At 39.0% G+C, this 72,089-nt stretch overlaps 1 pseudogene; it reads left to right on the forward strand.

Annotated features, from left to right (window-relative positions):
• The first annotated feature begins 13,676 nt into the window (after positions 1-13,676).
• Positions 13,677-15,341, forward strand: LOC129534885 (glutamate dehydrogenase 1, mitochondrial-like; annotated as a pseudogene).
• Positions 15,342-72,089: the final 56,748 nt, after the last annotated feature.

Here is a 72,089-nt window from a genome sequence, read left to right on the forward strand (position 1 = left end):
TAAATGTTTGAATGTGATTTAAAAAGACCATTAAAGCACCATGGAGCATTTCAGCATTCCATAGGGTGTCTTTGTCTTTATATTATGTTAAAATCTGCTTCCATTTTGTGGTAATAAGGAGATAAGAGCATGTATCAAGGCATTTTGTAAGAAGAAGAAATAAATACACATTCTATTTTTTAATCTACTCGTCCTATGACAAGTCTAAAATTTAGGAAGTAAAGAAATTGTTAATCACATACCTATGGTGACCTTTAATAGGTATATGTTTGAATTTCATTTGAGGGGTAATGTCAGATGGGAAAGAAGAGAGAATATCTTGTATTGATACTTTTAAGCCATTGAATATCTGATACTGTGGCTTTACTAAATAACAGTACTATAGTGCTAAATGGTTTGGGAAAACTATTTGCCAAACAAGAAGTTGTAAGTAACTCATTCTTAAATAAATTAGGAGGAAATTATGAAAGGAGAGTGGTTAGGCAAATAGCTGCATATAAACATGCTGTTTACACAGAAACTTACCTCTGATACCAAGTAAACTCAGACTGTTTCAACTATACTTACTTTTCTACTTAATGTGCAGCTGTGTATGTAAAACAACTCATTTCTCTTAATTCTACACATTTGCATATACTTCTTCAGACAGCAAAAACCTAGATGATCAATATTTTTAATTTGCTTTTCTATGCCTCAAAATTCCAATATGCCTACTTAGTCATTGCACAATGGTACAGAAAAGATACATCAGTTTTATCTTCATATGGGGCTAAAATTATTATAGATATTCACTCATAGTGGTGTGATGTGAGCTGTGATGGTATCGGGTAGATTGGTGGAACTCTTGCTCCATTTTATCTGGGAAGATGGTGTTTTTAAAAGATGTAGAAAGAGGTATAAACTAATTACAGTTGACAAGTGAAGAAAATTACAGTAAATGAATGGCCATTTAATAAAGTTGTCATTGATGGGGGAAGTAGAGTTAGAGAAAGATAATTCAGAGGAATGAAATTATCAGTATTTTGGGTAATGAGTAGTGTCATCAGGATGATGTAGTGGGAAAAGAACAGGAATTTTGAGGTGAAAGTTATCCGAGTTTGAATACTGGCTTTTTTACTTAACTAGCTGTTTGGCATTAACTCTATCTATCTATATATATAAAACTTCTGCTGACTCAACTATAAAATGGCAAGAAAAATCTTTACCATGGAAGGTTATTATGACATTAGTGGTTGATTAATACAGAATGCATCATAGGGGATTCTCACTAAATATAACTATTAATGCTGTTAATTGACTGATGGGGCAAAATGTCCCAATGTGTGAGCACTTACCATAAATGATAGCTATCATTTTCTTGTTTTCATGAAAAACACAATCTTCAGATTGGGTGGTATCAAAATTTAGGTTCAGTTCAGTTCAGTTGCTCAGTAATTTCCGACTCTTTGTGACCACAGGGACTGCAGAACACCAGACTTCCCTGTCCATCACCAACTCCCGGAGCTTGCTCAGACTCATGTTCATTGAGTCAGTGATGCTGTCCAAACATCTTCTCCTCCTGCTTTCAGTCTCTTCCAGCATAAGGGTCTTTCCAATGAGTCAGCTCTTCGCAGAAGGAGACCAAAGTATTGGAGCTTCAGCTTCAGCATCAGTCCCTCCAATGAATATTCAGGACTGATTTCCTTTAGGATTGACTCCTTTGATCTTGCAGTCCAAGGGACTCGCAAGAGTCTTTGTTAACACCATAGCTCAAAAGCATCAATTCTTCAGTGCTCAGCTTTCTTTATAGCCCAACTCTCACATTCATACATGACTACTGAAAAAACCATAGCTTTGACTAGACGGACATTTGTCAGTAAAGTAATATCTCTGTTTTTTAGTATGCTGTCTAAGTTGTTCATAGCTTTTTTACCAAGGAGCAAGCATTTTAATTTCATGGATACAGTCACCATCTTCAGCAATTTTGGAGCCCCCCAAATAAAGTTTCTCACTGTTTCCATTGTTTCCACATCTATTTGACATGAAATGATGGGTCCAGATGCCATAATCTTAGTTTTTAGACTGTTGACTTTTACGCCAGCTTTTTCACTCTCCTCCTTCACTTTCATTAAGAGGCTCTTTACTTCCTCTTAGCTTTCTGCCATAAGGGTGGTGTCATCTGCATATCTGAAGTTACTGATATTTCTCCCTGTAATCTTGATTTCAGCTTGTGCTTCATCCAATCTGGCATTTCACATGATGTACTCTGCATATTAATTAAATAAGCAAGGTGACAACACAGTCTTGTCGTATTCCTTTCCCAATTTAAACCAATCCATTGTTCCATGTCCACTTCTAACTGTTGCTTCTTGAACTGCATACAGATTTATCAGGAGGTGGGTAAGGTGGTCTGATATTCCCATCTCTTTAAGAGTTTTCCACAGTTTGCTGTGATCCACGCAGTCAAAGGCTTTAGTGTAGTCAATGAAGCAGTAGTAAGTGTTTTTCTGGAATTTTCTTGCTTTTACTATGATCCGGAAGATGAAAGTTCTCAGTTCACCTAATGTTGAAGCTTAGCTTGGAGAATTTTGAGCATTACTTTGCTAGAGTGTGAGATGAGTGCAATTTAGTTTAAATAATGAGATTATAATAACTGCACCCAATTGTTTTAGTTTCCAGCTATTTTGTGTTAGAACACATATAGAAATGGGGGGAAAGACAGATATTTGGAGGCATGGGCTTATAATTATATAGGAAGGGAAAATGATACAGTAAAAAGAACCTATGTTTGGAGTCTTAGTAGGTAGATTTGTTTTGTTTTCTTTTGAGAAGGAGAAAACAAACATTTATTTTTTTACTGTACATATCTATTATCTATTTATATAGACAGAAAATATATTCCATTTAGTCTTCACAATGGCTGTAAGGTAGATGATACGTTTCTTGTATTTCAGATGAGGGAATTAGGGCTCAGGGACTTTAAGTAGAGTTTAGAGTGGTAGAGCTCTAATAGAAATTTAGGACTATCATACTCCAAAGACATAGTCTCATGTACTAAGATACCACTCTAAATCACTATTTCTGTGCAAATCAAAACCACAATGAGATACCATTTCACGCCAGTCAGAACGGCTGCTATCCAAAAGTCTATATGAAATAAATGCTGGAGAGGGTGTGGAGAAAAGGGAACCCTCTTACACTGTTGGTGGGAATGCAAACTAGTACAGCCACTATGGAGAACAGTGTGGAGATTCATTAAAAACCTGGAAATAGAACTGCCGTATGATCCAGCAATCGCACTCCTGGGCATACACACCGAGGAAACCAGAGTTGAAAGAGACACATGTACTCCAATGTTCATCGCAGCACTGTTTATAATAGCCAGGATATGGAAGCAACCAAGATGTCCATCTGAAGACGAATGGATAAGAAAGCTTTGGTACATATACACAACGGAGTATTAGCAATTAAAAAGAATACATTTGAGTCAGTTCTAATGAGGTGGATGAAACTGGAGCCTATTATACAGAGTGACGTAAGCCAGAAAGAAAAACACCAATACAGTATACTAACGCATATATTGCATTATGGCTGATTGCAGCCATGAAATTAAAAGACGCTTACTCCTTGGAAGGAAAGTTATGACCAACATAGATAGTATATTAAAAAGCAGAGACATTACTTTGCCAACCAAGGTCCGTTTAGTCAAGGCTATTGTTTTTCCCATGGTCATGTATGGATGTGAGAGTTGGACTGTGAAGAAAGCTGATCGCCGAAGAATTCATGCTTTTGAACTGTGGTGCTGGACAAGACTGTTGAGAGTCCCTTGGACTGCAAGGAGATCCAACCAGTCCATTCTAAAGGAGATCAGTCCTGGGTGTTCATTGGAAGGACTGATGCTAAAGCTGAAACTCCAATCCTTTGGCCACCTGATGCGAAGAGTTGACTCACTGGAAAAGACTCTGATGCTGGGAAAGGTTGGGGGCGGGAGGAGAAGGGGACGACAGAGAATGAGTTGGCTGGATGGCATCACCGACTCTGTGGACATGAGTTTGAGTGAACTCCGGGAGTTGGTGATGGACAGGGAGGTCTGGTGTGCTGTGATTCATGGGGTCGCGGAGAGTCGGACACGACTGAGCGACTGAACTAAACGCATATATATGGAATTTAGAAAGATGGTAATGATAACCCTGTAAGCGAGACAGCAAAAGAGACACAAGTGTATGGAACAGTCTTTTGGACTCTGTGGGAGAGTGTGAGAGTGGGATGATTTGGGAGAATGGCATTGAAACATGTATATTATAATATATGAAACGAATCACCAGTCCAGGTTTGAAGCATGATACAGGATGCTTGGGACTAGTGCATGGGGATGACCCAGAGGGAGGATAAGGGGAGGAGGGAGGTGGGAAGGGGGGTTCAAGAAGGGGAACACATGTACACCTGGGGAAGATTCATGTCAATGTGTGGCAAAACCAACCAATATAATACTGTAAAATAATTAGCCTCCAATAAAAAATAAATTAAAAATAAATCACTATTTCTGATTTACAAAACTTGTTTCCAAAGCCCAAGCTATTTCCAAAATAGAAACTATTCTCAAAAATGAATATAGCCAATACTGAAGATATTTAAAAGACAGGTAAAAAGTTGTGGAAGCTGTTCCATAAGAGATTCCGAAACTTTTAAGCTTCTCAATGTGGTTACTTTGAAGTTATTCTCAGATATTTGATTTCAGTAGGTAGATTTGAATTCACCATTTAGAAGCTTAATAAATTGTTAAGCCTCAAATACCCTATTTGAAAACTGAGCATAGGGTATGTGTCAGAAACAAAGTATCATAATAAAGCACAGAGAACAATGCCTCACATGTAGTAAACTTCTCATTAACTGTTGGTTAATAATGGTCAGTGTCTAACACTCCAATATCATATTTCTCCAGAACTACACTGTATGCCCAGGAATTACTTCAAATATAGACAATCTTAATGTGCCTTGAAAATATTCATCCGTGACAAAGAGAGCTTCCTGAGAATAGAGTAGGTGGTTTATTTAAGAGTTAAAAAAAAGCATCAGGATTGCTAATAGAGGTAAATAACATCAAACTCTGAGATTGACATGCATAGACTGCATGTCATATCTAAAATAGATAACCAAAAAGGACCTACTGTATAGCACAGGGAACTCTATTCAATATTCTACAATAACCTAAATGGGGAAAGAATTTGATAAAGAATAGATACATGTGTAACTGAATCACTTTGTTATATCCAGAAGCTAACACAACATTGTAAATCAACTATACTCCAATATGGAATTTTTAAAAAAGATATTCTTTTACTTAGAGAATAGGAAATCATCGAACTTACATTCCCACTTTTGTTTTTCATATACAAGAATAAAATAAAGTGACAAGGTTAAAGAATTGTCTAAATTGCAAGTAGAGTAAATGTTAGCTGAAAGCTAAGTAAGTCTTGTTACCAGTATTCTTGCCTTGAGAACCTCATGAACAGTATGAAAAGGCAAAAAGATAGGACACTGAAAGAAGAACTCCCCAGGTCAGTAGGTGAACAATATGCTACTGGAAATCAGTGGAGAAATAACTCCAGAAAGAATGAAGAGACAAAGCCAAAGCAAAAATAACGCCCAGTTATGGATTTGACTGGTGATAGAAGGTGTGATGCTGTAAAGAGCAATATTGCATAGGAACCTGGTCGATGAATCAAGGCAAACTGGAAGTGGTCAAACAGGATATGGCAAAAGTGAATGTTGATATTTTAGGAATCTGCAAAGTAAAATGGATTGGAATGGGTGAATTTAACTTAGATAATCATAATACTTACTATTGTGGGCAAGAATCCCTTAGAAGAAATGAACTAGCCATCACAGTCAAAAAAAAAAAAAAAAAAGATTCTGAAATGCAGTACTCGGATGTAGTCTCCAAAAAGACAGAATGATCTCTGTTCATTTCCAAGCAAACCATTCAATATCATGGCAATCCAGGTCTATGCCCTGACCAAGAATGCTGAAGAAGCTGAAGTTGAACAGTTCTATGAACACCTACAAGACCTTTTAGAAATAACACACCAAAAAGATGTACTTTTCATTATAAAGGAGTGGAATGCAAAAGTAGGAAGTCAAGAAACACCTGGAGTAACAGGCAAATTTGGCCTTAGAATAAAGAATGAAGCAGGGCAAAGGCTAATAGAGTTCTGCCAAGAGAATGCACTGGTCATAGCAAACACCGTCTTCCAAAAACACAAGAGAAGATTCTACACATGGACATGACCAGATGGTCAACACCGAAATCAGATTGATTATATTCTTTGCAGCCAAAGAGAGAGAAGCTCTATACAGTCAGCAAACACAAGACTGGGAGCTGAGTGTGGCTCAAATCATGAACTTCTTATTGCCAAATTCAGACTTAAATTGAAGAAAGTAAGGAAAACCACTAGACCATTCAGATATGACCTAAATAAAATCGCTTATGATTCTACAGTGGAAGTGAGAAATAGATTTAAGGGACTAGATCTAATAAACAGAGTGCCTGATGAATTATGGACGGAGGTTCATGACTTGTACAGGAGACAGGGATCAAGATCATACCCAAGAAAAAGAAATACAAAAAATCAAAATGTCTGTCTGCTGCTGCTGCTGCTAAGTCACTTCAGTCGTGTCCGACTCTGTGCAACCCCATAGACGGCAGCCCACCAGGCTTCCCCGTCCCTGGGATTCTCCAGGCAAGAACACTGGAGTGGGTTGCCGTTTCCTTCTCCAATGTGTGAAACTGAAAAGTGAAGTCGCTCAGTCGTGTCTGACTCTCAGTGATGCCATGGACTGCAGCCTGCCAGGCTCCAATGTCCATGGGATTTTCCAGGCAAGAGTACTGGAGTGGGTTGCCATTGCCTTCTCCGATGGCTGTCTGAAGAGGCCTTAAAAATAGCTGTGAAAAGAAGAGAAGCAAAAAGTAAAGGAGAAAAGGAATGGTATATCCATTTGAATGCAGAGTTCCAAAGAATAGCAAGGAGAGATAAGAAAGCCTTCCTCAGCGATCAATACAAAGAAATAGAGGAAACCAATAGAATGGGAAAGATTAGAGATCTCTTCAAGAAAATTAGATACCAAGGGAACATTTCATGCAAAGATGGGCTCAATAAAAGACAGAAATGGTATGGAACTAGTACAAGCAGAAGATGTTAAGAAGAGGTGGCAAGAATACACAGAAGAACTATACAAAAAAGATCTTCATGACCCATATAATCACAATGGTGTGATCACTCACCTAGAGCCAGACATCCTGGAATGTGAAGTCAAGTGGGCCTTAGGAAGCATCACTATGAACAAAGCTAATGGAGGTGATGGAATTCCAGTTGAGCTATTTCAAATCCTAAAATATGATGCTGTGAAAGTGCTGCACTCAATACACTAGCACATTTGGGGAACTCAGCAGTGGCCACAGGACAGGAAAAGGTCAGTTTTCATTCCAATCCCAAAGCAAAGCAATGCCAAAGAATGCTCAAACTAACTGAACAATTGCACTCATCTCACACTCTAGCAAAGTAATGCTCAAAATTCTCCAAGCCAAGCTTCAACAATATGTGAACTGTGAAATTTCAGATGTTCAAGTTACTTTTAGAAAAAGCAGAGGAACCAGAGATCAAATTGCCAACGTCCACTGGATCATCGAAAAAGCAAGACAGTTCCAGAAAACCATCTACTTCAGCTTTATTGACTATGGCAAAGTCTTTGAAAGTGAGGATCACCACAAACTGTGGAAAATTCTGAAAGAGATGGGAATACCAGACCACCTAATCTGCCTCTTGAGAAACCTGTATGAAAGTCAGGAAGCAACTGTTAAAACTAGACAACAGACTGGTTCCAAGTCGGGAAAGGAGTACGTCAAGGCTATATATTATCACTCTGGTTATTTAACTTATATGCAGAGTACACCATGAGAAACGCTGGGCTGGAAGAAGCACAGTTCAGTTCCGTTCAGTTGCTCAGTTGTGTCCGACTCTTTGCGACCCCATGAATCACAGCATGCCAGGCCTCCCTGTCCATCACCAACTCCTGGAGTTCACCCAATCTCACGTCCATCGAGCTGGTGATGTCATCCAGCCATCTCATTCTCTGTCGTCCCCGACTCCTCCCGCCCCCAATCCCTCCTAGCATCAGAGTTTTTTCCAATGAGTCAGCTCGTCGCATGAGGTGGCCAAAGTATTGGAGTTTCAGTTTTATTATCAGTCCTTCCAATGAACACCCAGGATTGATCTCCTCTAGAATGGACTGGTTGGATCTCCTTGCAGTCCAAGGGACTCTCAAGAGTCTTCTCCAGCACCACAGTTCAAAAGCATCAATTCTTCGGCGATCAGCTTTCTTCACAGTCCAACTATCACATCCATACATGACCACGGGAAAAACCATAGCCTTGACTAAACGGACCTTGGTTGGCAAAGTAATGTCTCTGCTTTTTAATATGCTATCTAGGTTGGCCATAACTTTCCTTCCAAGGAGTAAGCGTCTCACAAGCTGGAATCAAGATTGCCGGGAGAAATATCAATCACCTCAGATATCCAGATGACACCACCCTTATGGCAGAAAGTGAAGAGGAACTCAAATGCTTCTTAATAAAGTGAAAGAGGAGAATGAAAAAGTTGGGTTAAAGCTCAATATTCAGAAAACTAAGATCATGGCAACTGGTCCCATCACTTCATGGGAAATAGATGGGAAAACAGTGGAAACAGTGGCTGACTTTATTTTGGGGGGCTCCAAAATCAATGCAGATGGTGACTTCAGCCATGAAATTAAAAGATGCTTACTCCTTGGAAGGAAAGTTATGATCAACATAGACAGCAAATTAAGAAGCAGAGACATTCCTTTGCCAAGAAAGGTCCATCTAGTCAAGGCTATGGTTTTTCCAGTGGTCACGTATGGATGTGAGAGTTGGATTATAAAGAAAGCTGAGTGTCGAAGAATTGATGTTTTTGAACTATAGTGTTGGAAAAGACTCTTGAGAGTTCCTTGGACTGCAAGGAGAGCCACCCAGTCCATCGTAAAGGAGATCAGTCCTGATTGTTCATTTTAAAGACTGATACTGAAGCTGAGGCTCCAATATTTTGGCCACTTGATGTGAGGAGATGACTCATTTGAAAAGATCTTGATGCTGGGAAAGATTGAAGGCATGAGGAGAAGGGGATGACAGAAGATGAGATGGTTGGATGGCATGACCAATTCAGTGGACATGAGTTTGAGTAGACTCCAGGAGTTGGTGATGGACAGGGAGGCCTGGCGTGCTTCAGTTCATGGGTTCGCAAAGATTCAGACACGATTGAGAGACTAAACTGAACTAAAGTAAGTCTTGAAAACTAGAATAAAAGAAGTTCAAAAAATGAAAAGGTTAAAAAAAGTAATGTTGTACACTAAGATAATTTGAGCTCTGAGGTTCATTTTCATGATAAGCAGAACGAGAAAACATTTTTGTAAAACTAGAACTTCGAGAAAAGAGAGCTATGCCCATAGAGCTTTTTCCTTAGTGTCCTTCTGCTCTCACTATAGGTTCAAACTGATGATTTCTGATTTCTCATGTAAAGAGCTTGGCAGTTGCCAGTCCATCCTTACAAACTGAAAAGTCAACTCTTCCTGGATCTATAAAGGAGGGGGAGACACAGGGTAAACTGCCACTCATAAGTTGGAGAGAAAGGCAAATACTGGAAGAGTCACTGTTTATCACTCCCTCAGGAGCAGAAACTGCTTCAAAACTATTCCAGGGTAGGGAATCTTAAATTGATGAATTACTGTAGGCTCACCATGGCCAATTCTAAGTTACAAATGCAGACTGATCTTGTCATAGGATGGCTCCTACATTTTGTAAGTTTTACATCCAGCTTGCATGTTCAGTAGCTAAGTTGTGTCCAACTCTGTGACCCCATGGCCTGTATCCTGCTAAGCTCCTTTCTCATGGAGATTCTCGAGGAAAAAATACTGGACTGGCTTGCAATTTCCTTCTCCATTTATATTCAGACGGGAGGCCAAGTTTTCATAATAATTATTAGAGAAAATCAACTTATGTTTCTGGCAGTAGGAGGAGAAAAAGACCCATTTAAAAATACCCCAGAGGTCCGTCTTCATAAAAAGGCAAGCCTTCTGGGGAAACTAGTTAAGGGGAACATAACCTACTGGGATATTATCAGAGTATACTGGAGGAAGGAAAATACCCAACTCCAGTCCACTCTAGCCATTCTGTCCAACCTAAGGGAAGAGAAAAAAAAAAAAAACCGAAATTTGTGAAGTTCACAGTCTAGAAGCATAAGCTCACTAGAAGACTGAGACCTAATCATAAGACTGTAGACTTCTTTCCCTTCTCCTAAAACTTAGAATCCCATTAATAAAGTACTATTTAGAGTAGTTTCTTTTACTTGGTACAGCATGTCTGATTGTCAAGAAAAAATTACAAAAAAAGTAAAAATTATATATATATATGCTTTGAACAGAACAAGCATCAGAACTACATGCCGGGAAGGCTGGAATTATCAGAGCAAGAGTTTTAAAATAACTATCCTTTCCTTAATTGTTCAGTTGTGTTTGGCTCTTTGTGACCCCATGGACTGTAGCCCATCAGATTCCTCTGTCCATGGGATTTTTCAGGCAAGAATACGGGAGTGGGTTGCCATTTCCTTCTCCAATAATGGTGTGAAAATGAGATAAATACATGCAGATGAATGAAACTCGATTCTTATCTAACACCACTCAAAAAAACTAATTTGAAATGGATCTAAGACTTAAACATAGACCTGGTAGTAAAAAATTCCTAGAATAAAACAGGGAAAGAAGCCCCTCAATATTCATCTTGGCAATGATTTTTTTTTTTTGAGTGAACTGAAACCACAAGCAACAAAAGCAGAAATCAAAGTACTAAACAACTTAAGAATGACTTATTTTTTGGAAATGGTAGGCTAAAAAGCCACTATTCCATGTTATCAGCATCTTAGTTTTTCTTAACATTATTTGGTTAAAACTCTAAAATTATGGAAGATTTTGTTAGCTGTACAGCATTTTTGAAATGGTGTTTGACACTTCAACTGTTATTTAATTTGTTAATTTGAACAGTTCTAGGAGCTACTCAGTTTCAGCATAAAATTAGATCTAGTTACCTACATCAGTAACTAAGCAATTTTTGAACATTTTCTGTGCTGTGCTGTATTAGGTACTAGGAATATCAACTTCAGTAAAAAAACTTGGCTCCCATGGAACTTTAAAGTTGAATGTGGATCTAAGCCTTAGACCAAAAAAATGTAAAATGTGGTATTATAGTTTAGTATTTTTCCTGACATTATTTTATAATTTATGTTATTGTAATACTTTTAGAATATTACTCATAATCAAGAACAATGAAGTATATACATTTTCTTAAACTTTTAAATTTACAGCCAGATTTTTAAATTCTCTTATTTAATTTTAATTTAAAATTTTAGAGACAGTTTTATTAAGGAATTTTAAAAATTGATCCTCATTGCTGTTATGTGTACATAAAGAAATTAGTTTCAAAATATCGGGATGTTGGAAACTACATCAGTTCTTGCTTGTCGTTCAGAGTAGAGGCAGGCAGACTGAAAACACAGGAGTAAGAAGAATGTTTTGGAGTTAGTAAAAGTATTCTATATTGTGATCATAGTGATGATTACACTGATATATATATTTGTCAGAAGTTGTTGAACTGTAGTCTCAGTTCAGTTCAGTTCAGTCGCTCAGTCGTGTCCGATTCTCCGTGACCCCATGAATCACAGCACGCCAGGCCTCCCTGTCCATCACCAACTCCCGGAGTACACTCAAACTGATGTCCACAGAGTCGGTGATGCCATTCAGCCATCTCATTCTCCGTCGTCCCCTTCTCCTCCCGCCCCCAACCTTTCCCAGCATCACAGTCTTTTCCAGTGAGTCAACTCGTCGCATGAGGTGGCCAAAGTATTGCAGTTTCAGCTTTAGCATCAGTCCCTCCAATGAACATCCAGGATTGATCTCCTTTAGAATGGACTGGTTGGATCTCCTTGCAGTATAAGGAACTCTCAAGAGTCTTCTCCAACACCACAGTTCAAAAGCATCGATTCTTCGGCGATCAGCCTTCTTCACAGTCCAACTCTCACATTCATACATGACCACGGGAAAAACCACAGCCTTGACTAGACGGACCTTGGTCGGCAAAGTAATGTCTCTGCTTTTTAATATACTATCAAGGTTGGTCATAACTTTCCTTCCAAGGAGCAAGCGTCTTTTAATTTCATGGCTGCAATCAGCATCTGCAGTGATTTTGGAGACCAAAAAAGTAAAGTCTGACACTGTTTCCACTGTTTTTCCATCTATTTCCCATGAAGTGATGGGACCAGATGCCATGATCTTTGTTTTCTGAATGTTGAGCTTCAAGCCAACCTTTTCACTTTCCTCTTTCACTTTCATCAAGAGGCTTTTGAGTTCCTCTTCACTTTCTGCCATAAGGGTAGTGTCATCTGCATATCTGAGGTTATTGATATTTCTCCCAGCAATCTTGATTCCAGCTTGTGTTTCTTCCAGCCCAGCGTTCCTCATGATGTACTCTGCGTATAAGTTAAATAAGCAAGGTGACAATATACAACCTTGACGTACACCTTTTCCTATTTGGAACCAGTCTGTTGTTCCATGTCCAGTTCTAACAGTTGCTTCCTGACTTGCATACAGGTTTCTCAAGAGGCAGGTCAGGTGGTCTGGGATTCCCATCTCTTTCAGAATGTTCCACAGTTTACTGTGATCCACACAGTCAAAGGCTTTGGCATAGTGAATGAAGCAGAAATAGATGTTTTTCTGGAACTCTCTTGCTTTCTCCATGATCTAGCGGATGTTGGCAATTTGATCTCTGGTGCCTCTGCCTTTTCTAAAACCTGCTTGAACATCTGGGAGTTCACGGTTTACATATTGCTGAAGCCTGGCTTGGAGAATTTTGAGCATGACTTTACTAGCGTGTGAGATGAGTGCAATTGTGCGGTAGTTTGAGCATTCTTTGGCATTGCCTTTCTTTGGGATTGGAATGAAGACTGACTTTTTCCAGTCCTGTGGCCACTGCTGAGTTTTCCAAATCTGCTGGCATATTGAGTGCAGCACTTTCACAGCATCATCTTTCAAGACTTGAAATAGCTCAACTGGAATTCCATCACCTCCACTAGCTTTGTTCGTAGTGATGCTTTCTAAAGCCCACTTGACTTCACATTCCAAGATGTCTGGCTCTAGGTCAGTGATCACGTTATCATGACTATCTTGGTCGTGAAGATCTTTTTTGTACAGTTCTTCTGTGTATTCCTGCCACCTCTTCTTAATATCTTCTGCTTCATGAGTTTTATTGTATATAAATTTTATACCAATGTATTTATTTAAAAAGAAAAATGTGAGACAGTGCCAGGCTGGATGAATCTCAAGCTGGAATCAAGATTGCCAGGAAAAATAACAACCTCAGATATACAGATGATACCACTCTAATGGCAGACAGGGAAGAGGAACTAAAGAGTCTCTTAATGAGGGTGAAAGAGAAGAAAAAGCTGACTTAAAACTCAATATTTAAGGCAGGAAGCTGTGGCATAAAAGGGCAGCCCATGCCAGGCCCTTCCTCCCTCCGTCTGTCTCTGGGCCTGTGAGAGTGCCTCTTCTCCATGAAATAGCACTTTCGTCCTGTTGCCATGTACCAGTGCCTGGGTGAAGCGCTGCTGCCGTCCTGTGTCAAGCCTGCCGCCCTGGATTCTGTGGTTACCAACTCTGCCTCGCTGCTGGGCCGGGCCTGCGGGGCAGCGTGCTGCAGCTGTCGCCGCCCCTCAGCCAGGGCTTGTGCCATCTCCTTGGTGACACTACAGTGAAGGGGCAGCCAACCGCGAGGACGACCTCAACTTCTTCAATATGGTGGAGGGCTTCTTAGACCATGGTGCCAGCATCGTGAAGGACAAGCGGGTGGAGGACCTCAAGACCCGGCAGACTAAGGAGCAGAACCAGGTATGTGGCATCCTGTGGATCATCAAGCCCTGCGATCATGTGCTGAGCCTGTCCTTCCCCATCTGGCACAATGACGGCTCCTGGAAAGTCATTGAGTGCTACTGGGCCCAGCACAGCCAGCACTGAATGCCCTGCAAGGGAGGTATCCGTTATAGCACTGATGTGAGTGTAGATGGAGTTAAAACTCTGGCTTCTCTGATAACATATAAGTGTGTAGTGGTTGATGTGCCATTTAGGGGTACCAAAGCTGATATTAAGATCAATCCCAAGAACTATACTGATAGTAAATTGGAAAAGGTCACAAGGAGGTTCACAATGGGGCTGGCAAAGAAGGGCTTTATTGGTCCTGACATTGATGTGCCTGCCCCAAACATGAGCACAGGCCAGCGGGAGATGTCCTGGATTGCTGACACCCATGCTAGCACTATAGGGCACTCTGGTGCTAATGCCCATGCCTGTGCTACCTGTAAGCCCATCAGTCAGCGTGGAATCCACAGGAGGATCTCTGCTACTGGTCAGGAAGTTTTCCATGGGATTGAAAACTTTATCAATGAATCTTCTTACGTGACTATTTTAGGAATGACACCAGGATTTGGAGATAAAACTTTTGCCGTTCAGGGATTTGGTAATGTGGGCCTGTACTCTATGAATTATTTACATCGTTTTGGTGTCAAATGTGTTGCTGTTGGTGAGTCTGATGGCAGCATATGGAATCCAGATGGTATTGACCCAAAGGAACTGGAAGACTTCAAATTGCAACATAGAACAATCCCGGGCTTCCCCAAAGCAAAGATCTATGAAAGGAGAATCTTGGAGGTTGACTGTGATATCCCTGCTGCCAGAAAGAAGCAGCTGACCAAGTCCAATGCACCAAGAGTCAAAGCCAAGATCATTGCTGAAGGTGCCAATGGACCAACAACTCCAGAAGCTGATAATATTTTCCTAAAGAGGAACATCAAGGTTATTCCAGATCTCTACTTGAATGCTGGAGTAGTGACAGTATCTTACTTTGAGTAGCTAAAGAATCTAAATCATGTCAGCTATGGCCATTTGACCTTCAAATATGAAAGGGATTCTAACTACCACTTGCTCATGTCTGTTCAAGAGAGTTTGGAAAGGAAATTTGGAAAACATGGTGCAACTATTCCCATTGTACCCACAGCAGAGTTCCAAGACAGGATATCTGACAAAGACATTGTGCACTCTGGCTTAGCTACACCATAGAGCACTCTGCCAGGCAAATCATGCACACGGCCATGAAGTGTAACTTGGGATTGGACCTGAGAAGAACTGCCTGTGTCAACACCATCGAGAAAGTCTTCAAGGTGTACTATGAAGCTGTTGTGACCTTCACATAGACCAGACTGTGGCTGCTGACTTCTTCACTACCCTCTTCACCTCTTCCTCTGCAGACCTATCACAAGTTTACAGGTAACCACAGAAATCTCTTTCTCATGACTTAATAGATAATAGACACCATTCTCAACAAGTCAATCCAAATCAGCCCCTTAAGGGGAAAAAAAAATAAGGTTAGGGGATCATATATAAGCTAATAAGTGATAGTAAAAATTAGCTATGCCAGAAAGTCATTTGGGCATTTTGCCTTTAAAGGATTTTTTTCCATCTGCTTGTGCTGCCTTTCTCCATGGCTGCTTCCCAGCACATTCAGCTATGGCCCTAGAAAGGCACCTGTTGTCCAAGACCAATGAATCACTTGCCCCTTCAGCTCTGAACAAGTCTATCAGGTACTTTGACACATTTAAGAAACATGTATGACATTTTCAGGAGGTAGCATGGTCCTCAAGTGAGTTATTGGTATTTTACATCAGCAAAATAACTCAGTTTTACAGGTTACAAGCAACAACAACAACAAAACTATGTATTTTCTTCTTTTAGAATAAAATAAATACATGCTGCTGTAAGAAAATTGTCTTTAATCACTTAACAAGCCTAACCTGACTCAAGCAGTGAATGCTTATAAACATAATAACTGAAAAAAGCTAGTATTTTTATAACATAAAACAATATCAATTATAGCTTGTCAATTGCATACTGTCACCTTACACATTATCAAAATAATGCTCAAAATTCTCCAAGCTAGGCTTCAACAGTACATGAACTGTGAACTTCCAGATGTTCAAGTTGGTTTTAGAAAAGACAGAGGAACCAGAGATCAAATTGCTGATATCCGTTGGATCATTGAAAAAGCGAGAGAGTTCCAGAAAAAACATCTATTTCTGCTTTATTGACTATGCAAAAGCCTTTGACTGTGTGGATCACAATAAACTGTAGAAAATTTTGAAAGAGATGGGAATACCAGATCACCTGACCTGCCTCATGAGAAATCTGTATGCAGGTCAAGAAGCAACAGTTAGAACTGGACATGGAACAACAGACTGGTTCCAAATAGGAAAAGGAGTGTGTCAAGGCTGTATATTGTCACGCTGCTTATTTAACTTGCATACAGAGTAAATCATGAGAAATGCTGGGCTGATTCAAGCACAAGCTGGAATCAAGATTGCTTGGAGAAATATAACCTCAGATATGCAGATGACACCACCCTAATGGCAGAAAGTGAAGAGGAACCAAAGAGCCTCTTGATGAAAGTGAAAGAGGAGGGTGGAAAAGTTGGCTTAAAGCTCAACATTCAGAAAATTAAGATCATGGCATCTGGTCCCATCACTTCATGGCAAATAGATGGGGAAACAATGGAAACAGTGAGAGAATTTATTTTGGGGGTCTGCAAAATCACTGCAGATGGTGACTGCAGCCATGAAATGAAAAGATACTTGCTCCTGGGAAGAAAAGTTATGACCAACCTAGACAACATATTAAAAAGCAGAGATATTACTTTGCCTACAAAGGCCCATCTAGTCAAAGCTCTGGTTTTTCCTGTAGTTATGTATGGATGTGAGAGTTGGACCATAAAGGAAGCTGAACACCAAAGAATTGATGCTTTTGAGCTGTCATGTTGGAGAAGACTCTTGAGAGTCCCTTGGACTGCAAGATCAAACCAGTCAATCCTAAAAGAAATCAGTCCTGAATATTCATTGAAAGGACTGATGCTGAAGCTGACGCTCCGAAACTTTGGCCACGTAATGTAAAATGCTGCTGCTACTGCTAAGTCACTTCAGTCGTGTCCGACTCTGTGTGACCCCATAGACGCCAGCCCGCCAGGCTCCCCCATCCCTGGGATTTTCCAGGCAAGAACACTGGAGTGGGTTGCCATTTCCTTCTCCAATGTGTGAAAGTGAAGTTGCTCAGTAATGTCTGACTTATAGCGACCCCATGGACTGCAGCCTACCAGGCTCCTCCGTCCATGGGATTTTCTAAGCAAGAGTGCTGGAGTGGCTTGCCATTGCCTTCTCCAATGTAAAATACTAACTCATTAGAAAAGACCCTGATGCTGGGAAACTTTGAAGGCAGGAAAAGGGGACAACAGAGGATGAGATGATTGGATGGCATCACCAACTATATGGACATGAGTTTGAGCAAGCTCTGAAGTTGGTAATGGACAAGGAAGCCTGGCATGCTGCAAGCCATGGGGTTGCAAAGAATTAGAGAAAACTAAACGACTGAACTGAACACAATAGTGACACCTGGGTAGCCAAGCTAGCAGGTAAACATAAGAAAAAAAGTTTTGAACAGGAGTATCAGAGTCGCCACCCTATGAGGAAAATAGACTTCACAGAATTTCTTCAGTCAAAGCATAAAACAAACAAATGACTAATCAAGCAATAGCAGCAACACTCCTCTAATGGGAGGTAGGAGGTATTGTTATCCATGTTGCTGCCATATGTTATCTAAAATATCTAGTATTCAACAAAAAAATATGAAGCATGAAGATTAAATAGAAAAGTATAACCCTACACAGGGACGTGGGGAAGAAGTTAGTAGAAATTGACCTCAAGGAAGCCTAGACATTGTAGACAAAGGCAAATATCAACTGTCATAAATATGTTCCAAAAATTATAGGAAACCATGTTTAAAGAAGTAAAATATGAGAACAAATTCTCAATAGAGAATAAAAATACTCAGAAAAGATTAAAAGGAAACAAATAGAAGCTCTTCAGTTGAAAAACTGAAATGAAAAGTTCACTAGAGGGGCTCAACAGCAGATACAAGCAGACAGAAGAATCAGTTAGCTTAATAGAGTAATAGAGATTTGAATACAAATAAAGAAAAAAGAATCAAGAAGAATTATGCAAACTTGTACAGCCACTATAGAGAACAGTGTGGAGATTCCTCAAAAAACTGGAAATAGAACTGCCATATGATCCAGCAATCGCACTCCTGGGCATATACACCGAGGAAACCAGAATTGAAAGAGACACACGTACTCCAATGTTCATTGCAGCACTGTTTATAATAGAGAGGACATGGAAGCAACCTAGATGTCCAACTGCAGACGAATGGATAAGAAAGCTTTGGTACATATACACAATGGAGTATTACTCAGCCATTAAAAAGAATGCATTTGAACCGGTTCTAATGAGGTGGATGAAATTGGAGCCTATTATACAGAGTGAAGTAAGACAGAAAGAAAAACACCAATACAATATACTAACACATATATATGGAATTTAGAAAGATGCAAATGATAACCCTGTATACGAGACAGCAAAAGAGACACAGATGTATAGAACAGTCTTTGGGACTCTGTGGGAGAGGGTGAGGGTGGGATGGTTTGGGAGAATGACATTGAAACATGTATATTATCATATATGAAACAAATCGACAGTTCATGGTTGATGCATGTTACAGGATGCTCGGGGCTGGTATGCGGGGATGACCCAGAGGAAGGATAAGGGGAGGAGGGAGGTGGGAGGGGGGATCGGGAGGGGGAACTCATGTATACCCAGGGCAGATTCATGTCAATGTATGGCAAAACCAACCAATATAATATTGTAAAATAATTAGCCTCCAATAAAAATAAAAATTAAAAAATATATATATGAAGAATTAAAATATACCATTGTCAAACTTCTGAAAAGTAAAGGCAAAGAGAGAACCATAAACATGACAAAATATAAAATGAGTTGTCATGTACAGGGAACCTATTAAGTTTTACAGCTGGCATCTCATCAGAAACAACAGAGACCAAATGCAGTGGCATGATATATTCAAAGTACTAGAAAAAAAAAATAACAACTGTCAACTAAGAACATTATATCAAGCAAAATTGCATTTCTAAAATAAAGCAAAATAGAGACATCCCAGATAAACAAAAACTGAGAGAATGCCAGCAGACCTAGCTTAAAGAAATACTAAGGGAAATTTTTCAGGCTTTATGCAAGTGACACCAGTCATTTATTCAAATCTGCACAAATATACAAAAAACAACAATAAATATAAGCATGTAGGTAGTTATACAAGATGGCGTAACTGCCTATTTATCGCACTGTCTTTTCTTAAATTATTTAAAAATTGTCCAAAACAATATGTATAAAATTGTTTTAAAGAATCAAGAACATATATAAATGGGTTGCCATGTTCTCCTCCAGGGGAGTTTTCTCATCTAGGGTTAGAACCTGCATCTCTTATGTCTCCTGCATTAGCAATTGGGTTCTTTACCACCAGCACCACCTGAGAAGTCCCAAATAAGAGGGTTAGTATAACAAACTCTATAAGTATACTTGTTCTCCTTTCTTGACAAAGCTTATTTGGACTTATATAAAGAAATTACATAAAGTAATAATTATAGCAAGGTATCGTTGGCTTTGTAACATGTATAATTATATACACACAACAATAATGGGCTTCCCTGGTGGCTCAGCAATAAAGAATCCACCAGCCAATCTGCAGTGAGATCACTGGGTCAGGAAAATTCCCCTGGAGGAGGAAATGGCTACTCACTCCAGTATTTTTGCCTGGGAAATCCCATGGACAGAGGAACCTGGCAGCTCCAGTCCATGGGGTCTCAAAGAGTTGGACATGACCGAGTGACTAAACAACAGCGAAAACATAAAAATAACAGCAAATAGAGTTATAGTCTATGACAGTTTCACTATTTTGCTGGAATTTAGTATACATTTTAAATATATTTTGATAAGTTGATGTTCACATTGTGAGTTCTAGAGAAATCACTAGTAAATAATTTTAAAATATACCATTAAAACTCTTAAACAGATTAAGGTGCCATGCTAAAACTATATCCATGAAACCAAACAAGGCAATAAAGATGGAAAAAAATATGTAAGATATACAGATAAAAATGATAGATATGAATTCCAGCATATCAATAATAACATTAAGTATGAATATTTTAAATAATGATAGAAGAGTCAAGTTTACCATTATTATTTAAAACTAGTATAATTGCATAATATCATTGCATATTTAAAAGTAATGGTAACACCCTCTGACATAAATCACAGCAAGATCCTCTAAGACCCCCTTCCCAGAGTAATGGAAATTAAAACCAAAATAAACAAATGGGTCCTAATTAAACTTAAAACGTTTTGCACAATGAAGAAAATAATAAGCAAGGTGAAAAGACAGCCTTCAGAATGGGAGAAAATAATAGCAAATGAAACAACTGACAAAGACTTAATCTCCAAAATACACAAGTAGCTCATGGAGCTTAATAGATGAAAAATTAACAACCCAATCAAAAAGTGGCCAAAGAACTAAACAGACATTTCTCCAAGGAAGACACACAGATGGCTAATAGACACATGAAAAGATGCTCAACATCACTTATTATTAGGGAAATGCAAATCAAAACCACAAGAAGGTATCATTTCACACCAGTCAGAATGGTTGCCATCAAAAAGCCCACAAACAATAAATGCTGGAGAGAGTGTGGAAAAAAGGGAATCCTCTTACACTGATGGTGGGAATGCAAACTGGTACAGCCACTATGGAGAAGAGTGTGGAGATTCCTTATAAAGCTGGAAAAAGAATTGCCGTATGACCCAGGAGTCCCACTCCTGGGCGTACACACCGAGGAAACCAGAATTGAAAGAGACACATGTACCGCAATATTCATTGCAGCACTGTTTACAATAGCCAGGACATGGAAACAACCTAGATGTCCATCTGCAGAAGAACAGATAAGAAAGCTGTGGTACATATACACAATGGAGTATTACTCAGCCATTAAAAAGAATATATTTGAATCAGTTCTAATGAGGTGGATGAAACCAGCCTATTATAGAGAGCAAAGCAAGTCAGAAAGAAAAACACCAATATTGCATATTAATGCATATACATGGAATTTAGAAACATGGTAACAATGATCCTATATGCAAGGCCACAAAAGAGACACAGATGTAAAGAAGAGATTTTTGGACTCTGTGAGAGAAGGCAAGGGTGGGATGATTTGAGGGAATAGCATTGAAACATGTATATTATCATATGTAAAATAGGTGACCAGTGCAATCTGATGCATGAAGCAGGGCAATCAAAGCTGGTGCTCTGGAACAACCCAGAGGGATAGGGTGAGAAAGAATTTGGGAAGGGGTTCAGGATGAGGGGAAACATGTATACCTGCATCTGATTCATGTTGCTGTATGGCAAAAACTATCACAATATTGTAAAGTAATTAGCCTCCGAAGAATTGATGCTTTTGAACTGTGGTGTTGGAGAAGACTCTTGAGAGTCCCTTGTACCGCAAGGAGATCCAACCAGTCCATTCTAAGGGACATCGATCCTGGGTGTTCATTGGAAGGACTGATGCTAAAGCTGAAACTCAAATACTTTGGCCACCTCATGCGACGAGTTGACTCACTGGAAAAGACTCTGATGCTGGGAAAGGTTGGGGGCGGGAGGAGAAGGGGACGACGGAGAATGAGATGGCTGGATGGCATCACCGACTCTGTGGACATGAGTTTGAGTGAACTCCAGGAGTTGATGATGGACAGGGAGGCCTGGCGTGCTGTGATTCATGGGGTCGCGGAGAGTCGGACACGACTGAACGACTGAACTGAACTGAACTGAACTGAAAAAAAAATCAATTTTAAAAAGAACTAATGGTAAAACTTGACTCTCTTACCATTATTTAAAATATTCATTCTTAATGTTATTATTGATATGCTGGAATTCAAATAATGGTGGGAGAGTCAAGGGACTTCCCTGGCCGCTCAGATGGTAAAGAATCTGCCTGCAATATGGGAGACCTGGGTTCAGTCCCTGGGTTGGGAAGATCTCCTGGAGGAGAGCATGGCAACCCACTCCAGTATTCTTGCCTGGAGAATCCCATGTACAGAAGAGCCTGGAACACTGAAGTCTATGGGGTTGCAAAAGAGCCAGACACGACTGAGCACAGCACAGCACAGGAAATTCAAGGGACTTGAGGATTGATTAAGTTAAAAAAAAAAATGACCACCAGATTGCAGTAGGACATGCAGGCTTAACTGGTGATATTTGATCTGTTTGTATGTGGGGGAAGTACTACAAAGCAGAGGACTATCAGAATCTATGTGCAGTGACTACTAAGAAAAGGTGGCAAAATGAACCCTTAGAGAAGAGGAAAATCACTATCCATGAATGTGGAATGTCACTTCATTTATTAGCTCTTCTTTGATTTCTTTTATCACAGTTTTACAGTTTTTTCATATATATCTAGTACATATTTTGTTAAGTTGATACCTAAGTATTTTATTTTTAGGGTGATCATCTAAATAGTAATGTTATCTTAATTTCAAATTCCACTTGCTCATTTCCAGTATACAGTAAAGTGACAGACTTTTGTATATTAATCTATATCCTGCAGGAAGATCCCCTGGATTAGGAAATGGCAACCCACTCCAGTATTCTTGCCTAGGGGCTTTCAAGGAGTCAGACATGACTGAGTGACTAAGCACAGAAGACTTTCAGTGTGATGACAAAAGCAGTAGTGAGAGGGAGCATCTTTGCCTTGTTCCTGACCCATAGCAGAAGTTTCAAGCTTTTTACCACTAAGTATGATGTTAGCTTGCAGGATTTATATAGCTGTTCTTTTTCAAGTTGAGGGAGCTCCTCTCTGTTCATAGTTTACTGTGATTTATTTACATCAAGATTCAGTATTAGATTATATGAAATGCTTTTTTGCATCAGATAATATCATATAACTTTTATGAGTTAGCTTTTGACATGATGAATTACATTAATTTATTTTTAAATATTGAACCAGACTTGCACTCCTGGAATAAATCCTACTGATCATGGTACATAATTTCTTTTATATTTTTATTTAATTTTCTGATATTTTATTGTGGATTTTTGCATCTATGTTCATGACAGCTATTGTTCAGTAGTTTTCTTTTTTTGTAGTATCTTTGTTTAGTTTTGGCATTAAAATAATGCTGGCCTCACAGATTGAAATAGAAAGTATTCTCTCTGATTCTATCTTCTGAAAGAGATTATTGAGAAATGGTGTAATTGTTTCCTTAAATATTTGGTAAATTTCACCAGAGAATCCATCTGAACCCAGTGCTTTCTGTTTTGTCAGGTAATTAATTATGTATTCAATTTCTTTAATAGACACAGGTCTATTCCAATTATCTATTTCTTCTCTTTGAAAGATTATATCTTTCTTGGAATTGCTAAATTTCATTTAGGTTATCAACTTTATAGGCACTGAGTTCAAAATGTTATTTATTTTATAATCCTTTTAATGCCCATGGGGATCTCAAGTGATATTCTCTCTTTCATTTCTGATATTGGTAATATGTGCCTTCTCTCTCTTTTTTCTTAGCCTGGCTATAAGCTTATTGATTTATTGATCTTTTCAAAAATCCAGTTCAAGATTTTGTTAATTTTCTCTTGATTTTCTGTTTTCAATTTCATTAACCTCTCCTCAAATTTTCATTGTTTCTTCTGCTCACTATGGATTTTGTTTGTTTGTTTTTTCTTGTTTCCTAATCTAGAAGTTTAGATGATTGATTTTAGATGTTTTTTCCTCATACATTAATTCAATGCAATAAATTTCCCTCTAAGTACTGCTTCACTGAATGCCATAAATTTTGATTAAGTTGTTTTCATTTTAATTTAGTTCAAAATAATTTAAATTTCTCTTGAGATTTCTTCTTTGACGCATGCATTACTTAGACATGCTTTGCTTAATCTCCAAATATCTGGGGGTTTCCCAGTTATCTTTCTGTTATTGGTTACTAATTTACTTTCATTGTGTTCTGAGAGCAGACATTGTATGATTTCTATTAAAAAAAAAATAAAGCTTTTATTTATGACCCAGAATGTGGTATATCTTGTTGAATGTTCCATGTGAGCTTGAGAAGAACTGCTGTTGTTGGATGAAATAATCTATATAGGCATACCTCAATATCTTCTCTGATGGCTCAGAGGTAAAGAATCCACATGCAGTTCTGGAGACCTAGGTTTGATCCCTGGGTTGGGAAAATCCCCTTGAGAAGGGAATGGCTACTCACTCCAGTATTCTGGCCTGGAGAATTCCATGGACAGAGGAGCTTGTCAGGCTACAGTCCATGGAGCCTCAAAGAGTTGGACACTACTGAGCGACTTTCACTTCCTTTCAGTATCTGCATGAAATTAGTTCTAAGACCCCCAACCAAAGCCATGGATGCTCAAGTTCCTTATATAAAATGGTGTAGCATTTGCATTTAACCTATGCACATCCTCCCATATACTTTAAATAATCTCCAGATTACTTATACCTAATACAATGCAAATGCTGTGTGTGTGTGTGTGTGTGTGTGTGTGTGTGTGTGTGTGTGTGTGTGTGTGATCAACCATGTTTGACTCTTTGAGATCCTATGGACTGTTGCCCTCCAGGCTCCTCTGTCCATGGGATTCTCCAGGCCAGAATACTGGAGTGAGTAGTTATTTTCTACTTTAGGGGATCTTCCCAACCCAGGTATCAAACCCGGGTGTCTAGCTTCTCCTGCATTGGCAGGTGAATTCATTACCACTAGCACTACCTGGGAAGGCCAAATGGTATATAAATAATTGTAAACCCAATGTAATGCTATGTAAATAGTTGCTGGCACACAGCAAATTCAAGTATTGTTTTTCTGAACATTCTGAAGTTTACAAAACATATTTTAAATTCTTGGTTGGTGTAATTAGATGCACAACTCATGGATTAAAAGGACTGACTGTACATGTCAATTATATGAAGTTGATTAACTGTGCCCTTGGGCTTATTTTGCTGATAATCTACCTTATGGATCTCTCCATTTTTTATGGAGTGATCTTGAAGTCTACAACTATTATAGTGCATTCATCTATTCATGCTGTTTTGTTTTTGCCTTACTTAATTTGATAATCTGTTTTTAGGCACACACCCATTAAGGACTATTATATCATCTTGATATACGCTTTTATCATTATGTAATTCTCCAGTTTACCCCTAAATATTTCCACATTCTGAAGTATCTTCTGTCTGAAATTAATATAGATACTTCTGGTTTCTTTGACTTAGTATTAGGATGGTAAATTTTTTTTTTCCTATCTCTTTACTTTAATAAACAGTTGTCTTTATATTTATAGTGAGTTTCTTAAAGACAACTTAGACTTGGGTCTTATTTTTTTCTATCTACTCCAGCAATCTCTGTATTGTAATTGATATATTTAGACCATTGATGTTAAAGTAATTCTTTTTTTTAAATTTATATCTTATTGAAGGGTAATTGCTTTACATCATTTTGTTGTTTTCTGTCGAACCTCAACATGAATCAGCCATAGGTATGCATTTATCCCCTCCCTTTTGAAGCTCCCTTCCATCTCCTGCCCCATTCTACCCCTCTAGGTTGATACAGAGTTCATGTTTGAGTTTCCTGAGCCATACAGAAAATTCCTGTTGGCTATTTATTTTACAGTAATATATATCTATTTTACAGGTAATATAAGTTTCCATGTTACTCTTTCCATACATCAGCCCTCTCCCCATGTCCATGAGTCTATTTTCTATGTCTGTTTCTCCATTGTTGCCCTGTAAATAGATTCTTCAGTATCATTTTTCTAGATTCTGTATCAGTTGAGTTCAGTTTAGTCCCTCAGTCGTGTCCAACTCTTCACGACCCCATGGATTGCAGCACGCCAGGCCCTCTGTCCATCACCAACTCCTGGAGTACACTCAACCTGATGTCCATCAAGTTGGTGATGCCATCCAGCCATCTCATTCTCAGTCGTTCCCCTCTCCTCCTGCCCCCAATCCCTCCCAGCATCAGAGTCTTTTCCAATGGGTCAACTCTTCGCATGAGGTGGCCAAAGTATTGGAGTTTGAGCTTTAGCATCAGTCCTTCCAATGAACACCCAGGATTGGGCCCATCACTTCATGGCAAATAGATGGGGATACAATGGAGACAATGACAGACTTTATTTTCGAGGCTCCAGAATCACTGCAGACGGTGATTGCAGCCAGGAAACTAAAAGATGTTTACTCCTTGAAAGGAAAGTTATGACCAGTCTAGACAGCATATTAAAAAGCAGACATTATGTTGACAACAAAAGCCCATCTAATCAAGGCTATGGTTTTCCAGTGGTCACGTATGGATGCGAGAGTTGGACTATAAAGAAAACTAAGTGCCAAATAATTGATGCTTTTGAACTGTGGTGTTGGAGGAGACTCTTGAGCGTCCCTTGGACTGCAAGGAGATCAAACCAGTCAATCCAAAGAAAATCAGTCCTGAATATTCATTGGAAGGACTGATGCTGAAGCTGAAGCTCCAATACTTTGGCCACCTGATGTGAAAAAAACTGACTCGTTGGAAAACACCTTGATGCTAGGAAAGATTGAAGGTGGGAAGAGAAGGGGACAACAGAAGATGAGATGGTTGGATGGCATCACCTACTAAACTGACATGACTTTGAGTAAACTCCTGGAGTTGGTGATGGACAGGGAGGCCTGGCGTGCTGCAGTCCATGGGGTCACAAAGAGTCGGACACAACTGAGTGACTGAACTGAGGCGTTAACTCTTCTCCAAATGTTTGATAGAATTCTCCTGTGAAGCCATCTGGTCCTGGGCTTTTGTTTTTTGGGAGATTTTTGATCACTGCTTCAGTTTCATTGCTTTTAATTGGGTTGTTCATAATTTCTATTTCTTCCTGGTTCAGTCTTGGAAGATTGAACTTTTCTAAGAATCTGTCCATTTCTTCCAGGCTATCAATTTTATTGCATTATAGTTGTTCACAATAGTCTCTTGTAATCCTTTGTATTTCTGCATTGTCTGTTGTAACCTCTCCTTTTTTATTTCTAATTTTGTTGATTTGATTCTTCTTTTTTTCTTGATGAGACTGGCTAATAGCTTGTCAATTTTCTTTATCTTCTTAAAGGACCAGCTTTTAGTTTTATTAATATTTACTATTGTTTCTTTGATTTCTTTTCATTTATTTCTGCTCGGATCTTTATGATTTCTTTCCTTCTACTAATTTTGGGTTTTTTTGTTCTTCTTTTTCCAGTTGTTTTAGATGTAAAGTTAGGTTTTCTACTCGATGTTTTTCTTGTTTCTTGAGGTAGGATTGTGTTGCTATAAATTTCCCTCTTAGAACTGCTTTTGCTGCATCCCATAGGTTTGGAGTTCTCGTGTTTTCATTGTCATTTGTTTCTATAATTTTTTTTATTTCCCTTTTGATTTCTTCAATAACCTGTTGGCTATTTAGAAACGTGTTGTTTAATCTCCATGTGTTTGTGTTTCTTACAGTTTTTTTTTTTCCTTGTAATTGATATCTAGTCTCATAGCGTTATGGTCTGACAAGATGCTTAACATGACTTCAATTTTCTTAAATTTACTGAGGCTTGATTTGTGACCCAAGTCGTGGTCTATCCTGGAGAATATTCCATGTGCACTTGAGAAGAAGGTGTATCCTTCTGCATTTGGATGCAATGTCCTGTAGATACCAATGAGATCCTTCTCAACTAATGTATCATTTAGGACTTGTGCTTCCTTATTAATTTCCTGTTTTGATGCTCTGTCCATTGGTGTGAGTGGGGTGTTAAAGTCTCCTACTATTATTGTGTTATTGTCAATTTCTCCTTTTATGTCTGTTAGTGTTTGTCTTATGTATTGAGGTGCTCCTATGTTGGGTGCATAGATATTTAAATTGATATGCCTTCCTCTTTGGGTGATCCCTTGATCATTATGTAGTGTCCTTCCTTATCTCTTGTAATCTTCTTTATTTTAAGGTCTATTTTGTCTGATATGATGATTGCTAATCCAGCTTTGATTGAGGTCATATCTGAATGGTCTAGTGGTTTTCCCTACTTTCTTCAATTTCAGTCTGAACTTCGCAATAAGGAGTTCATGATCTGAGCCACAGTCAGCTCCTGGTCTTGTTTTCGCTAACTGTATACAGCTTCTCCATCTTTGGTTGAAAAGAATATAATCAATCTGATTTCGGTGTTGACCATCTGGTGATGTCCATGTGTAAGTCTTCTCTTGTTTTGTTGGAAGAGGGTGTTTGCTATGACCAGTGCATTCTCTTGACAAAACTCTATTAGCCTTTGCCCTGCTTCATTCCGTGCTCCAAGGCCAAATTTGCCTGTTACTCCAGGTGTTTCTTGACTTCCTACTTTTGCATTCCAGTCCCCTATAATGAAAAGGACATCTTTTTTGGGTGTTAGTTCTAAAAGGTCTTGTAAGTCTTCATAGAACCGATTAACTTCGGCTTCTTCAGCATTACTGGTTGGGGCATAGGCCTGGATTACTGTAATATTGAATGGTTTGCCTTGGAAACGAACAGAAATCATTCTGTCATTTTTAGAATTGCATCCAAGTACTGCATTTCGGACTCTTTTGTTGACCATGATGGTTACTCCATTTCTTCCAAGGGATTCCTGCCCACAGTAGTAGATATAATGGTCATCCGAGTTAAATTCACCTATTCCAGTCCATTTTAATTCACTGATTCCTAGAATGTCGACGTTCACTCTTGCCATCTCCTGTTTGACCACTTCCAATTTGCCTTGATTCGTGGACCTTACATTCCAGGTTCCTATGCAATATTGATCTTTACAGCACTGGAACTTGCTTCTATCACTGGTCACATCCACAAATGCGTATTGGTTTTGCTTTTGCTCCATCCCTTTATTCCTTCTAGAGTTATTTCTCCACTGAGCTCCAGTAGCATACTGGGCACCTACCGACCTGGGGAATTCCTCATTCAGTATTCTATCATTTTGCCCTTTGTTACTGTTCATGGGGTTCTCAAGGCAAGTATACTGAAGTGGTTTGCCATTCCCTTCTCCAGTGGACCACATTTGGCTGTGGTCCATGTGATCAGATCTGCTAGTTTACTGTGATTATGATTTCAGTTTGTCTGCCCTCTGGTGCCCCCTAGAAATACCTACCGTCTTATGTGGGTTTCTCTTACCTTGGTCATGGAAAATCTCTTCACAGCCGTTCCAGCAAAGTGCAGCCGCTGTACCTTACCTTGGACGAGGGGTATCTCCTCAAGGCCGCCCCTCCTGACCTTGAACGAGGGGTATCTCCTCAAGGCCCTCCAGCGCCTGCGTAGCAACCGCCTGCTGGACGTGGGGTAGCTCCTCTCGGCCGCCGGCCCTGGCCTCAGGCGTGGGGTAGCTCCTCACCGCCGCGCCTTTTGCGTGGTTCGTTGCTCCGGGGCCGGCGAAGCGTCTGCGCCGCCAGGGCCGGTGTCTCTCGCGTCGCGTCTGCGAAGCCGGGGCCGGCGTCTCTCGCGTCGCAAGAAAGTAGGGAAAACCACTAGACCATTCAGATATGACCTCAATCAAATCCCTTATGATTATACAGTGGAACTGAGAAATAGATTTAAGGGACTAGATCTGATTGATAGAGCGCCTGATGAACTCTGGACGGAGGTTCGTGACATTGTATAGGAGACAGGGACCAAGACCATCCCCATGGAAAAGAAATGCAAAAGAGCGAAATGGCTGTCTGAGGAGGCCTTACAAATAGCTGTGAAAAGAAGAGAAGCGAAAAGCAAAGGAGAAAAGGAAAGATATAAGCATCTGAATGCACAGTTCCAAAGAATAGCAAGGAGAGATAAGAAAGGCTTCCTCAGTGATCAATGCAAAGAAATAGAGGAAAACAACAGAATAGGAAAAACAAGAGATCTCTTCAAGAAAATTAGAGATTCCAAGGGAATATTTCATGGAAAGATGGGCTCGATAAAGGACAGAAATGGTATGGACCTAACAGAAGCAGAAGATATTAAGAAGAGGTGGCAAGAATACACAGAAGAACTGTACAAAAAAGATCTTCACGACCAAGATAGTCACGATAACGTGATCACTGACCTAGAGACAGACATCTTGGAATGTGAAGTCAAGTGGGCCTTAGAAAGCATCAATACGAACAAAGCTAGTGGAGGTGATGGAATTCCAGTTGAGCTATTTCAAGTCTTGAAAGATGATGCTGTGAAAGTGCTGCACTCAGTATGCCAGCAGATTTGGAAAACTCAGCAGTGGCCACAGGACTGGAAGAGGTCAGTCTTCATTCCAATCCCAAAGAAAGGCAATGCCAAAGAATGCTCAAACTACCGGACAATTGCCCTCATCTCACACGCTAGCAAAGTCATGCTCAAAATTCTCCAAGCCAGGCTTCAGCAATATGTAAACTGTGAACTTCCAGATGTTCAAGCAGGTTTTAGAAAAGGCAGAGGCACCAGAGATCAAATTGCCAACATCCGCTTGATCATGGAGAAAGCAAGGGAGTTTCATAAAACATCTATTTCTGCTTCATTGACTATGCCAAAGCCTTTGACTGTGCTGATCACAATAAACTGTGGAACATTCTGAAAGAGATGGGAATCCCAGACCACCTGACCTGCCTCTTGAGAAACCTGTATGCAGGTCAGGAAGCAACAGTTAGAACTGGACATGGAACATCAGACTGGTTCCAAATAGGAAAAGGTGTACGTCAAGGTTGTATATTGTCACTTTGCTTATTTAACTTATATGCGGAGTATATCATGAGGAACGCTGGGCTGGAAGAAGCACAAGCTGGAATCAAGATTGCGGGGAGAAATATCAATAACCTCAGATATGCAGATGACACTACCCTTATGGCAGAAAGTAAAGAGGAACTCAAAAGCCTCTTGATGACAGTGAAAGAGGAGAGTGAAAAGGTTGGCTTGAAGCTCAACATTCATAAAACAAAGATCATGGCATCTGGTCCCATCACTTCATGGGAAATTGATGGAAAAGCAGTGGAAACAGTGTCAGACTTTGTTTTTTCGGGCTCCAAAATCACTGCAGATGCTGATTGCAGCCATTAAATTAAAAGACGCTTGTTCCTTGGAAGGAAAGTCATGACCAACCTTGATAGTATATTAAAAAGCAGAGACATTACTTTGCCAACCAAGGTTCGTCTAGTCAAGGCAATGGTTTTTCCCGTGGTCATGTATGGATGTGAGAGTTGGACTGTGAAGAAGGCTGATCGCCGAAGAATCGATGCTTTTGAACTGTGGTGTTGGAGAAGACTCTTGAGAGTTCCTTATACTGCAAGGAGATCCAACCAGTCCATTCTAAAGGAGATCAATCCTGGATGTTCATTGGAGGGACTGATGCTAAAGCTGAAACTGCAATACTTTGGCCACCTCATGCGACGAGTTGACTCACTGGAAAAGACTGTGATGCTGGGAAAGGTTGGGGGCGGGAGGAGAAGGGGACGACGGAGAATGAGATGGCTGGATGGCATCACCGACTCTGTGGACATGAGTTTGAGTGTACTCCGGGAGTTGGTGATGGACAGGGAGGCCTGGCGTGCTGTGATTCATGGGGTCGCGGAGAGTCGGACACGACTGAGCGACTGAACTGAACTAACTGAACTGAATCCAGCTTTCTTATGCTTTGCATTTGCATGGAACATATTTTTCCATCCTCTCACTTTCAGTCTGCATGTTTCTTCAGGTCTGAAGTGGGTTTCTTGTAGACAGCATTTAAATGGGTCTTGTTTTTGTATCCTTTCAGCCAATTGTGTCTTTTGGTTGGAGCATTTAATCCATTTATATTTAAAGTAATTATTGATATATATCTTCCTGTTGCCATTTTCTTAATTGTTTAGGGTTGATTTTTTAGATCTTTTTTCTTCTGTTGTATTTCTTATAAAGCTGGTTTGGTGGTACTGAATTCTGTTAACTTTTTCTTGTTTGAAAACCTTTTTATTTCTGCATCAGTTTTGAATGAGATCCTTGCCAGGTACTATAATCTTGGTTGTAGATTTTCCCCTTTCAATATTTTAAATATACCTGCCATTCCCCTTTGGCCTGCAGAGTTTCTGCTGAAAGATCAGCTGTTAAGTGTATGAGGTTTCCCTTGTATATTACATGTTACTTCTCCCTTGCTTCTTTTAATATACTTTCTTCGTGTTTATTCTCTGCTAGTTTGATTAGTCTGTGTGTTGGCATTTGTCTCCTTGGGTTTATGCTGTATGGGACTCTTTGTGCCTCTTGGGCTTGATTGACTATTTCCTTTCTCATGTTGGGGAAATTTTCAGCTGTAATCTCTTCAAAACTTTTCTTCATATACTTTCTTTTTCTAGTCTTCTTCTTCTTCTGCTGCTGCTAAGTCACTTCAGTCGTGTCCGACTCTGTGTGACCCCATAGACGGAAACCCACCAGGCTCCCCCATCCCTGGGATTCTCCAGGCAAAAACACTGGAGTGGGTTGCCATTTCCTTCTCCAATGTGTGAAAGTGAAAATTGAAAGTGAAGTCACTCAGTCGTGTCCGACCCTTAGCGACCCCACAGACTACAGCCAACCAGGCTCCTCCATCCATGGGATTTTCTAGGCAATAGTACTGGAGTGGCTTGCCATTGCCTTCTCCGGTCTTCTTCTGGGACCCCTATTATTTGAATGTTGGTGTGTTTGATATTGTCCCAGAGGTCTCTGAGATTATCAGCTGTTCTTTTATTTATTTTTTTACTTTATTCTGCTCTTCAGAAGTTATTTCCAGCATTTTATCTTCCAGTTCACTGATTTGTTCTGCTACTTCAAATATTCTGCTATTGATTCCTTATAGAGGTATTTTTAATTTCAGTAATTGTGTCATTTGTCTCTATATTTTTATTCTTTAATTCTTCTAGGTCTTTTTAAATTGATTCTTGCATTTTCTGCATTTTGTTTTCAAGGTTTTGATCATGTTTACTATCATTTTTCTGAATTATTTTTCAGGGATTTTGACTATTTTCTAGTTTGTTCCTTCATTTGTGTAGTATTTCTCTGCCTTTTCATTTTTTTTTTTTTTTTAACTTATTGTGTTTGAGGTCTCCTTTTTCCAGGCTTCAAGGCTGAATTCTTTCTTCCTTTTGGTTTCTGCTCTCCTAAGTTTGGTCCATTGGTTTATGTAAGCTTCCTGAAAGGTGATATTTGTGATGAGTTTTTGTTTGTTGTTCCTCTGATGGGCAAGGCTGAGTGATGTGGTAATCCTGTCTGCTGATGATTTGTTTTGTATTTTTGTGTTGACTGTTGTTAAGATGAGGCATCCTGCACAGGGTGCTACTGATGGTTGGGTGATGCTGGGTCTTGATTTCGAGTGGTTTCCTTTGTGCTAGTTCTCACTGTTTGATACTCCCTAGGGTTAGTTCTCTGGTAGTCTAGGGTCTTGGAGTCAGGGCTCCCACTCCAAAGGCTCAGGACTTGATCTCCCTGCACCTCTCAACCTGCACTCCAAATGAGGGCAACTCAACAATAGGTGTGGTTTTGGGGAGTCAGAGCCCGTGCCAGGACTGGACTCATAAAGTTGATCAGCCATGGGATCTCCCAGGCCAGCAGGAGACTTCGGAGCAAAAACTAAAGCAATTCTTGATATACTTGGATTAATAGCAGATTTATTGCTATTTTTATTGATTGCCTGCCTTTTTTCTCTATTCCTATTTGTCTTCCACACTTTTGTACCTTTTGTAGTATTAATGGAATTTTCTTTGTGATTGCATTTTCTCTCCTTGCTAAGCATATCAATTATACTTTTTAAAAACTTTTTTAGTGATTTTCCTTCAGTTTCAGTATCCATTTGCAAATAACAGAAATTTGCTTCTAAATTATGCTACAATACTTCAAAGATGATGAAAGTTCAAAGTATTCCTATTTCCTCCATCTTGTCCTTTGTATCATTGTTTTCATTCATTTCACTCATACATAGGCATACTTAATCATATATATGTGTGTGTGTCTAAAATCAAATACATTGTTGCTGCTGTTATTTTGAACAAATCAACAAAAAGTAAATGTTTTTGTTTTATCTTTACTTATTCCTTCTTTGTGGATCTTCCTTTCTTCTGTAGATCCAAGCTTTGTACCTATATTGTTTTCTTTCTCTCTGAGGAGCTTCTTTTACTATTTCTTTCAAAGCAGGTATTTTGTCAGTGTGTGCATATGTGATAAGTCGCTTCAGTTGTATCCAACTCCCTGTGACCCTATGGACTGTATCTTCTGTCCATGGGATTCTCCAGGCAAGAATACTGGATTGGATTGCCTTACCCTTCTCCAGGGTGTCTCCCCAACCTGATTGAATCCACATTTCTTGAATGTCCTGCATTGGCATGTGAGTTCTTACCACTAGCACCACCTGAGAAGTCCCATTTTGTCAATAAATTACCTCTTTTGTTTCTCTAAGAAAATTTTTGTTTACCTGAGAAATTTTCTCACTGAATATAGGTTTCTAAGTTGGTAATATTTTCTCTCAGCTCTTTTAATACTCCACTCGACTCTCTTCTTGCTTCCATGGTTTCTGAAAAGTTCATTGTAATTCTTATCTTTTTTCTTCTATAAGGAAGTTATTTTTACTGTTGATTATTTCAATATTTTCTATCTTTTTCTTGAAGTTTGTTATTGTATATGATATGTCTAATTATATATGATTTTTGGAATTTATCCTGTGGGGCTTTCTCTAAGCTTCCTATATCTGTGGTTTGGTGTCTGACATTAATTTCGGGAAAATTCTCAGTGATGATTGTTTTGAATATTTATTTTGTTCCTTTCTATTTTTCTTCTTCTGATATTTCCATTATGCATATGTTTCACCTTTAGTAGTTACCCCACAGTCCTTGGACATTCTGTGTTTTTTTTTTTTTTTTCCAGTCTTTGTTTTCATTGCTTTTCAGTTTGGGAGTTCTCTTATTAAAACATCCTCAAGCTCAGATTTTTAGTCAGCTGTGTTCAGTATACTAATATGCCCATCAAAGACATTATTCATATCTGTTACAGTGTTTTCGATATTTAGCATTTCTTTTTGATTCTTAGAATAAAATGCTTCTGTTTATATTTTTCAACTGTTCTTCTATGCTCTCTACTCTTATACATTATAGCCCTTAGCATAATAATCATGGCTTTTTCCTCTTCTTTTTTTATTGAGGTACAGTTGACTGAGAACATTATATTAGTTTCAAGTGACCCTGAACTGTGAAATTTACCACTGTTCTCAGTCTTTCCCTCCCACCCTTAGGTAGGACAGGATGGGGGCTGGATTTGGGTGTTTCCTTTCTCCCATGTAGAAGGCTAAGCTACCTAGAGTTAAGTTTTCCAAAACTAAATTTCGTTCCTGATAGAAGCCCAGCAAATTATACTCTGGTAAAATAGTCTCTACTTGGGCCATGCCAAGTTAAGAAGAAAAGAATGCTCTACTGTATTTCAAAATTATTCATTTTCCCCTCTTACAGTCAGAAATATGAGGGAATTTTTCTCCTGTATTCACTGTAAGGACCTGGAAGAACTCCTCTAAGTAAATCTAACAAAACTTTATAGGCCCTTCTATGACTGGGTCTTCCTAGAGTTTTAACTCTCAGAGCTGTCCACACTGAGCCTCTAGCCATTTGTCAATTACAGTTCAGATTTTCCTACCCTGGCATTGGTTCCCAAAGAAGTTCCTGCTCATGGATTTCTGCTCTATAAATTATGATTCTCTGTATCTGCCTGTTTGTCTCTCCAATTACATTTGCTTGCCCTGTGACCTCATTATTTGGTGAATATAAGAAGAGTTGTTTCTTCAGTTTGTTCAACTTTTTACTTGTTGCTAGGATTGAGTGGTGACTTCTAAGCTTCCTGCATGCTGAACCAGAAATAGGGAGTCTCAAGTTTTTCTAATTAATTTCTAAGAATAAGATAAAATTAATTTTTAGGGATAGTTTTAGATAAATAGAAAAGTTTCAAAGATAGTACAGAGAGTTTATATTAATATAAACCCCAGGCCTAATCTCTCCTGTTATTAGCATCTTACACTTATATGATGCATTTGCCGCAACTAACAAACCATTGTTGATGAACTATTACTATATAAAGTATATAATTTGTGTGGATGCCCTTAGATTTATCTAACTTCTTCTTTCTGTTCCAGAAACTGCCATACAGGAAACCACATCACATTTAGTCATCCCAGCTATGATGAACAGGTTGTGGTGAGCTTCAGATACAGTTCAGTTCAGTACAGTTCAATAGCTCAGTCGTGTCCAACTCTTTGTGAAACCATGAATCACAGGAGGCCAGGCCTCCCTGTCAATCACCAGCTACCAGAGTTCACTAAAACTCATGTCCATGAAGTCGGTGATGCCATTCAGCCATCTCATTCTCTGTCGTTCCCTTCTCCACCTGAACCCAATCCCTCTCAGCATCAGAGTCTTTTCCAGTGAGACAATTCTTCGCATGAGGTGGCCAAAGTATTGGAGTTTCAGCTTTAGCATCAGGCCTTCCAATGAACACCCAGGACTGATGTCCTTTAGAATGGACTGGTTAGATTTCCTTGCAGACCAGGGGACTCTCAAGAGTCTACTCCAACACCACAGTTAAACAGCATGAATTCTTCGGGGATCAGCTTTCTTCAAAGTCCAACTCTCACATCCATACATAACAACTGGATAAACCATAGCCTTGACTAGACGGACCTTTGTTGGCAAAGTGATGTCTCTGCTTTTCAATAAGCAATCTAGGTTGGTCAAAACTTCCTTCCGAGGAGTAAGCGTCTTTTAAGTTCATGGCTGCAATCAGCATCTGCACTGATTTTGGAGCACTAAAAATGAAGTGTGACACTGTTTCCACTGTTTCCCCATCAATTTCCCATGAAGTGATGGGACCAGATGCCATGGTCTTAGTTTTCTGAATGTTGAGTTTTAGCCCAACTGTTTCACTCGCCTCTTTCACTTTCATCAAGAGGCTTTTTAGTTCCTCTCCCCTCTCTGCCATAAGGGTGGTGTCATCTGCATATCTGAGGTTACTGATATTTCTCCCAGCCATCTTGATTCCATCTTGTGCTTCCTCCAGCCCAGGGTTCCTCATGATGTATATTGCATATAAGATAAATAAGCAGGGTGACTATATACAGCCTTGATGTACTCTTTTTCCTATTTAGAACCAGTCTGTTGTTCCATGTCCAGTTCTAACTGTTGCTTCCTGACCTGCATACAGGTTTCTCAAGAGGCAGGTCAGGTGATCTGGGATTCCCATCTCTTTCAGATTTTTCCACAGTTTATTGTGATCCACACAATCAAAGACTTTGGCATAGTCAATAAAGCAGAAGTAAATGTTTTTCTGGAACTCTCTTGCTTTTTCGATGATCCATCAGATGTTGGTAATTTGATCTCTGGTACCTCTGCCTTTTCTAAAACCAGCTGGAACATCTGGAAGTTCACGGTTCATGTATTCCTGAAGCCTGGTTTGGAGAATTTTGAGCATGACTTTATTAGCTTGTGAGATGAGTGCAATTGTGTGGTAGTTTGAGCATCACCTCCACTAGCTTCCTTCATAGTGATACTTTCTAAGGGCCACTTGACTTCACATTCCAAGATGTCTTGCTCTAGGTGAGTGATCACTCCATCGTGATTTTCTTGGTATTGAAAAACTTTTCTGTGCAGTTCTCCTGTGTATTCTTGCCACCTCTTCTTAACATCTTCTGCTTCTTTAAGGTCCATACCATTTCTGTCCTTTATCGAGCCCATCTTTGCATGAAATGTTCCCATGGTATCTCTAATTTTCTTGAAGAAATATCTAATCTTTCCCATTCTGTTGTTTTCTTCTATTTCTTTGCAAAGATCGCTGAGGAAGGCTTTCTTATCCCTCCTTGCTATTCTTTGGAACTCTGCATTCAAATGGGAATATCTTTCCTTTCCTCTTTGATTTTTTATTCTCTTCTTTTCCCACCTATTTATAAGGCCTCCTCAGACAACCATTTTGCTTTCTTGCATTTCTTATCCATGGGGATGGTCTTGATCCCTGTCTCCTGTACAATGTCATGAACCTCCGTCCAGAGTTCATCAGGCAGTCTATCTATCAGAGCTAGTCCCTTAAATCTATTTCTCACTTCCACTGTATCATCATAAGGGATTTGATTTAGGTCATATCTGAACATTCTAGTTGTTTTCCCTACTTTCTTCAATTTCAGTCTGAATTTGGCAATAAGGAGTTCATGATCTGAGCCACAGTCAGCTCCCTGTCTTGGGTTTGCTGACTGTATAGAGCTTCTCCATCTTTGACTGCAAAGAATATACTCAGTCTGATTTCGGTGTTAACCATCCTGTAAGAGTCTTCTCTTGTGTTGTTGGAAGAGGGTGTTTGCTATAACCAGTGTGTTCTCTTGGCAAAACTCTATTATCCTTTGCCCTGCTTCATTCCATACTCCAAGGTCAAATTTGCCTGTTACTCCAGGTGTTTCTTGACTTCCTACTTTTGCATTCCAGTCCCCTATAATGAAAAGAACATCTTTTTCGGGTGTTAGTTCTAAAAGGACTAGTAGGTCTTCATAGAACCGTTCAACTTTGGCTTTTTCAGCGTTACTGGTTAGGACATACTCTTGAATTACTGTAATATTGAATGGTTTGCCTTGGAAACGAACAGAGATCAATCTGTCATTTTTGAGATTGCATCCAAGTACTGCATTTCGGACTCTTTTGTTGGCCATGATGGCTACTCCATTTCTTCTAAGGGATTCCTGCCCACAGTAGTAGATATAATGGTCATCTGAGTTAAATTCACCCATTCCAGTCCATTTTAACTCACTGATTCCTAGAATGTTGATGTTTACTCTTGCCATCTCCTGTTTGACCACTTGCAATTTGCCTTGCCTCATGGAATTAACATTCCAGGTTCCTATATAATATTGCTCTTCACAGCAGTGGTCTTTGCTTCTATCACCAGTCACATCCACAACTGGGTATTGCTTTTGCTTTGGTTCCATCCCTTCAATCTTTCTGGATTTATTTTTCCACTGATCTCCAGTAGCATACTAGACACCTACCAACCTGGGGAGTTCCTCATTCAGTATCTTATAATTTTGCTTTTTCATACTGTTCATGGGGTTCTCAAGGCAAGAATACTGAAGTGGTTTGCCATTCCCTTCTCCAGTGGACCACAATCTGTTAGACCTCTCTACCATGACCTCTCTGTCTTGGGTAGCCCCACATGGCATGGCTTAGTTTCATTGAGTAAGAAAGGCCGTGGTCCTTGTGATCTGATTGACTAGTTTTCTGCTTATGATTTCAGTGTGCCTGCTCTTTGATGCCCTCTCGCAATATCTACCATCTTTTTGGATTTCTCTTACCTTTGTCTTGGGGTATCTCTTCACGGCTGTTCCAGCAAAGTGCAGCCACTGCTCCTTACCTTGGACGAGGGGTATCTCCTCACAGCTGCCCCTCCTGACCTTGAACTTGGAGTAGCTCCTCTCGTCCCTCCTGTGATCGTGCAGCCTCTACTATATAATTTTCTTTTTTTTGTGGTTTTTTGTCAGCTTTTGATATCAGTGTGATGGCGCCCTTGTAGATTGAGCTTAGGAGGGTTCTTTCCTTTGCATTTTTGTAAGAGTTTCAGAATGATAGGTGTTAACTCTTCTCTAAATGTTTGATTGTATTCCCCTGTGAAGCCATCTGATCCTGAACTTTCGTTGGAATTTTTTCAACCACAGTTTTAATTTCAGTACCTGTGATTTATCTGTTCATATTTTCTGCTTCTTCTTGCTTCAGTCTTGGAAGATTATACCTTTCTAAAAGTTTGTCCATTTCTTCAAGTTTTCCCAACTTATTGGCATATAGTTTCTCGTAGTACTGTCTTATGATGGTTTGTATTTCTGTGGTGTCAGTTGTAATGTTTTCTTTTTCATTTCTAATTTTATTGATTTGAGCTCTCCTTTTTTTCTAGATGTCTGACTAAAAGTTTATCAATTTTGCCTATCTTTTCAAAGAGCCAGCGTTTTCAAACAATCAGTTTCATTTATCTTTTCTATTGTTTTCATCTCCTTGTCATTTATTTCTGTTCTGATCATTATGATTTCTTTCCTTCTAATAACTTTGGGTTTTGTTTGTTCTTTCTCTAGTTGCTTTAGGTGTAAAATGAGGTTGTTTGTCACCAGAATTTTAACTGTAGATCTGTTGATTGCTAATCATGTAACTTTATATTCTTTTCTCACTATCATAAGTCTTAGTTTTAACATCTGGAAAAGAAGAATAATAACAGTACCTCATAGAGCTCTTATGATGATTGAATAAAGTAGTCATCCAAAGTGCTTAACATAGTACATGATAACATAAATAGGTGCTAGCCATTATTAACACCTAGCATATTTATTAATCTATGAATCCATCCATTTAATGAATCTTGAGTTTCTACTATGTGTTGAGCACTATGCTGTGCCTGGGATTAAAAGCTGAAAAAAACAACAAATAATCCCTACTTATATGTAACTTAAGGTCTAGATATAGAGGCAAAAATTCAAGGACAAATAAAGGTAATCACAAATCACAGTCACAAGTAAATGTAATAAACACCATGTAGGAGAACTGCCTGGTATCATATGATTAAATCATAGAGGAGTTCTACCTCTGAAGAAGACTAGATACCAATTAGAGAAAGAGGAAAAAAAGATTTAAAAAATGCAAAAGCAAGTAGAGATGCCATGGAGGGAAAAGAATAATGAATATGAATGAATGGGAAAGCCCAGCTGGTTATAGCAGAGAGCAAAATCAAGGTTGAAATGTAGTTAAGGATTAGAAAAAATATTAAAAATTTTGCTGTTGTCTTAATGGAAATAGGAAGTTATGGAAGGTTTTAAGTGTATGTGTGTAAAGCTCACTGCATTTTGGGAAAAAATCATTAACTTCATTGTGAGGATGTAAGTTAGATGAAGACAGACTGATTAGGAGAATATTACAGTAGTTCAAGGAACAGATTATGTTCACTTGGATTAGAGTATGGCAGTGAAGACTGAAAATAGTGGATGGCTTTAAATAGTAAAATTAGCAAAACTTGATAATTGATTGAATATATAGAATGAAATTTCACAGAAAGTCACAAAGTCACAGAAAATCAAAATTATTTTGATTTGCAGAACTTGGTGAACATTTGTGCTATTCCCTGAGTTATGGGATACTGAAAAGAACCAAATTGGCAGTAGAGATAGCATATATTCTGTTTTGGATATGTTCTATGTGAGTTAATTTTGAATTTCAAAGATATGTCACTTTTTTAATATTTATAATATTTTTTCCAAATGAAGTATAGTTAGTTTACAGTGTTGTTAGATTCAAGTGTATAATATAATGATTCAGATATATGTATGTATGTATATACATATATACTATTTTTAGATTCTTTTCCCTTAAAGGTTATTACAGAATATAGAGTACAGATCTATGTTCTATACAGTAGGTCCTTGCTGGTTATTTTATACATAGGCTGCAATTGACCATGCAGAAGAGCGGACGAGAGGAGTTACACCTCACTCAAAGTCAGGAGCAGCGACCGAGAGTGCCAGGCTGCAACGGAGCAGGAGTAGCCAAGAGGAGCTACCCCAAGTCCGAGGTCAGGGACGGCAGCTGAGAGGAGCAACCCAACCTCCAAGGAGCGGTGTCTGCATGGGCACAGGAGGGTCGAGAGGAGCTACTCCACATTCAAGGTCAGGAGGGGCGGAGGTAAGGAGATATCCCTCATCCAAGGTAAAGAGCAGGGGCTGCACTTTGCTGGAAGAGCCGTGAAGAGATACCTGATGTCCAAGGTAAGAGGACCCCAAGTAAAAAGGTAGGTGTTGAGGGAGGGCATTAGAGGACAGACACACTGAAACCTTAATCACAGAAAACTACCCAATCTGATCACACGGACCACAGCCTGTCTAACTCAGTGAAACTATGCCAGGCCATGTGGGGACACACAAGACAGACAGGTCATGGTGGAGAAGTCTGACAGAATGTGGTCCACTGGAGAAGGGAATGGCAAACCATATCAGTACTTTTGCCTCGAGAACCCCATGAAGAGTATGAAAAGGCAAAATGATAAGATAGTGAAAGAGTAACTCCCCGGGTTGGTAGGTGCCCAATATCTTACTGGAGAAATAACTCAAGAAAGAATGAAGGGATGGAACCAAAGTAAAACAATACCCAGTTGTGGATATGACTGGTGATAGAAGTAAGGTCCGATGCTGTAAAGAGCAATATTGCAAACGAATCTGGAATGCTAAGTCCATGAATCAAGGTAAATTTGAAGTGGTCAAACAAGAGATGGCAAGAGTGAACATCAACATTCTAGGAAACAGGGAACTAAAATGGACGGGAACGGGTGAATTTAACTCAGATGAGCAATATATCTACTAATGCGGGCAGGAACCCCTTAGAAGAAATGGAGTAGCTATCATGGTCAACGAAAGAATCCGAAATGCAGTATTTGGATGCAATCTCAAAAATGACAGAATGATCTCTGTTTGTTTCCAAGGCAAACCATTCAATATTACAGTAATCCAAGCCTATGCCCCAACCAATAACGCTGAAGAAGCTGAAGTTGAACGGTTCTATGAAGACGTACTAGACCTTTTAGAACTAACACCCCAAAAAAGATGTTCTTTTCATTATAGGGGACTGGAATGCAAAAGTAGGAAGTCAAGAAACCCCTGGAGTAACAGGCAAATTTGGCTTTGGAGTACGGAATGAAGCAGGACAAAGGCTAATAGAGTTTTGCCAAGAGAACACACTGGTTATAGCAAACACCCTTTTCCAAGAACACAAGAGAAGACTCTACACATGGACATCGCAGGATGGTTAACACCGAAAACAGAATGAGTATGTTCTTTGCAGCCAAAGATGGAGAAGCTCTATACAGTCAGCAAACCCAAGACCGGGAGCTGCCTGTGGCCCAGATCATGAACTCCTTATTGCCAAATTCAGACTTAAATTGAAGAAAGTAGGTAAATCCACTAGACCATTCACATATGACCTAAATCGAATCCCTTATGATGATACAGTGGAAGTGAGAAATAGATTTAAGGGACTAGCTCTGATAGACAGACTGCCTAATGAACTATGGACGTAGGTTCGTGACACTGTAGAGGAGACAGGGATCAATAACAACCCCAAGGATAAAAAATGCAAAAAAGCAAAATGGCTGTCTGAGGAGGCCTTACAAATAGGTGTGAAAAGAAGGGAAGTGAAAAGCAAAGAGGAAAGTAAAGATATTCCCATTTGAATGCTGAGTTCCAAAGAACAGTAAGGAGAGGAAAGAAGCCTTCCTCGGCGATCAGTGCAAAGAAATAGAGGAGAACAACAGAATGGGAAAGACTAGAGATCTCTTCAAGAAAATTAGAGTTACCAAGGAAATATTTCATGCAAAAATGGGCTCGATAAAGCACAGAAATTGTATGGACTTAACAGAAGCAGAAGATATTAAGAAGGGTGGCAAGAATACACAGAAGAGCTGTATAAAAAAGACCTTCAAGACCAAGATAATCAACATGGTGTGCTAAACCCAAAACCTGGTAAAGATCCCACAAAAAAAGAAAACTACAGGCCAATACCACTGATGAACATAGATGCAAAAATACTGAACAAAATTCTAGCAATCAGAATCCAACAACACATTAAAAAGGTCATACATCATGACCAAGTGGGCATTATCCCAAGAATGCAAGGATTCTTCAATACCCGCAAATCAATCAACGTAATACACCACATTAGCAAACTGAAAAATTAAAATCATATGACTATCTCAATAGATGCAGAGAAAGTCTTCGACAAAATTCAACAATCATTTATGATAAAAACCCTCCAGAAAGTGGGAATAAAAGGGACATACCTCAACATAATAAAAGCTATATATGACAAACCCACAGCAAACATTATCCTCAATGGTGAAAAACTGAAAGCATTTCCCCTAAAGTCAGGAACAAGACAAGGGTGCCCACTCTCACCACTACTACTCAACATAGTTCTGGAAGTTTTGGCTACAGCAATCAAAGCAGAAAAAGACATAAAAGGAATACAAATTGGAAAAGAAGAAGGAAAACTTTCACTGTTCGCTGATGATATGATCCTCTACACAGAAAACCCTAAAGACTCTACCAGAGAACTACTAAAGCTAGTTAATGAATACAGTAAAGTTGCAGGATATAAAATCAACACACAGAAATCCCTTGCATTCCTATACACTAATAAGGAGAAAATAGAAAGAGAAATTAAGGAAACTATTCCATTCACTGTTGCAACGAAAAGAATTAAAAACTTAGGAATATATCTACCTAAGGTAACAAATGACTTGTACATAGAAAACTATAAAACACTAGTGAAAGTAATCAAAGAGGACACTAATAGATGGAGAAATATACCGTGTTCGTGGATTGGAAGAATAAATATTGTAAAAATGCGTATACTACCCCAAGTAATTTATACATTCAATGCAATCCCTATCAAACAACCAAAGATAATTTTCACAGAACTAGAACAAATAATCTCACAATTTGTATGGAAATACAAAAAACCTCGAATAGCCAAAGCAATCTTGAGGAAGAAGAATGGAACTGGGGGAATTAACCTGCCGGACTTCAGGCTCTACTACAAAGCCACAGTCATCAAGACAGTATGGTACTGGCATAAAGACAGAAATATAGATCAATGGAACAAAATAGAAAGCCCAGAGATAAATCCACGCACCTATGGACACCTTATTTTTGACAAAGGAGACAAGAATAAAAAATGGAGAAAAAGTCTCTTTAACAAGTGGTGCTGGAAAAACTGGTCAGCCACTTGTCAAAGAATGAAACTAGCACACTTCCTAACACCATACACGAAAATAAACTCAAAATAGATTCAGTTTAGTTCAGTTCAGTCGCTCAGTCGTGGCCGACTCTCCGCGACCCCATGAATCACAGCACGCCAGGCCTCCCTGTCCATCACCAACGCCCGGAGTACACTCAAATTCATGTCCACAGAGTCGGTGATGCCATCCAGCCATCTCATTCTCCGTCGTCCCCTTCTCCTCCCGCCCCCAACCTTTCCCAGCATCACAGTCTTTTCCAGTGAGTCAACTCGTCGCATGAGGTGGCCAAATTATTGCAGTTTCAGCTTTAGCATCAGTCCCTCCAATGAACATCCAGGGTTGATCTCCTTTAGAATGGACTGGTTGGATCTCCTTGCAGTATAAGGGACTCTCAAGAGTCTTCTCCAACACCACAATTCAAAAGCATCGATTCTTCGGCGATCAGCCTTCTTCACAGTCCAACTCTCACATCCATACATGACCACGGGAAAAACCATTGCCTTGACTAGACGGACCTTGGTTGGCAAAGTAATGTCTCTGCTTTTTAATATACTATCAAGGTTGGTCATAACTTTCCTTCCAAGGAGCAAGCGTCTTTTAATTTCATGGCTGCAGTCAGCATCTGCAGTGATTTTGGAGCCCAAAAAAATAAAGTCTGACACTGTTTCCACTGTTTTTCCATCTATTTCCCATGAAGTGATGGGACCAGATGCCATGATCTTTGTTTTCTGAATGTTGAGCTTCAAGCCAACATTTTCACTCTCCTCTTTCACTTTCATGAAGAGGTTTTTGAGTTCCTCTTCACTTTCTGCCATAGGGTAGTGTCATCTGCATATCTGAGGTTATTGATATTTCTCCCAGCAATCTTGATTCCAGCTTGTGCCTCTTCCAGCCCAGCGTTCCTCATGTTGTACTCTGCATAGAAGTTAAATAAGCAAGGTGACAATATACAACCTTGACGTACACCTTTTCCTATTTGGAACCAGTCTGTTGTTCCATGTACAGTTCTAACAGTTGCTTCCTGACCTGCATACAGGTTTCTCAAGAGGCAGGTCAGGTGGTCTGGGATTCCCATCTCTTTCAGAATGTTCCACAGTTTATTGTGACCCACACAGTCAAAGGCTTTGGCATAGTCAATGAAGCAGAAATAGATGTTTTTCTGGAACTCTCTTGCTTTCTCCATGATCCAGCGGATGTTGGCAATTTGATCTCTGGTGCCTCTGCCTTTTCTAAAACCTGCTTGAACATCTGGGAGTTCACAGTTTACATACTGCTGAAGCCTGGCTTGGAGAATTATGAGCATGACTTTACTAGCGTGTGAGATGAGTGCAATTGTGCGGTAGTTTGAGCATTCTTTGGCATTGCCTTTCTTTGGGATTGGAATGAAGACTGACCTCTTCCAATCCTGTGGCCACTGCTGAGTTTTCCAAATCTGCTGGCATATTGAGTGCAGCACTTTCACAGCATCATCTTTCAAGACTTGAAATAGCTCAACTGGAATTCCATCACCTCCACTGGCTTTGTTCGTAGTGATGCTTTCTAAGGCCCACTTGACTTCACATTCCAAGATGTCTGGCTCTAGGTCAGTGATCACATTATCGTGACTATCTTGGTCGTGAAGATCTTTTTTGTACAGTTCTTCTGTGTATTCCTGCCACCTCTTCTTAATATCTTCTGCTTCTGTTAGGTCCATACCATTTCTGTCCTTTATCGAGCCCATCTTTGCATGAAATGTTCCCTTGGAATCTCTAATTTTCTTGAAGAGGTCTCTTGTTTTTCCTATTCTGTTGTTTTCCTCTATTTCTTTGCACTGATCACTGAGGAAGGCTTTCTTATCTCTCCTTGCTATTCTTTGGAACTCTGCATTCAGATGCTTATATCTTTCCTTTTCTCCTTTGCTTTTCGCTTCTCTTCTTTTCACAGCTATTTGTAAGGCTTCCTCAGACAGCCATTTCGCTCTTTTGAATTTCTTTTCCATGGGGATGGTCTTGGTCCCTGTTTCCTGTACAATGTTACGAACCTCCGTCCAGAGTTCATCAGGCACTCTATCAATCAGATCTAGTCCCAAATGTAAGACCAGATTTTATAAAACTCCTAGAGGGGAACGTAGGCATAACACTCTCTGACATAAATCACAGCAGGATCCTCCAAGACCCACATCCCAGAATATTGGAAATAAAAGTAAAAATAAACAAATGGGACCTAATTAAAATCAAAAGCTTCTGCACAGCAAAGGAAACTATAAGCAAGGTGAAAAGACAGCCTTCAGAATGGAGAAAATAATAGCAAATGAAACAACTGATAAAGGATCAATCTCCAAAATATACAAGCAGCTCCTGCAGCTCAATTCCAGAAAAGTAAATGACTCAATCAAAAAGTGGGCCAAAGAACTAAACAGACATTTCTCCAAAGAAGACACAGATGGCTAACAAACACATGAAAAAATGCTCAACATCCCTCATAATCAGAGAAATGCAAATCAAAAGCACAATGAGATACCATTTCACAGCAGTCAGAATGGCTGCTATCCAAAAGTCTACATGCAATAAATGCTGGAGAGGGTGTGGAGAGAAGGGAACCCTCTTACACTGTTGGTGGGAATTCAAACTAGTACAGCCACTGTGGAGAAGAGTGTGGAGATCCCTCAAAAAAACTGGAAATAGAACTGCCATGCTGCTACTGCTAAGTCACTTCCGTCGTGTCCGACTCTGTGTGACCCCATAGATGGAAGCCCACCAAGCTCACCTGTCCCTGGGATTCTCCAGGAAAGAACACTGGAGTGGGTTGCCATTTCCTTCTCCAATGTGTGAAAGTGAAAAGTGAACGTGAAGTTGCTCAGTTGTGTCGGACCCCTAGCGATATGTTCCAGCAATCGCACTCCTGGGCATACACTCCGAGGAAACCAGAATTGAAAGAGACACATGTACTCCAATGTTCATTGCATTGGACATGGAAGAAACCTGGATGTCCATCTGCAGACGAATGGATAAGAAAGCTGTGGTACAGATACACAATGGAGTATTACTCAGCCATTAAAAGGATTGCATTTGAATCAGTTCTAATGGGGTGGATGAAACTGGAGCCTATTTTACAGAGTGAACAGAGTGAAGTAAGCCAGAAAGAAAAACACCAATACAGTATACTAACGTATATATATGGAATTTAGAAAGATGCAAATGATAACCCTGTATATGAGAAAGCAAAAGAGACACAGATGTATAGAACAGTCTTTGGGACTCTGTGGGAGAGTGTGAGGGTGGGATGATTTGGGAGAGTGGCATTGAAACATGTATGTTGTCATATGTGAAACGGATCTCCAGTTCAGGGTTGATTCATGTTACAGGATGCTCGGGGCTGGTGTGCGGGGATGACCCAAAGGGAGGATAAAGGGAGGAGGGAAGTGGGAGGGGGGTTCAGGAGGGAGAACTCATGTACACCCGGGGCGGATTCATGTCAATGTATGGCAAAACCAACCAATATAATATTGTAAAATAATTAGCCTCCAAAAAAATTTTTAATTAATTTAAAAATATTAAAAAAAAAGAAAAAATCACCATGGTGTGATCACTCACCTAGACCCAGACATCCTGGAATGTGATGTCAAGTGGGCCTTAGAAATCATCACTATGAACAAAGCTAGTGGAGGTGATGAAATTCCAATTGAGCTTTTTAAAATCCTGAAGATGATGCTGTGAAACTGCTGCACTCAATATGCTAGCATATTTGGAAAACTCAGCAGTGGCCACAGGACTGGAAAAGGTCAAGCTTCATTCCAGCCCCAAAGAAAGGCAATGCCAAAGAAGGCTCAAACAACCGCACAAATGTACTCATCTCACACGCTAGTAAAGTAATGGTCACAATTCTCCAAGCCAGGCTTCAGCAATATGTGAACCGTGAACTTCCAGATGTTCAAACAGGTTTTAGAAAAGGCAGAATCACCAGAGATAAAATTGCCAACATCCGCTGGATCATGCAGAAAGCAAGAGAGTTCCAGAAAAACATCTATTCTGCTTCATTGACTATGCCAAAGCCTTTGACTGTGTGGATCACAAGAAACTGTTGAAAATACTGAAAGAGATGGGACTACCAGACCACCTGACCTGCCTCTTGAGAAACCTGTATGCAGGTCAGGAAGCAACAGTCAGAACTGGACATGGAAAAACAGACTGGTTCCAAATAGGAAAAAGAGTATGTCAAGGTTGTATATTGTCACCCTTCTTATTTAACTTATATGCAGAGTACATCATGAGGAACGCTGGGCTGGAAGAAGCACAAGCTAGAATCAAGATTGCTGGGAGAAATATCAAAAACCTCAGATATGCAGATGACACCACCCTTATGGCAGAAAGTGAAGAGGAACTCAAAGGCCTCTTGATGAACGTGGAAGAGGAGAGTGAAAAGGTTGGCTTGAGGCTCAACATTCAGAAAACGAATATCATGGCATCTGGTCCCATCACTTCATGGGAAATAGATGGGGAAACAGTGGAAACAGTGTCAGACTTTATTTTTTTAGGCTCCAAAATCACTGCAGATGCTGATTGCAGCCAGGAAATTAAAAGACGCTTACTCCTTTGAAGGAAAGTTATGACCAACATAGATAGCATATTCAAAAGCAGAAACATTACTTTGCCAACCAAGGTCCATCTAGTCAAGGCTATGTTTTTTCCCGTGTTCATGTATGCATGTGAGATCTGGACTGTGAAGAAAGTTGATGCCCGAGGAATTGATGCTTTTGAACTGTGGTGCTGGAGAAGACTCTTGAGAGTCCCTTGGACTGCAAGGAGATCCACCAAGTCCATTCTACAGGAGCTCAATCCTGGGTGTTCATTGGAAGGACTGATGCTAAAGCTGAAATTCCATTACTTTGGCCACCTCATGTGAGGAGTTAACTCAATGGAAAAAAGTCTGATGATAGGAGGGATTGGGGGTGGGAGGAGAAAGGGACGACAGAGGTTGAGATGGCTGGATGGCATCACCGACACAATGGACTTGAGTTTGAGTGAACTCCGGGAGTTGGTGATGGGCAGGGAGGCCTGGCGTGCTGTGATTCATTGGGTTGCAAAGAGTCGGACACGACTGAGTGACTGAACTGAACTGAACTTACTCTTTTGTAAAGATAAATTTATTTTCTGTCAGTAAGTCTATTTCTATTTTCTATATAAACTAATTTGTGTCATCTTTTTCCAAATTTGTATTAGAAAACTGAAATTTATAATGTGTTTATATCACTCACTGAGTACATGGCATTTAAAAACAACATCATTACAGAATGATAACACAAATACAAAGTCTTAAAACCTACGGGATTTGGAAAACATTATCCACTGAGGTTTTAAATAAGGTAGACTTTACATAAAAATGAAAAACAATGAATATACAAGTATACAGGAAGTTTCAGAATTTAGCAAAATAAACCGAAAAATCATAAAGAAAGAAATCAACTAATACATACCAGGTATTAATACAATAATAATAAAGATAAAATTGAGAGTCTCAACAGAGTCAAAGCTTCCTTAAAAAGCTTGTCTAAAAAGGAAACATCAGGTAAAAATAATCAACAAGAAAAATCTTGCAAATAAACAATACTCAAAATGGGAATTACTCATAGAAACATTAAGAATATAAGTAATGGAAAAAACTTTATGCCTATATATTCAAATATTAGTTGTCTCGTATACAGGGTTATCGAGGGTTAACTCCTAATTTATCCCCTCTTTACTCTTTTGTAAACATAAATTTATTTTCTATGTCTGCAAGTCTATTTCTATTTTGTATATAAATTAATCTGTGTCATTTTTTAATGATTCCACATATAAGTGATAGCATATGGTATTTGTCTTGTCTCATTTACTTCACTTAGTATGATAAACTCTAGGTCAGCAATATTGCTGCAAATGACATTATTTCCATCTTTTTATGGCTGAGTGACATTCCATTGTATATATGTTCCACATATACTTTATCCATTCATCTGTCTATTGACATTTAGTTTGTTTCCATGTCTTGGCTATTGTTATAGTGCTGCAATGAACACTGGGGTGAATGTATTTTTGAATTATGGTTTTCTATGGATATGTGCCTAGGAATGGGATTGCTGGAACATATAATATGTTCCAGAATACACAGAAAAACTGTACAAAAAAGGTCATAATGAACTGGATTACTATGATGGTGTGGTCAGTCACCCAGAGCCAGACATTCTGGAGTGCAAAGTCAAATGGGCCTTAGGAAGCACTGCTGTTAATAAAGCTAGTGGATGTGATGGAATTCCAGTAGATCTATCCAAAACTCTAAAGGATGATGCCATCAAGGTGTTGCATTTATATGTCAACAAATCAGGAAGACCTAGCAGTGGTCTTCCAATAAGGTCAATCCTCATCCCAATTCCCAAGTAGGGTAGTACTAAAGAATGTGCTAACCATTGGACAACTGCACTCATCTCCCATGCTAGTAAGGCCAGGCTTAAAATCTTGCATACTGGGCTTCAGCATTATGTGAATCAAGAACTTTGAGATGTCCAAGCTGGATTCAAAAAGGAAGAGGAACCAGAGATAAAACTGCCAACATTCAAAGTCCTTGGATAGTTAAAATAAAAAGGGAATTCCAGAAAAAATATCTACATCTGTTCTATCGACTACACTAAAGCCTTGGACTATGTGGTTTATGACAAACTATGGAAAACTCTTAAAAAGATGTGACTACCAGACCATCTTACCTGTCTCCTGAGAAACCTGTATGCAAGTTGAGAAGCAACAGTTAGAATCCTGTATGGAACAACTGATTGGTTCAAGATTGAGAAAGGAATACAACAGAGCTGTCTGCTGTCACCCTGTTTAACATATACACTGAGCATATCATGAGAAAGGCTGGGCTGGGTGAATTACAAGCTGGAATAAAGATTGTTATTCAGTCTCTCAGTCATGTCTGACACTTTGCAACCTCATGGACTGCAGTACTCCAGACTTCTTTGTCCTTCACCATCTCCCAGAGCTTGCTTAAACTCATGTCCATTGAGTCAGTGATGCCATCCAACCAACATGTCCTCTGTTGCCTGCTTCTCCTCCTGCCTTCAATCTTTCCCAGTATCAAGGTCTTTTCCAACGAGTCAACTCTTCACATCAGGTGGCCAAAGTATTGGAGCTTCAGTTTTAGTATCAGTCCTTCCAATGAATGTTCAGGATTGATTTCCTTTAGGATTGACTGGTTTAATATTGCAGTGCAAGGAACTCTCAAGGGTCTTCTACAACACCATAACTTCTTCAACACTCAGCCTTCTTTATGGTCCAACACTCACATCCATGCATGATTACTAGAAGAAACATAGCTTTGTCTCTATGGACCACTGTCGGCAAAGTGATGTTTTTTTTGCTATTTAACACACTGGCTAGTTTTGTCATAGCTTTTCTTCCAAGGAGCAAGCATCTTTTAATTTCATGGATGCAGTCACCATATTCAGTGATTTTGGAGCCTAAGAACGTAATCTGTCCCTGTTTCCCCATCTATCTGTCATGAAGTGATGGGACCAGACGCCATGATCTTGTTTTTTTTTTTCATGTTCCATTTTAAGCCAGCTTTTTCACTCTCCTCTTTCACCCTCATCAAGAGGCTCTTTAGTTCTTCTTCACTTTCTGCCATAAGGGTGGTGTCCTCTGCATATCTGAGGTTATTGATATTTCTCCTGGCAATCTTGATTCCAGTTTGTGCTTCATCCATTTTGCATGGTGTTCACAGCGTATATGTTAAATAAGCAGGGTGACAATATACAGCATTGATGTATTCCTTTCCCAATTTGTAACCAGTCCATTGTTCCATGTCTGATTCTAACTGTTGCTTCTTGATCTGCATACAGTTTTCTCAGGAGGCAGGTAATGTGGTCTGATATTCCCATCTCTTGAAGAATTCTCCAATTTGTTGTGATCCATACAGTCAAAGGCTTTGGTGTTGTCAATAAAGCAAAAGTAGATGTTTTCCTGGAACTCTCTTGCTTTTTCTATGATACAACGAATGTTGGCAATTTGATCTCTGGTTCCTCTGTCTTTTCTCAATCCAGCTGGAACATCTGGAAGTTCATGGTTCACATGCTGCTGAAGCCTAGCTTGGATAATTTTGATAATTACTTTGCTAGCATGTGAAATGAGTGTAATTGTGCAGTTTTTTGAACATTCTTTGGCACTGCCGTTCTTTCGCATTGGAATAAAAGTTGACATTTTCCAATCCTTTGGTCACTGCTGAGATTTCTAAATTTGCAGGCATATTGAGTGCAGCACTTTCACAACATCATCTTTTAGTATTTGAAACAGCTCATTTGAAATTCTGTCACTTTCCCTAGTTTGGTTTGTAGTAATGCTTCCTAAAGCCCACTTCCCTTCACACTACAAGATGCCTGGCTCTCGGTGAGTGATCTAAGTCATGGTTATCTAAGTCATTAAGATATTTTTTGTATAGTTCTGTGTATTCTCATCATCTCTTCTTAATATTTTCTGCATCTGTTAGGTCCATACTGATTTTCCTTTATTGTTCCCATCTTTGCATGAAATATTATCTTGGTATCTCAAATTTTCTTTTTTTTTTTTTTTTTTTACTTTACATTATTTTATTGGTTTTGCCATACATCAACATGAATCTGCCCTGGGTGTATATATGTTCCCCATTCTGAAACCCCTTCCTCTTCCCTCCCCATCCCATCCCCCTGGTTCATCCCAGTACACCAGCCCCGAGCATCCTATATCATGCATCGAACTTGGACTGGCAAGAACAGTGTGGAGATTTCTTAAAAACCTGGAAATAGAACTGCTATACGACCCAGCAATCACACTCCTTGGCATGCACACCGAGGAAACCAGAATTGAAAGAGACACATGTACTGCAATGTTCATCTAATTTTCTTAAAGAGATATCTAGTATTTCCTATTCCATTGTTTCCCTCTATTTCTTTGCATTGTTCACTTCGAAAGGCTTTCTTATCTCTCCTTGCTAGTCTTTGGATTTCTGCTTTCAGATGGATATAGCTTTCCTTTTCTCCTTTGCCTTTAGCTTCTCTTCTTTTCTCAGCTATTTGTAAGGCCTTCTCAGACAACCGTTTTGGAATCAAGATAGGCTGGAGAAACATCAACCACCTCAGATAGTCAGATGATATCATTCTAATGGCAGAAAGCGAAGAGGAACTAAAGAGCCTCTTGATGAGGGTGAAGGAGGAAAGTGAAAGAGCTAACTTAAGACTAAATATTAAAACAACTAAGATCAAGGAATCCAGCCCCATTATTTCATGGCAAATAGAAGAGGAAAAGGTGGAAGTAGTGACAGATTTTCTCTTCTTGGGCTCTAAAATCACTGCAAATGGTGACTGCAGCCTCAAAATCAGTAGACAATTGCTTCTTGGCAGGAAATCTATGACAAACATAAGCAGTGTGTTGAAAAGTAGAGATGTTACTCTGCCAACAAAGGTTAATATAGTCAAGGCTATGGTCTTCCCAGTGATCACGGGAGTTGTGAGAGCTGGACCATAGAGAAGGCAGAATGTCAAAGAATTGCTGCTTTTGAATTGTGTGCTGGAGAACACTCTGAAAGTCCCTTGGACAGGAAGGAGTTCTAACGAGTCAATCTTGAGGGAAATCAACCCTGAATACTTGTCAGAAGGACTGATACTGAAGCTGAAACTCCAATATTTTGGTCATCTAATGTGAACAGCTGACTAATTGGAAAAGCCCCTGATTCTGGGAAAGATTGAGGGCAGAAGGAGAAGAGGGCATCAGAAGATGCGATTGCTAGATGGCATCACCAATGCAATGGACATAAATTGGCAAACTTTGGGGGATGGTGAGGGACAGGGAGTCCTGTTTTGCTGCAGTCCATGGGATCACAAATAGTTGGACATAACTGGGCAAATGAACGACAACAACACAGATATATGTCTAGGAATGGGATTGCTGGAACATATGGTAGCTGCATTTTTAGTTTTTTAAAGGACATACCTACTGTTCTCCTTAGTGACTGTACCAATTTACATTCCCACCAATGAGGGTTCCTTTTGCTCAACACCCTCTCTAGCATTTATTATCTGTGTGCTTTTTGATGACAGTCATTCTAACTGGTGGGGGGGTGATACCTCATTAGAGTTTTTATTTGCATTTCCTTGATGATTATGATGTTAAATATCTTTTCATGTGCCTGTTGGACATCTGTCTGTCTTACTCTGAGAAATGTCTGTTTAGGTCTTTTATCCAATTTTTGATTATGTTATTTGCTTTTTTGTTATTGAGTTATATAATGTTTATATATTTTGGAGAGTAAACCCTTGTAAACCCTTGTCACATCATTTGAAAATATTTTCTCCCATTGTGTAGGTGTTCTTGTCATTTTCTTCATAGTTTCCTTTGCTGTACAAAAGCTTTTAAGTTTAATTATGTACCATTTGTTTATTTCCATTACTTTAGGAAATGGCTTGGAAAAGATCTTGTTGCAAGTTATGTCAAAGTGTGTTCTGCTTATGTTTGCCCCTAATAGTTTTATAGTATTGGTCTTAACATTTAGGTCTTTAATCCATTTTGAATTTATTTTTATGTATGATGTTGAAGAATGTTCTAATCTCACTTTGTAACATGTGCTTGTGCAGTTTTCCCAGCACCATTTATTGAAGAGTCTGTCTTTCCTTCATTGTATAGTCTTGCCTCCTTTGTTATAGATTAATTTACCACAAATGTGTTGGGGGATTATTTCTGGGCTTTCTATCCTATTCCATTGATCTATGTATCTGTTTCTGTGTCAGTGTCATACTGTTTTGCTTATTATAGCTTTGTAGTATATTTCTGAAATCAAGGAGCCTGATTTCTTCAGTCTCATGGTTTTGTTTTGTTTTGTTGGTCACGTTTTAAAAAGCTGAATTAGTGTAAGAAATGCACCATATGGGAATAAATGTACTATGAGGATAAAGAAGATGAACTCTGGGGGGGTTTCTTCCAATTCTTAAGTTATGAAATCCGATCTTGATTTTATCACCAATCAGCAATTGTGGTCTTTAGAAAGACATTCACCTTTTTGAGACTTTACTTTTTCAACTGCAAATTGAGGAAGTTGAACAATATGATCTACAAAAATAAGGCACCTGTACAATCTATGAAGTATTTGATTTTTCAAGTGCTTAAAAAATCAAGCCAAGGGCAAGATACAGCTTTTATACTTTCATATTCTAATTATACAATTCTACTTCCTCTTATTTCCTAAGGGAAAGGCCCAGAGCTAAATGCTACTTTAAATTAGGAATAGAACATCAAGTAGAATGGCACATATACACAATGGAGTATTACTCAGCAATTAAAAAGAATACATTTGAATCAGTTCTAATCAGGCGGATGAAATTGGAACCTGTTATACAGAGTGAAGTAAGCCAGAAAGAAAAACACCCATAGAGTATACTAACGCATATATATGGAAATTAGAAAGATGATAACGATAAACTTGTATATGAGACAGCAAAAGAGACACAGATGTATAGAACACTCTTTTGGACTCTGTGGGAGAGGGCGAGGGTGGGATGATTTGGGAGAATGGTATTGAAACATGTATATTATCATATGTGAAACGAATCGCCAGTCCAGGTTCGATGTATGATACAGGATGCTCTGGGCTCGTGTACTGGAATGAACCAGAGGGATGGGATGGGGAGGGAGGTGGGAGGGGGGTTCAAGATGGGGAACACATGTACACCCGGGGCAGATTCATGTCAATGTATGACAAAACCAACACAATAATATAAACTAATTAGCCTCCAATTAAAATAAATAAATTTTTAAAAAAAGAAAAAAAAAGAATATGTCATCTAAGATAATAAAGTCAGTTGTTTGACTAATAAAAATCAAATCATGGCTATTGTGGATCAAATTTCTGGAGACAAAAGTTGCCTGCCTTTTTGTTACCTTTCTTTAACAACAATCAATTAATTTACTAATTATTCTAAATTTCTATATTCTTTTATTTCAAATAGCATCTGATTTATTATTATTGGTGTTATTTTAAAAAGCTGTAGTTGTATTTAATCATTCCAAAAATAATTTGAGGAAGCTAAAAATAAAAGGTAACTCAGTGCAATACAGTTGCTAAAATGAAAGTAGATACATATTCTAAATATGGAAAAAATTTTATCAAAGGTGAATATAATCATTGTGAGTATGTATGAGGCTTAAATGAACTTCTTGGCAAATAAAACAGAGAGAAGTGTGAATAATTATATAATATTTGCAACACATAACTATATAATAACTATAGCATAATATAATAATATAATATTATATAATATAATAATATGGTCTGATCAAAGGAAACATGCCTGCATTCCAGGAGCAAACTTTCTCCCCAGACTACATTCTAAAAGAATCTATTACATAGATTCTTAGACTGGGAATATTGAATGCAGCATAGTGTTTCCCTGTCTTTCTAGAAAATAAGAGTGCCCAAACTCAGTAGGGATGTAAGAGGTGATAGGAAGAGTATGAACATTAATGGTACTTACAGGTGACCTGTATTAGGTGTTTTATATGTCTTTTATCTTCATCAATGTCTTATGATTTAGTTATTAATCATATTTTAAATAGGAGAACACTAAGGTTTGTAGAGATTAAATGTCTATTGCCTTTGTTTTAGGTATCTGCAGTCTTTGGTGCATTATACATAAAATTGAACAGTGTTTGTTCCTATCAATTTTTACCGATTACTGCCCATAGTGCTAGTTTAATGCCTGATTCATGTCTTTGGGCTATATTGTTTCAATGCCACATTTGTGGCATAAGGGTATGAAAGAGACTCACGTCCTTGTCCTAAAGTTCAACTTCTCTAGTTGTACTAAGCATCCAACCCATTCAGTTGCTATGACACCCTAAGTGTACTGCTACCATTTTGTACATGGATTTCATGATTTTGATATAAATTCCCAGGAATCTCTTTTCCTATTCTCCTTGAACTTATATGTCACTTTTCCATTATACCTGTCACTTCAGTTCAGTCCGACTCTTTGCGACCCCATGAATCACAGCACGCTAGGCCTCCCTGTCCATCACCAACTCCCGGAGTTCACTCAAACTCATGTCCACAGAGTCGGTGATGCCATCCAGCCATCTCATTCTCTATCGTCCCCTTCTCCTCCCACCCCCAATCCCTCCCAGCATCAGACTTTTCCAGTGAGTCAACTCGTCCCATGAGGTGGCCAACATATTGGAGTATCAGCTTTAGCATCACTCCTTCCAATGAACACCCAGGATTGATCTCCTCTAGAATGGACTGGTTGGATCTCCTTGCAGTCCAAGGGACTCTCAAGAGTCTTCTCCAACACCACAGTTCAAAAGCATCAATTCTTCAGCGATCAGCTTTCTTCACAGTCCAACTCTCACATCCATACAAGACCATGGTAAAAACCATAGCCTTGACTAGATGGACCTTTATTGGCAAAGTAATGTCTCTGCTTTTTAATATGCTATCTAGATTGGTCATAACTTTCCTTCCAAGGAGTAAGCGTCCTTTAATTTCCTGGCTGCAATCAGCATCTGCAGTGATTTTGGAGCCCAAAAATTAAAGTCTGACACTGTTTCCACTGTTTCCCCATCTATTTCCCATGAAGTGATGGGACCAGATGCCATGATCTTAATTTTATGAATGTTGAGAGCTTTGTAACCTGTCACTTAGGGGCACTGATATTATTTTTTGTGTATTCAGACTTTTACAAATGGCTGAAGCTCTTTCTGCTTCACAAAATTCTGTTCTTCTGATTGAAATGAAGTGAGGGAAAGCCAAACAACATATTTGTCTCAAGATATATCCTACAGCACTATTAATCTGAAAACTTAGAAATACTATATATATATATATTTAATTTATGTGTATTTTACCAAAGTAGCATAGATCTTAAATGCATGGTCTTAGGAGTAAAACAGAAATGACTTGAATTCCAGTTCTGCCGCTTAGTAGGTAGATTTGTGTTTCTCGGTAACTTATCTAACTTTTCTGCACACTTTCTGCATTTCCAAAGTTGGGATACATCATATTTGCCTAATAAGACAATTTGAGGGATTAAATGAGATCATAGATATAAGGTGTTGAACACAATGTTCAACACACCCTAAAGGTTCAACCATTAGAATATTCCCAAGTAACTTTCTCAGGGTTCATGATGAGCAAACCATATATAAAAATTAACTCAAATGGACCAAAAAGATAAAAGTAAGAGTGAAAACTTATAAAACTCTTAGAAGAAAAGACAGGGAAGCTTCATGACATTTGATTTGGCAATTATTTCTTGAATATTGCATCAAAATACAAGCAACAAAAGAAAAAATAGATAATTGACTTCATCGAAATTTAAAAGCTTGGTGCATCAAAGGACACTATTAACACAGTGAGAAGGAAACCCACAGAGTAGCAGAAAACATTTGAAAATCATATATCTAATAAGAAATTAATATCCACAATATATAAATAAATCCTACAACTCAACAACAGAAGAGAAAACATGTTTAAAAATGGACAAAGACCTTGAAAAGTTATACAAATGGCCAATAAGTACATGAAAAGCTGTTCAGTGTCACTGATCATTAGGTGAGTTAAAATCAACCACGATGAGATGCCACTTTAAATTCATCTGGAGAACTACTAAACAACCTCAACCACTACAACAACAAAAGCAGAAAATAATGTGTTGGCAATATGTAGGATTGGATAAATGATACAGAGAAATGGATATGGAGGATATGGGAAAATAATAACTCTTATGCATTGCTGGTGGAAATGTAAAATGGTACAGTTGCTATGAAAATGGTATGATAGTTTCTCAAAAATTAAACATAGAATTATTATATAATCCAGCAATTCCACTTCTGATTCTACGTTGTTGTTGTTGTTCAGTCACTACGTCAGTCCAAAGTTTTGCAACCTTATGGACTGCAGCACACCAGGCCTCCCTATCCCTAAGTCTATACCCTAACAGAATTGAAAGCAGGTACTCCAATATTTGTACAATCACATTCATAGCAGCATTATTCACAATAGCCAAAAGGTGAAAACAACCCAAGTGTTCTTGAACAGATGAATGTATGAATAGAATATATTATATACACATAGTGGAATATTATTCATCTCCAGAAAGAAATGAAATTTTGACACATGCTACAACATGCATGAACTATGAAGATACTAGTCTAAGTGGAATAAACCAGTCACAAAAGGACAAATGCTGTACTTTATGTGAAATGTCTAGAGCAGTCAAATTTAGAGATAGAAAGTAGAATGGTGATGATTAGGTGTTAGGGGGATGGGAGGCTGCTTGCTGCACACTTAAAAGCAGTCAAATTGGTAAATTGTATGCTATGTATTTACTTTTGTTCTTGTTGTTTAGTCACTAAGTCGTGTCTGACTCTTTTGCAACCCCAGGGACTGTAGCCAGCCAGGTTCCTCTGTCCACGGAATTTCCCAGGCAAGAATACTGGAGTGGGTCCATTCCCTTCCCCAGAGGATCTTCCCAACCCAGGGATCGAACTGGTGTCTCTTGCATTCACAGATTCTTTACCATCTGAGCTGCCCAGGAAGCATTATATATATCTAGCCACAATAAAAAAAGAAAAAGAAAGAGAGAATGCTTACTAACTTTCAAGACTCTCAGGCAGAAATGCCCTCATCTCCACTTAGAGAACAGGAAGTTCAATCTGACAACTCAAGATGCATTAGCTATATCTACAAAATAACCCTTACAAACATGTTATAGACTCAAGTATGTGTTATTATAGGTTAAGGATAGGTTTATGATTAGTTAGGAAATTCCCATCCCACTTGCTGGTGTTCTCAGCACTCAGTTTCAGCCTTTCATTCCGTTCCGTTCCGTTCCGTCGCTCAGTCGTGTCCGACTCTTTGCAACCCCGTGGACTGTAGCCTACCAGGCTTCTCCGTCCATGGGATTCTCCAGGCAAGAATACTGGAGTGGGTTTCCGTTTCCTTATGACATATTTTTCCCTGGAGTATTTTGACCTTTAGGTTAATATCATTGATCATTTAGCAAACCTGGGAATTAGCTAAGCCTGTGCTTTGTTTTTAACACATGTACACTTAAGATTAGCACTAGGCAGGATTGTTAAGTAGGAGAGGTTTCCCTCTAATCTTTTTTTTTTTTTTTAATCTGTTTTCTGCCATTCAGAAACCTCAATTACAACAGTTGATCCAAGTTATAGGGCTTACTTTCTTTCCCAATCAATACAGATTTGTCCTCTGTCCCATTTTGGAAATCAAACCTCATACAAGGTAAGTTATTATTTGATAATGGCTTAAAATATTTCCCATGTTTTGTATGGTTTGCACTTTGACATTAGCTTTTAGTGCTTCACCCCAAATAGATGATGTGAAATTTTCAAGACACGATGGTATTGTTAAAGAAAATTATAAGGGGTAATTGGAAGATGAATCTTCTTTTGTGCAACTGAAATTGTAAGAAGGCTGCTGTCGATTAAATCTAAATATGAGTCTGACCTTATATAAAAAGTGTTTTTGTTTTTTTTTTCTCATAAACACTGGGGAAAGACAGGTATAAAAATTGGCCAGTGTGTTATCTCTTGATATATTTATTTAACATCCTCCAGCCCCGGCAGCGCAGACGCGAGAGACACAGGCCCTGGCGCAACCGACCACGCAAAGAGGGGCCGCCCTGAGCAGCTACCCCAAGCCTGAAGCCAGGGCTGGCGGCCGAGAGGAGCTACCACACGTCCAATAGGCGGTGGCTGCGCGGGCGCAGGAGGGCCGAGAGGAGCTACTCCACATTCAAGGTCAGTAGGGGCGGCCTTGAGGAGATATCCACATCCAAGATAAGGTGCAGCGGCTGCGCTTTCTTGGAGCAACTGTGAAGAGATATCCCACACCCAAGGTAAGAGAAACCCAACTAAGATTGTAGGTATTGAGAGAGGGCATCAGAGGACAGACACAATGAAATCATAATCACAGGAAACTAGTCGATCTGATCACATGGACCACAGCCGAATGTGGTCCACTGGAGAAGGGAATGGCAAACCACTTGAGTATACTTGCCTTGAGAAGCCCATGAACAGTATCAAAGGACAAAATGATAGGATACTGAATGAGGAATTTCCCAGGTCGGTAGGTGCCCAGTATGCTACTGGAGATCAGTGGAGAAATAACTCTAGAAGGAATGAAGGCATGGAGCAAAAGCAAAACCAATACCCAGTTGTGGATGTGATCGGTGATAGAAGCAAGGTCTGGTGCTGTAAAGAGCAATATTGCATAGGAACCTAGAATGTTAGGTCCATGAATCAAAGCAAATTTGAAGTGGTCAAGCAGGAGATGGCAAGAGTGAGCATAGACATTCTAGGAATCAGTGAATTAAAATGGACTGGAATGGGGGAATTTAAATCAGATGACCATTATATCTACTACTGTGGGAAGGAATCCCTTAGAAGAAATGGAGTAGCCATCATGGTCAACAAAAGAGTCCGAAATGCAGTACTTGGATGCAATCCTAAAAATGACAGAATGATTTCTGTTCGTTTCCAAGGCAAACCATTCAATATTACAGCAATCCAGGCCCATGCCCCAACCAGCAATGCTGAATAAGCACAAGTTGAACTGTTCTATGAAGACCTACAAGAACTTTTAGAACTAACACCCAAAAAAGATGTCCTTTTCATTATAGGGGACTGGAATGCAAAAGTAGGAAGTCAAGAATCCCCTGGAGTAACAGGCAAATTTGGCTTTGGAGCACGGAATGAAGCAGGGCAAAGGCTAATAGAGTTTTGTCAAGAGAACGCACTGGTCATAGCAAACACCCTTTTCCAAAAACACAAGAGAAGACTCTACACATAGACATCACCAGATAGTCAACACCGAAATCAGATTGATTATATTCTTTGCAGCCAAAGATGGAGAAGCTGTATACATTAAGCAAAAACAAGACCGGGAGCTGACTGTGACTCAGATCATGAACTCCTTATTGCCAAATTCAGACTTAAATTGAAGAAAGTAGGGAAAACCACTAGACCATTCAATTATTACCTAAATCAAACCCCTTATGATTATCCAGTGGAAGTGAGAAATAGATTTAAGGGACTAGATCTGATAGATAGACTTTCTGATGAAGTATGGACGGAGGTTCCTGACATTGTACAGGAGACAGGGATCAAGACCATCCCCATGGAAAAGAAATGCAAAAAAGCAAAATGGCTGTCTGAAGAGGCCTTACAAATAGCTGTGAAAAGAAGAGAAGTGAAAAGCAAAGGAGAAAAGGAAAGATATAAGCATCTGAATGCAGAGTTCCAAAGAATAGCAAGGAGAGATAAGAAAGCCTTCCTCAGTGATCAATGCACAGAAATAGAGGAAAACAACAGAATGGGAAAAACAAGAGACCTCTTCAAGAAAATTAGAGATTCCAAAGGAACATTTCATGCAAAGATGGGCTGAATAAAGAACAGAAATGGCATGGACCTAACAGAAGGAGAAGATACTAAGAAGAGGTGGCAAGAATACACAGAAGAAGTGTACAAAAAAGATCTTCACGACCAAGATAGTCATGATTACGTGATCACTGACCTAGAGACAGACATCTTGGAATGTGAAGTCAAGTGGGCCTTAGAAAGCATCACTACGAACAAAGCTAGTGGAGGTGATGGAATTCCTGTTGAGCTATTTCAAATCTTGAAAGAAGATGCTGTGAAAGTGCTGCACTCAATATGCCAGCAAATTTGGAAAATTCAGTAGTGGCCACAGGACTTGAAAAGGTCAGTCTTCTTTCCAATCCCAAAGAAAGGGAATGCCAAAGAATGCTCAAACTACCGCACAATTGCAGTCATCTCACACGCTAGTAAATTCATGCTCAAAATTCTCCAAGCCAGGCTTCAGTAATATGTGAACCGTGAACTACCAGATGTTCAAGCAGGTTTTAGAAAAGGCAGAGGCACCAGAGATCAAATTGCCAACATCCGCTGGATCATGGAGAAAGCAAGAGTGTTCCAGAAAAACATCTATTTCTGCTTCATTGACTATGCCAAAGGCTTTGACTGTGTGGATCACAAGAAACTGTGGAAAATTTTGAAAGAGATGGGAATACCAGACCACCTGACCTGCCTCTTGAGAAACCTGTATGCAGGTCAGGAAGCAACAGTCAGAACTGTACATGGAACAACAGACTGGTTCCAAATAGGAAAAGGAGTACGTCAAGGCTGTATATGGTCACTTTACTTATTTAACTTATATGCAGAGTACATCATGAGGAACGCTAGGCTGGAAGAAGCACAAGCTGGAATCAAGATTGGTGGGAGAAATATCAATAACCTCAGATATGCAGATGACACTACTCTTGTGGCAGAAAATGAAGAGAAACTAAAAAGCCACTTGATGAAATTAAAGAGGAGAGTGAAAAGGTTTGCTTGAAGCTCCACATTCAGAAAACAAAGATCATGGCATCTGGTCCCATCACTTCATGGGAAATAGATGGAAAAACAGTGGAGACAGTGTCAGACCTTATTTTGGGGGGCTCCAAAATCACTGCAGATGCTGATTGCAGCTATGAAATTAAAAGACGCTTACTCCTTGGAAGGAAAGTTATGACCAACATTGATAGTATATTAAAAAGCAGAGACATTATTTTGCCAACAAAGGTCCGTCTAGTCAACGCTATTGTTTTTCCAGTGGTCATGTATGGCTGTGAGAGTTGGACTGTGAATAAAGCTGATCGCCGAAGAATTGATGCTTTTGAACTGTGGTGTTGGAGAAGACTCTTGAGAGTCCTTTGTACTGCAAGGAGATCCAACCAGTCCATTCTAAAGGAGATCAATCCTGGGTGTTCATTGGAAGGGCTGATGCTAAAGCTGAAACTGCAATCCTTTGGCCACCTCATGCGACGAGTTGACTCACTGGAAAAGACTCTGGTGTTGGGAAAGGTTGGGGGCGGGAGAAGGGGACGACAGAAAATGAGATGGCTGGATGGCATCACCAACTCTGTGGACATGAGTTTGAGTGAACTCCGGGAGTTGGTGATGGACAGGGAGGCCTGGTGTGCTGTGATTAATGGGGTCGCGGAGAGTCGGACACGACTGAGCAACTGAACTGAACAGAACTGAACTGAATATAGCTAATTCTGAATATTTTTTTAAATGATTCTTGAGAGCAACACACCCTGACACACACAGTTTCTTTTTTGATCAGGAAATAGTAGAATGGCATGTCATTAAATGTCTCATTGGTAACAAATGACATCAGTTCAGTTCAGTTATTTCAGTCACTCAGTCGTGTCCGACTCTTAGCGACCCCATGTACCAGAGCACGCCAGGCCTCCCTGTCCATCACCAACCCCCGGAGTTCACTCAAACTCATGTCCATCGAGTCGGTGATGCCATCCAGCCATCTCATTCTCTGTCTTCCCCGTCTCCTCCTACCCCCAATCGCTCCCAGCATCAGAGTCTTTTCCAGTGAGTCAACTCGTCGCATGAGGTGGCCAAAGTATTGGACTTTCAGCTTTAGCATAAGTCCTTCCAATGAACACCCAGGATTGATCTCCTCTAGAATGGACTGGTTGGATCTCCTTGCAGTCCAAGGGACTGTCAAGAGTCTTCTCCAGCACCACAGTTCAAAAGCATCAATTCTTCAGCGATCAGCTTTCTTCACAGTCCTACTCTCACATCCATACATGACCACGGGAAAAACCATAGCCTTGACTAGACGGACCTTGGTTGGCAAAGTAATGTCCCTGCTCTTTAATATGCTATCTAGGCTGGTCATAACTTTCCTTCCAAGGAGCAAGCGTCTTTTAATTTCATGGCTGCAATCAGCATCTGCAGTGATTTTCGAGTCCCAAAAAATAAATTTTGACATGGTTTCCACTGTTTCCCCATCTATTTCCCAAGAAGTGATGGGACCAGATGCCATGATCTTAGTTTTCTGAATGTGGAGCTTCAAGCCAAACTTTTCACTCTCCTCTTTCACTTTCATCAAGAGGCCTTTGAATTCCTCTTCACTTTCTGCCATAAGGGTAGTGTCATCTGCATATCTGAGGTTATTGATATTTCTCCCGGCAATCTTGGTTCCAGCTTGTGCTTCTTCCATCCCAGCGTTCCTCATGATGTACTCTGCATATAAGTTAAATAAGCAGAGTGACAATATACAACCTTAACGTACTCCCTTTTCTATATGGAACCAGTCTGTTGTTCCATGTCCAGTTTTCACTGTTGCTTCCTGACCTGCATACAGGTTTCTCAAGAGGAATGTCAGGTGGTCTGGTATTCCCATCTCTTTCAGAATTTTCCACAGTTTATTGTGATCCATACAGTCAAAGGCTTTGGCATAGTCAATGAAGCAGAAATAGATGTTTTTCTGGAAATCTCTTGCTTTCTCCATGATCCAGCGGATGTTGGCAATTTGATCTCTGGTGCCTCTGCCTTTTCTAAAACCTGCTTGAACATCTGGAAGTTCACGATTCACATATTGCTGAAGCTTAGCTTGGAGAATTTTGAGCATGACTTTACTAGCGAGTGAGATGAGTGCAATTGTGCGGTAGTTTGGGCATTCTTTGGCATTGCCTTTCTTTGGGATTGGAATGAAGACTGACCTTTTCCAGTCTTGTCGCCATTGCTGAGTTTTCCAAATTTGCTGGCATATTGAGTGTAGCACTTTCACAGCATCATCTTTCAGGATTTGAAATAGCTCAATTGAAATTCCATCACCTCCACTAGCTGTGTTCGTCGTGATGCTCTCTAAGGCCCTCTTGACTTCACATTCCAAGATGTCTGGTTTGAGGTGAGTGATCACGCCTTCGTGATTATCTTCACCGTGAAGATCTTTTTTGTATAGTTCTTCTGTGTATTCTTGCCACCTCTTCTTAATATCTTCTGCTTCTTTTAGGTCCATACCATTTCCGTCCTTTTTCGAGCCCATCTTTGCATGAAATTTTCCCTTGATATCTCTCATTTTCTTGAAAAGATCTCTTGTTTTTCCCATTCTGTTGTTTTCCTCTATTTCTTTGCATTGATCGATGAGGAAGGCTTTCTTAGCAGACGTCATTTTAGGAGGAAAAGGATGCCTTAAAATAAACAAGTGAAGTGTGATGGTATTTCTAGGTAACATCACAGGAGACTCATTTCCCAGTTTGAATAGGGGGAACTACCAGGCAGAAAAGGAGATTGGTCTTCACCTCTAGGCATGGCACAGAGTGTAGAAACAGGTACTGGGTATTAGCATCATGCTGTTTTCATAATTTATTTTTTTTTAATTTATTTTCAGCTGTGCAGTTTTATCTAATTATTCTCCTGTGACCATGTTGTTTATAACTTTGGCATGTTTCTTTAAAAAAAAAAATCACAGAGCCAATGAAATTCAGAGAAGAAAATGCCCTCAGCTTAGCTGTCCTTAACAAAACAAGAGACTTTGTGTTGCTTTAGGGACAGCAGAAATAGAAGTTGTACTTCAGTAAAACTCCAAAGGAATAAAATTCATTAAGAGACAATTGTTTCATGTTTGCAATTTCATGATTCACTTCCTCAAAAAAAGACATTTCTAAGTATAAAAGTGCTAGTCTTTGTGTCCAACTCTGGAACCCCATGGACTGTAGCCCACCAGGTGTTCATTGAATTCTCCAAGCAAGAATATTGGAGTGGGTTGCCATACCTTTTTCCAGGGGATCTTTCTGACTCAGAGGTCAAAACCGAGTCTTCCGCATTGCAGGCGGATTCTTTACCACCTGAGCCACCAGGGATGTATGGAACATCAGTAAATGAACAGTAGAGAAGCATTCCTATATTGTTGCAAGGAGAAACTTATTTTCCTTCCTTTATATTCTTTCACTTCTTCTGTTATTTTTCAATATCTACTAGTCCCTAGTGGTTTTAATTTCAAATTGCTTCCTACACAAACTGCGAGATCTAGATCTATACCTCTCACAATTCATTTTGCAGTTCATTTTGTGTAATATCTCTTCAACTCAATAGTAAACTCAGTTGAAAAATAAAACATAAAATGACACTGATAGTATAGCATATGGGCTGACATTGGAAAGAGAAAAATGATAGCATATGTGATAAACACCTCTAATATTCAAGTGGACTATACTCATAATTTTTTATCTTTCTAAAAGTCACATAAGAATACATTTCTGTGAAAAGGAAAGAAAGATAAGCTATGAAAAATTATACATATCCTACACCAAAGACATAAAATGGAAACTGTCACATTTTCCTCTTGCATTTTCTGTTGAGGTAAGTATTTCTGAAAACCTCTTATTTTTGAGTTTGTTCTTTTTCTAGGCCAGAGGGAATTCAATGTTTACCTCTAGAAAAGCTACAAGTTGTACAGTGAATATCAGTATTTAAAAACCAATTAGTTCTCAAATTAATTTTCTTTTAAAAGCTAGATCATTTAAGTATAGATTGTAACCGAATTGCCCTGGGGCCAGCAAACAGGCAATTTCTACCCTAGTTGTTTTGGAGGGGACATATAGTATTTCTGGAACCATACTCCTTAGTGATCATTCCATTCAATAAGTATCATAGTTTTGAGATTCAGTCTGAGAATTCTTGAGAGGAAAGAAGATGTAACTTTCTTCATTTCTTTCTTTTTTTGTTTTTTGAATTTCCCTTTTATAATTTTTTTTTTTTTTTTGGAGAAGGAAATGGCAACCCACTCCAGTACTCTTGCCTGGAAAGTCCCATGGACGGAGAAGCCTGGTAGGCTACAGTCCATGGGGTCACAAAGAGTCGGACATGACTGAGCGACTTCATGACTTCACCTATTATTTTTTAATGCATTTATTTTAATTGGAGGCTAATTAGTTTACATTATTGTATTGGTTTTGCCATTGATTGACATTACTATTATGTTTTCTTCCCTTTAGACCCTAATCTTAACCTGTAAAATTATCACTTCATAATGAGTGAACTTTTGCCATAACCTATGTGCCTCTTGCTTCTCCCTGTATTTCTAAAGCCTAGGGGCATAAAAAGCATGTGCTATGATTTCATACCAAAAATAGTAAGATAATAGAAAATACAAATTCTAAATCAAGTAGTTAAAGCAAATTCAAGCAAGCTATTCAGAAGTCATGATATGAAAAACAACTACTGAAGGAAATGAGAGGGGGGATAAAACAAGATTTTCAACATTCAATGAAGCCATATTATGAATCCCATTCTTGTTTATGCTAAAAATTTCATTGGAACATTGTTGTATTGTACACACTTTCAAGAAATACTTACTTTAATAAGATCCTTATGGTACTATAATCATCAAAACTTGTAGAGGATCGAGTACAGAGGTACATTACATAGTTGTTATTAAATTTTAAAATGTTCTAAAATTACAGGATAAACCATATTTCTTTGATTTTTTTTCACATTTTAGTATTCCCAAAATCAAGATACTCCTTAAAATTGATGCTATATCAGAGTTTAGGAAGTTGAATCCTTTTATTTCTTTGTGTAAATATATAATGCAGCATATAATTGATGGAATTCTAGATTTGATAAAATGTGGTATTACCTTGTATTGTTACTGTATTTAAATTTATATGTACTTTAGTTTCTACTTTTGATTATTGAAGTTTCCAAGAATGGGAAGTTTCTACCTTAAGAACTTCCTAAATCCTGAAATAATAATGTTATTTTAATATCTTTCCTTGTGAATAGTCATAATTTAACCTCATGCTACTTTGGTTCAATTCTATTTCATATAAACTAAAATACTGTAAGGGTTGTCATGCAAGATCTTCACTCTGAGATATTTATTGACTAGACGAGATTGACATAAACATCAATTACGATACTTTCCATTTCTTATGTATAGTTTTTTTTTTTATAGTTTCAATTGTTTTACTAAAACAACTCCTCTATTGTCTATTACAGAAAACTTCTTTAGCACCACACCAGTGTTATTATTTTAATTTGCCAATGGCAAACAAATACAAATTACATCATGAAGAACATTTTTAACTTTGGTCCTAAATTTTATGCTGGCAGAAATAAATAAATAAGTAAATAAATGGAATAAAATAGCAATGATAAAAATAAGAATTTTATTGCATTTCCTTTGTCATCAAAATGTCATTTGGAAATATGGATTAACATTTACCATAAAAATACAGACATTAATTAAAGTGATTTATCAGATACTATCAGTCTCCTGAAACATGCAAATTGAGACTGTATTATACTCAATGCTGTGCTAAGTCGTTCAGTTGTGTTCTACTCTTTGCAATCCCATGCACTGTAGCCCACCAGGTTCCTCTGTCCATGGGGATTATCCAGGCAAGAATACTGGAGTGGGTTGCCATGCCCTCCTATAGAGATATTCCCAATCCAGGGATTGAACCCAGGTCTCCCACATTGCGGGCACCTTCTTTAATGTCTAAGCCACCTGGGAAGCCCATTATACTGAATACTATATTATAATTTGTAATATAAACTATAGCTAATAATAATTAACTGTGGCTTCACTCAAACTTCAAAATATTTGGGTTGCTAATTTACTGTGGGCATAGGTCTTGTAATCAATATACTCCAAGCAATTAATGTGGAATCAAAAACTAAATTTAACTAAATTTATGACAAATTAACATAATAGGATCTTTTCTGTGGGCTTGGATTATCTATATTTGCATCCTATACTAAGCAAATTCATCACTAAATGATTATTCAAGCAACGTATTATATAATAAGCTCCTAGAAGTCTCTTTTTATTAATGTATTCCCTTGGTACCTAGCAAAGTGCTTTGAATACAATAGCATTTTATTAATGGTCTGTGAAATTAACTGCAAAAGTAGAAAAGCATGTTGCCTAGATCTATCTATAACTAAAGTATTTGGATGAGGAATTATATATTTGTTTGTTTGTTTTCTGGAAAATATAATATTTGCATATACAAACATAATAATTTCAGACCTGAGGAGCATTTGTAACAAATGCTTGATACATTTATAATACTAGCTATGATTATAGATGAGAAACTCACCTCTTAAATACTAACTATCATCATCTATAAAATCAGGAAATGAGACTAAAAAGTCCACATGTAGACAAAATACTATACAAAATAAGTTAAAGCATTTTAAAAAGATAAATACAGCCCTTTGAAGTTGCATGACATTAGGGTGCACCATTCCTCTGTGTGGGCTTCCCAGGTGGTGATAGTGGTAAAGAACCTGACTGCCAATGCAGGAGATATAAGAGACATGGGTTCGATCCCTGGGAAGGGAAGATACACCAGAGGAGGGCATGGCAACCCACTCCAGTATTCTTGCCTGGAGAATCCCATGGACAGAGGAGCCTGGTGGGCTACAGGTTCACAACAGGGTCACAAAGAGTCAGACACGACTGAAATTACTCAGCATGCACACATTCCTCTGTGTAATAAAAAAGGTTGATATCATTTCTGATGTTTCACTTCTGACAGCTTTCAAGTCCCACCATTCTTCTTTCCTACATCTGTCCTTCTGTCCTACATCTGAGCAAGCTGAGGAGCATAGTGGAGTGCTCTCTTCTTTTTGGTGCCAGCAAGAAGTTAAAACCACACAAACCCCGAACTGCTTGTAAGAACCCTAACCCTGATCTCAACCTCTAATCACATAAAAAGCCCCAAGCCAATCTCCTTTTCCTGGATTCTCAAGCCATTTTCAAGCCAGCTTGGTAACCACACTGCTCTCTCTAGAATGCTTCATTATATAAGAAACTATCAAAATAATCAGATACCAGATACCTTCTTGGAATCACAGAAAAATTAATTTATGAAGAGTCCCACATTATTTAGTAAAAGAGAAAACACTAGAACCCAGAATTTCAAGTTCTTGGTCCAACGCTATTTTCACTATGCAACTTTGTTTTGTGACTGCCCATCAATTCCAAATATACTTGGCCATAGATTTTCCAGAGCGTGTCTTTCTCTTCACCTATAAAAAGTTATTCAGTATAGTGTACAAATTTCATAGCATCCTGAGCAGCCATGTCCACTGACCTAACAATACCCTGAATCTCAAAGCAATTTCCTGCAAATTTACTCAAACTTCCTAAAAAGATCACTTTATAATTAGGAATCTCTGATTCCTAATAGTGTGTATCTGATTCCTAATAGATAGTGTATCAAATTAGTTTTAATTACTTTAATTATTTAAATTATTTACTTTAATTATTACCTATTGTATGTATTATCTCTTTGCTCAAAGCATGCTGCTGCTGCTAAGTCACTTCAGTCGTGTCCAACTCTGTGTGACCCCATAGATGGAAGC

The sequence above is a fragment of the Moschus berezovskii genome, chromosome X (assembly GCF_049115385.1).
Source record: "Moschus berezovskii isolate FMDL1 chromosome X, NW_MosBer_1.0, whole genome shotgun sequence".
Taxonomy (NCBI): domain Eukaryota; kingdom Metazoa; phylum Chordata; class Mammalia; order Artiodactyla; family Moschidae; genus Moschus; species Moschus berezovskii.